The 72,089-nt window shown below is 40.2% G+C and overlaps 1 protein-coding gene across 3 annotated transcripts; it reads left to right on the plus strand.

The window, feature by feature from the left end:
- Nucleotides 1-10,060: 10,060 nt before the first annotated feature.
- On the plus strand, nt 10,061-50,698 carry LOC126188191 (uncharacterized). Of its 3 annotated transcripts, none has more exons than XM_049929725.1 (5): nt 10,061-10,272; nt 10,352-10,492; nt 22,815-22,944; nt 41,243-41,383; nt 49,801-50,698. In XM_049929725.1, the coding sequence occupies exons 2-5, from the start codon at nt 10,374-10,376 to the stop codon at nt 50,395-50,397; spliced, it is 987 nt and encodes a 328-aa protein (XP_049785682.1). In that variant the 5' UTR covers nt 10,061-10,272; nt 10,352-10,373; the 3' UTR covers nt 50,398-50,698. The 3 variants fall into 3 exon arrangements, with proteins under 3 accessions (XP_049785682.1, XP_049785681.1, XP_049785683.1); XM_049929724.1 differs by having other exon boundaries at nt 10,061-10,267; XM_049929726.1 differs by having other exon boundaries at nt 10,061-10,251.
- Nucleotides 50,699-72,089: the final 21,391 nt, after the last annotated feature.

Raw genomic sequence — 72,089 nt, forward strand, 5'->3', positions numbered from 1 at the left:
CCTGGTGAAAATCTGCACCCTATTGACTTTATTCACCAATGTAAGGATATGTTTGTTGTAGGAATGTCAGATAACATAAAAATTAAGTTAGTAAAACGGTTTCTAGAAGGGGAGGCACTATCCTGGGCAAATGAGAATAATGATTCTTGGAATACTTTTGAAGAGTTTGAAGCTAAGTTTATTTGCAAATTTTGGTCACAATCCATACAAGCCAAATTAAAGTCAGAATATCTAAATGGACCAGTGTAAGGAGGGAAAGTAGGGGGAATGCAAAAATTTTGCAGAGATCAATTGAAAAAACTTGCTCACTTGAATAACTCTTTTGATATTATGACACAAATTGATGTTTTAAAAAGAAGGTTACCAGAGAGACTGCAGTGGGAATTGGTCAATGGACCAGACGATTCAATGGAAGAGTTCCTGAAATTTCTAGATAGATTAGATAGGGCCTTGGAGAGAGAAAATAACCAAAGTTTTGGCTCTGGCAACAATCAGTATGGGGGGTGAAACAGGAATGTAAATAGAGATTATTATGGGAGGAGAGACTTTGAAAATTCTGGAAATAATGCTCCAAATAGGGGAGATAGGAGATATGCAATGATTTCAGAAACAATACACAGGAGGGAGGATGGAGGAGAGGTAACAGGAATGATAGGAATAGGTATTGGGGAAGAGAACAAGATAGAAGGGGGTTTGCTGAAACTAGTGAACAAAACGACAACTACAAACGGACAGTCCGAGGGAACCAGCCGGGAAACGGTGGACAGTCCCACTAGATGTCCGTAGTTTTGGGGCTAGACAATATTATGACAGGACAACACATAACCGAAACTGGAAAAGGAGAGGATACAATGTAAAGAGTAAGTACCATGAAAATACTGATGTTATTAGAATGAATAAATTAGAATTTAATAAAAGGTTTTGGGATACTATAAGTAAAAGTGATACAGTTAATAAAAACAGTGTTCAAGCACAGGTAGTTAGTGAAAGTGCAGAAGTTGAAGGTATTGCAGAGTTCCATAGTTGGGCTGAAAAAGATACCTTTGTTAATAACAAGTCAGACACACCACAAATAGAATCTATTTTGGGGGGTTTATTTGATAACAAGGGGGATGACGAAGTGTTTAAAAGTCATACAGTTAATAAAAACGTTATAACAAAAAAGGAAAGAAACAAGTTTTGTCGTGTAGTCGATGAACTACTAAGGTGATTATTGTTTTTAGAAGTAAGGTTTAAAGACTTAGTACGATTTATATACAAGGCCTATTCGAAAAATTCTGGAACTTGGTCCACAAAAATTTTATATGCTTACCAATTACTTATTGAGCACAGTCTCCTTCGAAATAATCTCCTCCACGATTGACACACCGCTCCAAACGCCGTTTTCACTTCTGGAAGCAGTCCTGGTAGGCCTCTTGCTGGATCACGCGAACCACCGTCTGGGAATTTTCTTCTATCTCGTCCATTGTAGCAAATCTCTGTCCTTTCAAGGGGGTTTCAACTTCGGAAATAAAAGAAGTCCGCAGGGGCCAGGCCTGGCGAGTACGGGGGATGAGGCAGCACAGTGATTTCGTTTTTTGTGCAAAAACTCTTCACAGATTGCGTGGCGTAAGTCTTTCTTGTCTTGACTCATGATCTGTGGGACGAACATGGCGGCAGCATGATACATTCCAAGATGCTGTGTCAGGATTGCTTGACAAGAACAAACTGAAATTTTACATTCCTCTGCAGTCTCTCGGACAGTCAGTCTTCGACTGGCACGAACAATTTCGTTGACGTTCCTGATATGAGTGTCGTCGGTAGACGTTGAAGGGCGTCTTGAACGAGAGTCATCTTAAACTTCCGTCCGACCATTTTTAAGCCGTGGGAACCATTTGTAACATGGAGTACGCTCCAAGCACTCATCACCGTAGGCTCCTTGCATCATTGGCGTGCTTCTGTAAAGATTTTCTTGAGTTACACGCAAAATTTAATGCAGACGTTTTGCTGTTTTACTCTGCCACCTCGAAATTCGCAGAGTGTGTGACACAACGTCATACTCAATACAGCACTAAACAAATATATGTATAATGTTTCCTTGCTTAATCTTTCTTTAATGCCAAAGCAAAATGTATGTGCTTTTTGTCATAGTTCTGGTATTTGTGATTCTGACAAATCTATACAAGTGTTGTGACACTCTTATTAAGCTCTTCAGTATATGACAATACCAAGTTTCCTTGTTTAATCTTTATTTAAGTTAAAATGTGAAAGAATTTTTAGTCATTTCTGGAATGATGTTATTTTCGTTTCTGGCACCACCACAAATTAAAATGTGTGAATCATGGTACCAGAGAGGTTACTAGAAGAATTAATGAAAGAATGTTTGAGAATTCAAGTCGAAATTGTAAGTCTTATGGGATGAATAAGGATTGTCTATTAATGCGTTTTTGTTCTCTTTAATAATATGATTAAAATTTCGTTGGCGCAGCAGAAATATGGAGATGGCCAATTCTATTACTTATAAACGAAAAGCTCTACTTTACTTTTGTTCTGCAAGATCACTTTTATTGTGTTAACTAGTTTTCAGTTGACAAGGCCATATTTACTGACTATTGTCGCCAAAGAAGTTACAATGTTTGTAAATGACACAGGAAAATAAGTTACATATCTAGATTGAAGCAGAAAACACAGTAAATAATATATTCGACTGTGAAGTTGTAATGCAATGTAAAATGTGAAAAAGTTGAATAATAAACAAACATAAAGAGAGTAAACGTGAGAAACTTTAACACAAAACTGGAACTGAAAGCCTACATAACAGTTTATATTAACAACCAATACCAATAAAATAAAAGAAAATTAGTACTTGACAAGTTACTTCAGGAGGTATAAAACATGGAGACTGACACACAAACCAATGAAAAGAAAAATTATCAATATAACCACTTAATACATTGACATATTGAGGATTGAATAACACTTAGGTGGTTTTTTGTTCTATTGATTTTTATTTGTATAAACTAGTTTTCACCTTATTGGGCTATCTTCACATAACTAATAAGCCGAAAACTAGTTAATACAAATAAAAATCAGTAGAACAAAAAACCGCCTAAGTGTTATTTAACCCTCAGTATGGAATTTTTCTATCAAGAAGTGATAGAAGAATCCATAAATAATATATTAACAATGTAAGCAATATCAATAAGATAAACAGAAATGAGTAAAAGCAGGAAAACGGAGGGAACATACAGTAAATGCCATCTTTGAGAATGGGTGGTACCGCATTTTAAAAAGAAAAAAGTTGAACAATATACAAATATAAAAGGATCAAACAGGAAAAACATTAACATTACACTGAAAACTGTGCCTGAGTAACAGTTTGCAACAAATAAATGAACCAAGTAAAATAAAAACGGTACTTTCTATCCATGCCACATCGTCGAATTTTGTACCTAATGTTCTTTAGATGACGTTCTCAGGGTACCTTGAAACATTTTTCGATATCATTATCTGTCACCAACATCCATACTTGTTACACTTATGTACGTAAAATATCCATGTAATAGCCAGTCTGATGCGTAAATGTAGTTTTAACTGACGCAGTGAACACATGGCAAGGTTTCTGTGGTCATCACAAGGGCTCTTTGGTCACCAAAATATACTTGTAGTAACCATACATTTACCAACAAAACTTTATGGCATGCTGTCTCGGTATAATAGGCTTATCACGCTTACAGGGGCTATCTTGATGTGGAAATTATTCAATGGTGCCACCTAGTGGCGTAAGCACATTACAAAAATTATTTTGTCATACGAAATTCTTTCTACTAACCAATCAAACAGCGAATTTCTTCTGTATACTGTAGGAGTACCCTAAAAATGTTCACCATATTTATATAAAGTAGTGTAAAGTGAATAAGCATTGGATGGGAGATGACTTTATGTTAAGCATGTATTACAATGTCCCCTTAAATTAATGTCTTCGGGGTGACGACCACGGCGGACAGAGCCATCACACCGACGTCATCTCAGACGCCGTCGCAATCTGTTCCACCGCGCGACCGTGGCGCGGGGCGCGGACGGCGGAGGGAGCGCGCCGCGGGCGGAGGGTATTTAAATCGGCCGCCGCCGCGACCGAACCCAGTTCCCTCTGAGCAGCCATAGCGTACGGATCTCTGTGCCGGCACGTTCACAGGAGCTCAGTCCGTCAGTTCACCTGATGATGGCGACATGTATGATCGCCGAAATATTGTGCCCGTTGGACACTATAGACCGGCAGCACACCCGTGGATATTTTGAAGTAGTCTTTGTTCAGACTGTGTCCATTTTTTACACAACAATGTGAACTCATATAAGCTAAAGCGATAAACTTTATAAAAAGTGGAGAAACAATTTTCATGACAAACAGTTGAATGTACAAATGCTGTATTTTCAGTCATTCTGTTTCATTTTATCCATATGTCAATTTAAAAGCAAACTTCATACATTTTCATAAAGATTTCTCTTTTATGGCAAGGATTATAAGCAGAACACACATACCTGTTCATTTTACTGAATGCTGGAGATGAGAACTAGTAATGAGCATTGATTTTGTCCTTTGTCAGTTAGGTAGCCATAGTTTTACAGACACTTACTGAAAATGTTTACTTGATGATAAAAATACACATCACAAGGCTGTACTGATGGGGAAATGTTTCGGTGGAACTACTTTCAAGGTGCAAGTAGGCAGACACTTATCTTTTCTGCAAACTTCATTATACAACATGTGATTGATTATCCACCCCAAGAATCAATTTTAAGAGAAATCTTTCCTTTTTTACATATGGATTTAAAGCAATGGTTCAAAATCTTTACAAGGCTTTGCAGTTAATTTTCCCAATGAGATGACTGTGATATTTTGGAATTTTTTGTGATTCTTATTGATTAATTATTGAACCCTGGGTGTAAATGGACCTGCTGCTTTGTGTAGACATATGAAGGCTAGAGGCAACAATTATCTTGACAGTGTGACAGAGTGCTGTGCAGTATAGTGCTGGGTAACTTTATTCATATTTGGTCATCACCAGCTACACCAATGATCCTTTAGTTGTCAGAGTGGAGTCAAAAATTGATTGATATTGTCACTCTGAAAACAAACAAAACATAAACGAAAAAATTAAAAATGCTATGCACAAAGATCTATATTTTATTAATTTTCAACAATAAAAAAGATGTATTTAAAATCTGTTTGGTGCTTATTAATGACAAGGTTGGATCAAAGTTCAGTATGAGATCATGAGCCTAGATTCAAAAATCTTTTGCAACAATTAGGGTTTCATCCATTGCTGTAATTTCTCTTTCTGTTACGAACTTCATGATATTTTGGTGACCATGTCTATTTGAACTTCTAAACCCACATGTCAGAAGCTTTAAAACCAAATTTTTTCATTGACTTGGAACAGATATAGCCCACTGCTGCAAGTTCATTGTTGGTTGAGCTTCATCAAAGTTATTGAAAATCCATGAATCGATAAATATGTATTTGTCAACACTGGTTTTACCATGCTTAGAACGATTTCATGCACAACACAACAGAATACTATCTACTGCTTCAGTAACAAATGCTGAAAAGCTACCACAACCAGAGCAAAAGATGTCGTATCACATCCAATCATTGCGAAATTCGAAGGTATGTTTGGTCCTCAGGTAGCTGTAGCCCACGCTACATGTAATTTTACTAGTGTAAGAGTTGGGCGAGTGGTATGGAATCTCAATGTCAGCAAATTTCTTCACTGTCGTCAATTACGAGGGGAGTTCGATAAGTAGTGCAACACATTTTTTGTCCTGCCAATTCCAGTTGAAAAAAAAAAACAACCGCGGAATTTGTCTGAAAAGTGTCTAAGGAGATCTGGCAGTGAACAAAGACCCAGTGAGTTGTTGTGTGAGTCGTATGTTATCACTGAAACAGGATTGCACAAGTTATCCAATTTCCTACTTGCCAACCAGCCACACAAAGTTGTGACTCCTGCGGTATTGGAAAGTGCAGACGCTCTCACTTGAGGTGATCGATGGATCACAGTCAAACACCTCAGCGTCCAACTGGATGTCTCAATTGATAGTTATGACATACTTGTCCTCCAGCTGGGGTACTCAAAGGTGTGTGTGCGCCTGTTGGTTTCCGTGCTGCCTAACAGAAAACTGTAAAGAGCAACGAAGGGCTATCTGTACGGAATTGCTTACGTATTATGAGGTTGGTTGCGACAATTTTCTGTCAAACATCGTCAAAAGCAACGAAACCTGGGTTTATCACTCCGAACCAGTGACAAAGTGGCAATCCATAGAGTGGCACCACACCACCTCTCCACCTAAGAAAAAGTTCAAAGCCGCATCGTCAGCTGGTAAAGTCATGGGAAAGGTCTTCTGGGAATCTGAAGGGGTTATTCTGTTTGATGTCCTCCCTTGTTGCGCAGCAATCGACTCTGAAGTGTTTTGTGTTACTCTCAGGAAATTGTAGAAATTACATCAGTGTGTTCATTGCCACAAAAATGCAAACGAACATTTCCCTCTCTGCAACAATGCATGGCTTCACACAAATCTATGCACTTGACAGAAGCTCAGAAAACTTTGATGGACTGTTCTTCTTCATCCGCCCTACAGCCCAGATCTCACACCTTCTGGCTTCCATCAATCTAGCCCAATTAAGAATGCACTCCATGGGAAGCAGTACTTGGATGATGGGGCCTTTATCGATGAAGCAAGACATTGGCTTTGACATTGATCAGTAGAGTGGCACCATATGGGCATACAGATAGGCACTCCCAGTAAGGTGGCATAAGGCTGTCACACTGAATGGAGATTATGTTGAAAATAGGGTTTTGTAAATAAAAGAGTGGGGAAACATATGGTGTATTGGAATCCTGAATAAAATGTACCTGCTTTCAGAGAAAACGCCACAGTGGTAATGCATATATTGTAAAGTTTGTAAAGATACTCAAATAACAACTATGTTTAATTTTATCCACATACTCTCTCTCTTCTATCACGTTTCCCCTCAACTCAAATGCAATTTTCGTACAAAATTATAATTATATATGTGTTAAGAGTCACATATTTGAATAATTTAATATAGAACTGACATAGGTATTGGAAATGAACCTAAAAAAACAGATGTTGACTGAATAATACTTGAGCCAGGAATCCAGTTATTACCAGTCTCGAGCACTATCGATAGACCCACGTGGCCCATTGACAACTGTCTTGCCTTTAGTGAATTGAGATTGCCTAGAAAACTTCGGAGTTAATTTGCTTTAAAATGTTTGAGAGTTGTATTGAAATGCTTTGGCAGGTTGGTATTTGAAACATCAGGAATAAAACAGACACAAAAATCTGATTGCCATAATGTCCCTTTATTAGTTGTATTTAGGCACATGTCATATGTTACTTTAATAAAAGGACTCTTCTCTAAATACTTTGCTTTTTATTTATAAACCCTATTATTTATGTCATTAAAATGACGTATATTTACTATTTTCAGATAATTTACAAAAGAAGTGTGTCTGTTAGTTAGTTTTACACTTATTTGATTGTCAAGTCATGTATTATATTAGTGCAGAACCTTTTAAACACTTTATTACCTAAAAACAATGATCTACTCTGAACAATGGAAAATAAATTAGTGTCTACATTATATTGAAACTGCTCTTTCTTTATGCCTATGTGTTTCTGATTTTAATCAAGCTTATTCATTGGCATATTTAAACATAAGTTAAAATAAGAACAGAAGAAACACCTATATTATTAAGAAACGTACCTCTGCCTTTGGTTGAAACAATTATACAACTCTGAAACATTCACTTTCAGCCATTGGAAGTGTTAGAACCAATTTATCACTTTCATTGTGCTATTTTGCTTCCTTTTCTCAACAAGAATGCTTTAATCTGCTGAAGTTCTGCTCTGAATGATGGAAATACAACCAAACAAATTATACAATGGTGAAACTTAAGCAAATTCTGTTCTGCTGCTCTACTGAAAATCCAAGAAATGATATAGTGTTAGCTGCTTTTCACATCACATCATACATTACAACCTATACCTGGCTACTGATAACCTACCTTAGGATACAGATGTAGAAGAGATAAAACTTAGGCCTATTTCATATGTTTTAAACTTTTATAGTGAGTGTTTTTCATCATTGAAATATGGTAACTGTTTATCTGCTACTGCAGTGGGGCCTATGTGACCCCAGTTAGCGATACATTTTCAAAAAAAAAAAAAAATGGTTCAAATGGCTCTGAGCACTATGGGACTTAACATCTGAGGTCATCAGTCCCCTAGAACTTAGAACTACTTAAACCTAACTAACCTAAGGACATCACACACATCCATGCCCGAGGCAGGATTCAAACCCGCGACCGTAGCAGTCGCACGGCTCCGGACTGAGCGCCTAGAACCGCTAGACCACCGCGGCCGGCGATACATTTTCAAGTAGTTATTTCATATTCCATGGATTGTAATTGTGACAACTCACTATTGTATCAACTGAGTCTCAGTAAAAAGTATGACAACAAGCTACCATTGATATGTTTGTGTTAAGCAAATACCATGTCTGTTTTATACTGTTCATACAGTGATTTAGACTTACCCCTATCAAGTCTCTCTCCCCCTCTCTCTTAAAACACACACACACACACACACACACACACACACACACACACACACACACACACACACACACACTTATCATAATTTTTATTACCTATTCAGAAATTTGTCTATTGAGTTGAATGAGATATCAAGCAGATATTACTTTAGTTTGAATTTGAAGTTAATTTTATAATCTGTTACATTTTTTTACACCACTGGGTAGTTAGTCAAATATTTTATAACTTAAGACCTCTTTTTTTTCTGCGCCAAATTAACCCTCTGTTAGTTGTGCTGACTGCAGTGGTAGCCCATGCAAACACTAATGACTGCATTCCCACTCTAGACAGGCACAGACATTCTCAAACCTAGTAGCTTCCTGTAGGGAGTTCGGTTTAAGCCAGTGTAGGTATGATGTTCAGTGAGTTAACATGTGCCCTTTGAAAATAAAATTGTTACAACAGTGGTCCATGCACCTAACCTTGTACCTTTTTGGGGCACTCCTGATGAAGTGCTAAGGCTGAGTGATGACTAACGTACAGTACACTGTCATTTCTCCATCTAGTATCATACATATGAAAGTTACCACCGTTTTCAAAATGACAATGAGATCGACTGTTGACCAAGAAGATCATAAGGGAATGAGTGTGTTGTGAAGCTGTTGTCAGTATATCTAAATGCATGTCACCTGTTATCCTTATTTGGTCCTACAAGCTTCTGCCCAATAAAAGCTTTTTCTCCACATCGCCGAGTTAGATTATTGAACAAAAGTAAAAGAAGTTAGCCAACGTTTCGACATTTTCATCCCAAAAATGTGATGTTATCGGTGACAAAAAGTTACAGACCCGTTTTATTTACGTCTAGTGACAGTACATTTGCCGGTAACCAGTTATTAATTTTCAAGTCTTCAACTTACTCTTATCAGCTGTTCATTGTTACCGTTTTGTCTTACATGTTTAAGCGTCCTCAGAAAGAAACTGAATCTGTAATATAAATATCATCTTACTGAATTCACTACGCTAAACTTAAGGTATTACAGTCTCAGTATCAGAGGTACAGTTTGTTTTTAAGTGAAGGCTCTTTTATGCTCCAGTCGAAATAAAATCCTTAAACAAGTATAAATTGTTCCAAACAATTGCAGAACGTAGTGGTTCGCCAAGCATGAAATAGATATTGACAAAATATTTGAATATTTACGAAAATCAATCACGTCAATTTCTCTACCTAAGTTTCTTGCGTCAACGCAGCTGCAAACAGGGCTATCAGCAACATCACTCTAGGTGGTGTTGCTATCAGAGATCTGTGCGTTTTAAATTCAGAATACAATATCTCGTCTTCATTATGGAGCTGAGGACATTCAATAAATATTCAACATTTCTGTGTCCAGACTTGCCTCGAATCGACCTAACACATTCTGAGAAATCAGTGACAGATATATCATTCGCCGTTGCATAACTTTCACTTTGAGAATGTTTGCTTTGTGTACTATTGAGAAGTGATGCAGAAATGTCAAAAGGCCAGTCAATTATATCCTCTTAAAAAAACAAATATGTGTTTTTAAGATGTGTTGTCGTCACTGTCGTTGTGATGACAAGCGTTGTGAAATATCAGCTGGTGCCTGTCGGATGCTGTTAACACCGTTTCAGCTTCTGAGTTAGTTCTGAAAGACGTACGGTAAAACCTTTCAGTGAATGAGGGAGATGATTAAATGACGTAATGTTTCCAGTTGATATATTGATTTATTTACTTGCAGGCTGACAGAGAAACGTGTAAAAATGTCGGAGGAACATTCGAAACTACTACTGTCCGATGTAACGTGTTCTTGGACTATTGTTAATGAGAGACAGCTAAATGATGCAATTAGCTTCACCACCGAAGCGTCACCAGAACAGCTGTGAGTTTCACGGCCACGTACCTCGTACAGAATTATCTCCGCTGCCTTTCATTTCTAGATGAACATTTTTAACTGTCATTCTCTGTAATAGAATACTCTTCGATTTGTCAATATACCAGCTTTTATGTTGCATGCTGTACAAACGAGTACTGCTATTATTGTGAGCCTACTTGGGCAAAAATTAATACTTACTAATTTATATTAGCTCTAGGTAGGCTAGTAGGTTAACATATTCGTCCAAAGACCACATTGTAATAGTTGAGGGTGTGTTAACGTAATACAAGGAAAACGTAAGTTGTATACAAAGACAGGCGAATGTGGCACCATGTATAAAGCCCAATTGGAACCTAGTTGAAGGAAGTGCCCTGGCATTTATCAAAACATATTTGTTTCTTTATATGTTACTGGCAGGGCAGGATATATATACTGTTCAGTATTTGAAGTGAACTTTATGACAGGAAACTATATGGTTCCAGAGACTTTTTCAAGTCTCAAGCATCTATGATGTATGTATGCAGACTGAAGAGATTAATGAAAATTTGTACCCAGGCCAGGATTCGAGCCCAGATCTCCTGCTGACTAGGCAGCTGTGCTAACCACTAAGCAACCAGCGGATTTGCCCAACTGCACGGACATTGTAGCATGTCACCCATCTTAGAACCACGTTTCAATCCTGGGCTTGGTACAAACTTTCATTCATCTCTTCAGCCTGCGTATATACATCATAGATACCTGGGACTTGAATAGGTCATCTGATTAAAGCAGCTATGTCTGGACAGAAATACAGAAGCGTCTGATTCCACCCGTCTGCTTTGACCCATGACGTCACAAATATGGCGGAAACGACCATACATTACGACTCCAATAAGGCGCCTATGACGTCATTATGTAAACATGACCACAAACACATAAATACATTGAAAAACCAACATGTACACGTTCCACAAAAAACCTAATGAAACTAACGGGACAAACGTGGGAAATTGGGGGTTTTGGGGTGGGGACAAAGTAAATATAAACAAATTTAGACACACACTACCATACCAAACCACACAAAACGACGAAAAAACCAACACAAAACTCCCTGAATTCCACTAAACACAATATCCTCTGGAATCGGACACTTCCCTTGACCTATATAGCTCAACATCAACTCCCGATATCGAAACACCCACAGCAACCACACATTCGAATTGAACACTTCCCTTGATCTATATAGGTCAACTGAAACTACCAATACCAAATCATAAAACCCAAAACTACAACCACGTCCACAATCATAGCTACCTCAAAAAACACAACAAACCAACAAAATTGGAATCGAACACCTCCCTTGACCTGTTATCCTTGTGACATCTCCACATATAGCCATTCCCCGTCCGAGATGCTGGAACTTTAGTAAGCCTCATTTCTTCATGACACACTAAACACTTCACGACTTCATCCAAAAATCCTAATAGTTGAATAAATTTTATTGGTGATGATGTGCTGTCCCCCATCATCGCTGACAACCGAAAACTGTTGACCTTGTCAGTCATAACCATACCTACCAAAGACATGAACAAAAGCAATTTACCAAAATTCACACATGACACACAGAAAAAAAACTACAATAATGTTGAGATAACAAAACCAAAAAATATTGCGCTGAAAGCACATTCATCACCAATACCACACACATGCAGTGCTACCACACAAATGAACCCCATATGCCATGTAATTCACTACCCATAAACACACCACCAGAGAGCACCACCATTCACATCAAAACAACACCAACAAACACACCACTCTCACAAACTAAACTCCGCGCCATCGTGACATCACACAACACAACAGATTTTTGTCACAGGTCAAAGCTGACGGGTGGAATCGGACACTTCCGTTGACCCGTCTGGACTTCAGGAAGGATCCCCCATTTTGTTCAACGTCAGGATGCTATTCCAGTACTGTTGGAGAGCCTGTGCAGAGTTGTTCCAGTTTAGGAGGAATACCACGTGAGCTGAGGCCTGATGGGAATTTGGATTGAGGATGGAGGCTTGTTAGGATTGTCCGTGCAGTTGTGCAAAGTCAGTCTGCCAGGGTGTTACAAGGGTTAGAGCATCTACCTAGTGAGCAGGAGATCTGGTTTCTAATCCTGTCCTTGGTACAAATATTTATTTGTCTCTTCAGTCTGTGTATATATGTCACAGAATATTATTATATTTTATATGGACACACACATAAGAGATGGAAAGCAATAAATAATTGGGGAGGAGGTTAATTTGTCCATTAATTATCATATTTTGCACATGCTACATGAAGCAAAACCTTCAGATAAATGCTATGAGTGTATTTTAATGAATAAAGAGAAGCAGCTGCAAGGAAGACGGGAATATGGGTTCAAGTCCTGGTGTGGCGCACAGTTTTAACTTATCACAACTACAGTATTCACTGCAATGTATGCTTCACTGAAGTTTTGAAAAGTGTTATCTTCGTTTGTTGTTATAGCTTGAATGTTTAAGCTTGCGGGAATGTGCAGTGGAATCTGTTCAGTACCTGTATAAATTTACTGCAAGGGGACACCCATATAGAAATAGTTGATTTATGTACTACTCCAGGCACAATACATAATCGTTTTGCTCAGTTGATGGAAAAGTAGCACAGAAACCGAAGACAGATACAGCATCAGTTACCTCTGAATGTTGTGTAGGCCTATCTAATTTATGTTCAAAGTTTTATAGCATCTATTGTCACCACTAACTGAGATAGTTCATTTCCCATGAATACACATTTCTCAGTGTCACTTGTTGGCGTAGTACGCCTGTGGCCATAAAATCCACGGCATTCTGGTAACAGAGGTCATTATTCTGGAACTTGACAGAAATAGCATTGTGCAAAAAGGGACTTGCATTCAACTAGCTCTTGATTTGATCACTTTTAAATGTCGTGATCATCATTGACTTGGTGTTATGCTGCCATTTATTTGTATGTGCCTCATTATTGTCATGTTACAAATTCACAACAGTGCAAAAAACATTTTCAGCACCACGTGGTAAATTTATAACATTTAACAATATCATGAAAAGGATAGTTGCTACTCACCATATAGCGGAGATGCTGAGTCACAGATAGACACAACAAAAAGACTGTCAAACAAAGCTTTTTGCCAAACAGGCCGTCATCAGAACAGAAAACATACATACACTCAAGCAGACGTTAACTCCCACACTCATGACCACAGTCTCTGGCTGCCAAGCTTTTTTTGTGATCCCAAAAGTAAGGTCTAAAATTAAATATAAAGAAACATTTATTTACAATAAATTGTATATGGTTTTGAAGCTTGAACATTTTCTGTTTTTCCGTGTAATTGCCATTTCAATTGATGCATTTTTGTAAACACTGTAGCAGTTGTTTTATGTTCATGTCATATAAGTCAGCCATCAAGCTATTGAAGAAGCATTGGGCCTCATCTTTCACCTCGTCATCATCATTGGAGAAACGTCAGGAACAACAGCCAAGTGTTCCTTCAATTTGGGAAAAGTGGTAGTCACTGGGCCGAAGTCTGAACTATAGGGTGTATGGGTGGTGGTGGTGATGTCCCATCTAAACAGTTGTAGAAGATCTATGGTTTGACAGGCGATGTCCGGGTGAGCATTGCCATGGAGAAGCTTATGCCATTGCTCAACATTCCTCTTCTTCTGTTCTAAATTGCCCATCTGAGTGTTTTTTATATTCAACAATACCTATTGGCATTTATTGTTGTCCTGAGAACCATGAAGTCAATCAACAATATCCCATTTTGGTCCCAAAATACAATTGCCATGACTTTAGAGCCATACTGTGTCCTTTCGAATTTTCCTATCTTGGGTGAATCAGAATGCTGCCATTCACGTGATTGTTGTCAGGCCTTAGGTGTGAAGTGAAAAGCTCAGGTTTCATTGCCCATGACTGTTGAATCCAAAAGGCTGCACATTTCATCTGCATAACATGGAAGAAGTTGGTGTCAAGTTTCAGCATGTTGCCACTTGTGGTCTTGTATCAAAATTCTTGGAACCATCTTGTGCACACCTTCCAAAATTTCAACACTTCAGTAAAAGTGTGACGAATGGTGCTTTGAGAAACCTTAGGAACAACATTCCAGAGTTCATCGAAAGTGATCTGCTGTGCTTGTTGCACAATTTTTTGAAGCTTTGCGATTGTCTCTTCAGGAATTGATGGTCTCGCTCTTCTTATCTCATTGCGAATTTCAGTATGATCTCCTGAAAACACTGTACACCACTTGAGGACTTTTTGACATCCATACATGACTCTCTATACACTTCCATCAACTGTTGATCACTGTCAATTGGTTTAACACCTTTCACATTCCAAAACGTAATAACTGCGTGAACTTCACACCTGGTGGTAGTGACTAATGGGCGCTCCATTACAACTGGCTGCCAAGCGAAGACTGAAAGCTCCAGTGGATGTGCAGTGGTTTCTGTAAACAGTGGAAGGGGGGGGGGGGACGGCAAAATAGTGTGGCCGATAGCCATGCAAACAGTTTCCCTGTGGCCGATGGCCTAGCACTTTGGAGACCTTTCTTTTGAGATTGCCCTCATATATATAGTGTGTGTGCGTGCGTGTGTGTTTGTGCACATGCGTGCATATTTTGAGCTATTGATTTTCATTGTGTTATCATGACAATTTGTATATCATTGTGAAATGATCATTGGCTGAATAAATAAATAAATAAATAGAGGATTTCTTCCTGGAACAGTTTGTTTATGGGTAGCCTCCCTCTAAGTGACATCCTCCCCATATTATGCCTCCCTAATCTTCCTGTATCCATTCACTCTGGCAAAGCATCTGAAAATTGAACCATGTTGTTGGTTTTTAGTTTCCAGAAAGTTGATAGTCACGTCAGCTATTGCTGATTGCCTGTGCCATAGATTTTCTGCTTCCCAAGTTTCCATAATGTCTGTCAAAGAATGTTGACAGAGTATGAACCACAGATCTTTCTCCAGGCCAAGATATAAAGGCACACAGAAAAACTGACCAGTATGACCACCTGAAAACGCTCTACACCACTTGAGATCACCAGAATATTTCATTCATAACACGGTTTGATCGAATTTCATTTCTGTAAGTATCATTCATTAATTCACATAGGCTACGATGGGCGGGTCACGTAACTCTAAAGGATGAGGGCAGGGCAGCGTGCAGAGTACTGGTAGGGCACTTAGAGGGAAAACGTCTTGTGGGGAGACCGAGGCATAGATGGGAGGACAATGTGAAAGCTGATTTGAGGAGCCCAGGTATTGAAGGTGAATGGAAAGAAATAGCCGAAGACAGGGACAGATGGCGAAAATACGTTGCTGCGGTAATGGGCTCTCGAGTCGGGTATGACCAGTGAGAGAGAGAGAGTGTGTGTGTGTGTGTGTGTGTGTGTGTGTGTGTGTGTGTGTCAGTGTCATTCAAGCTGGGAAACAGGTTGATGAAACTGCTGAAAGCCGATTTATTTATTTGTAATTGTTTGAACAAAGTGTCAGCTGTAGTTTCTTGGCAAAACACTGTACATTGTATTAACTAAACAAAAACTTATTTTGTGAAAAGGTGTTTTCATTTAGTTAGTACAGTTAATTTTTGCCAAATTTTGAGGTCTTTGAGTTAGTTTGTGCAAATTATACACACATTCCATTGCACTCACTATAGATAATTTGTGGGTGAAGAGATTCTGCATTCACAGCTGTTAGCAAGAGTAACAAGTTTTCACGTTTTCAACAAATGTCTTTATTTCTTTCTAAGATCACAAAATGTTGGTACCGCATAGTACTGGGTTCAGTCAGCAGTGGCCATCTTCAGATCTGTTTTAAAAACATGTTTTAATATAATGGAGCCATAAAGGAATTGTCAAAAGATAAACACAAAATCAGCTCAATGTTTTGTTTAGCTTTTGGCGATGCCACTATGGCTCCATTGTATTAGGATATGTTTTCAAAACAGATCTGAAGATGGTCATTGCTGCCCAGAGCCGGTAGTCTGATGATCTAACAGTTTTTGATCATTGATGGAAATATAGAAATTCGCTGTACACTTTCCAGATCACTGTTTGGTTCACAACCATGTTACAGCTTGTGTAACAAGTTTTTTCTATAGATAAGATTTTGACGCAATAAGAAGACATCTAAACAGAAGAAATGTGATGAGTTGATGGGGAATTTGTATAGTCCTGTATGATAAGACACTTCTCTCCTTGCTACAATTTATCATAGGTCTTTAGAGCATTGACACATTCATTGTAAAAAATAAAAGAAAAGAAAAAAAGAAAGGGGGGGGGGGCACTGGTTATTTATATGTTCAAGTAAGGTTGTTAGATGTTTATATCCATAGCCTTATTTTGCAGATGTCAGGTTGTTGTAGAATTGTGTATTGTGATTTTTTGGGTGAGTGTTGCAATCAACGTGGATTCCATGAACAGGGATTCTGAAAAATATGGCTCAGTCTTTATATCAGTGAGATTCAGAAGGCACCTGACAGCGGTGTATCTGGAATGCGTTTCATACAGTTAAAACACTGCCACCTAGTGTACAAGATTACAGGATGTTGGAGCACATTTGTGATAACACTGAGGACATCCTTACAGATAGAACTTAGCGTGTTGATCTTTATGGGAAAAAGCCATCAGATACAAATGTAGCTATGGATGTAAACTTGGTATACAGATATTAGTAGGGAGAAATCATCAGATGTCAATGTAGAAATTGCTGTACTCTAACACTGAGCTAAAGAACGATATGTGTTACTTATCTGATGGATAATGTTGGAAGCTATCTGAGACTGTTCACATGTGATGCTTTTGTGTGAGAGAAGGTCACAATGCCAGAAAATTGTAGCTCGATATGGGAAGACCTACAAAGGATTGACATTTAGTACAGTGGTGGTCAGTAGGGTATCAGGTTAATCAGGCATAACATATTACACACAAAACTGCAGAAAGACATAAATTTTTAATTAGTTAACAATTATTTTAATCATTAATGAACATCACCTCAGCTGTATTCTTACACATTTGTTGTGCGGTGACCAGTTTCGTGCATAGAACATCTTCAGGTTGCCAAGTTGTGCTATAGTAATAACATAAATGGTCTGGATGTCATATGTAATGTAAAAGACCAAATTAAGGAACAATGGTCACAAACATTCTCATGACTAGCTGGTGGAGGTATGGTGACCAGGCATTTGTAAGCAGCTTGCCATGCCTGCTCGCCATACTTCGACCAGGCAGTCAGCAGAAGATTTACGGTAATTGTTTCTGGATCTGGTCTTTCACAGTACACATGACAACCGGACTGTTCACGTCATAACTTTAGCACAGCTTGACAACTTGAAAATGTTCTAAGAAGGAAACCAGTTATAGCATGATAAATGTATTATAATACAGCTAAGGTGGTGGTCATTAATTATTAAATTAGTACCATTTGGGATGTTCAATATGATAATTATTTACTAACAATTATGAATGCTGTATACATAGCAATCTGTCTGTCTGGAGTGATTTAAACTGGTAAGATAGATCAATGCCAAATTAAAATTCACTGAAAGAATTCTAAGATTTGCTCATTCACTTACTGTGTTCTCTCCTGCACACACCAAATGAGACATACAGCTATAGTTGTAGATATGTGTGCAACTTGGAGAGTACACTGTAATGAATAATTGGCTCTAATCGACAGTATTGCAAAATCATCCACTGTCAGCTATCATTGCAAACAGTCAATGACTAAAGGCATATTTATTTGCTGACTTAATTATGCAGTATTAGCACCCTTTTATAAAAAGTTGAGGCAGACAAAACTCGTCTAGTTAGGTATAATTTTTATCTTTACACCTTATTGATCTAAGTGCAGTGGATTTACTTTAATAGTTCAATTTTTTCATCCCTTTATTTTGAGCTTCTGTTATGAAGAATTCACTTAATTTGGTGGTCAATGACTATACATGAACATTCTCTCTCTCTCTCTCTCTCTCTCTCTCTCTCTCTCTATCACGAAAACTGGTGTCAGTGGGTTGAGTATTTGCCTTAGTTAGTTTATTTCTTTCATGCCTAATCACACTCCAAATTGCCTTTTCTTCATTGTTGGAATTTTGAATTTGTTGTGCATAGTACATGGTTTTCATTCTTTTGATGATACTGAAGAATTTGCCAAATGGCTTTTTGTGAAATCTTCCTGGCATAAGATTCCTCAATCCCAAATGTTAAATACACTATCTCTCCATTTGTGTTTATCTTTGGTCCATTGCAGAGCCAAACTGGAATCATTGTGTAGTACACATATTTTTGGAAATAATTCATTCACATCTGATGTGGGTTCTGTAATTTACTGCCCATTTCTCACCCTGCAAATTCTCCTTCATTAGTGCAAGCATTTACAGTTCTGGGAAATTTTAGTTTTCCATTCTCAGTTGAACATGATTTATGGAGATACTTTATTGTTGGTATTGCACCTTCATGGTCGTGTAGACCATTTATTATGCAGCTCACATCTGTTTTATGAAAGACAGTTCTATTTATAGATATAGATGTTGACTCTGAAATTATTGGTATATCTGAACACTTCTTAAATAAGGAGATAATTCAGAGGCTTCCTTTACCAGGATACAGGTTGGCTGGCAGCTTTTCGAGGAGCTCTTTGCGGTGTGGGGGAGTAGCCATGTATGTGAACAATGGCATCCCATTTGAGTCAGTTGATGTTTCAAAGTACTGCATTGAAAAGGTGTTTGAATGTTGTGCAGGTGTGGTTAAATTTAATGGAGCTAAACTTCTAACTGTTGTTATTTATAGATCCCCAGACTCCAATTTCACAACATTTTTGCTAAAGCTAGAATAAGTTCTTGGTTCACTTTATAGGAAATACAAAAAGTTAGTTACATGTGGTGACTTCAATATTAATTGTATAAGTGATTGTGCAAGGAAGAGGATGCTGGTAGACCTCCTTAATTCATATAATCTTATGCAAACCGTATTCTTTCCAACGAGAGTGCAAGGGAACAGTAGAACAACCATAGACAACACCTTTGTTCATTCCTCATTACTAGAAGGGCATTCTGTTAGCAAAAAGGTGAATGGCCTTTCAGATCATGTGCACAAATTTTAACTCTAAAAGATTTTTGTGCTGCAACACGTGCTAAATATAGTCATCAGCTGTTTAGGAAAGCTGATCCAGTTGCTGTAGAGACCTTTGTAAACCTTATCAAGGAATAAGAGTGGCAAGATGTTTATAGCGCTGATACAGTAGACGATAAATATAACGCTTTTCTCAAGACTTTTCTTGTGCTCTTTGAAAGTTGCTTTCCATTAGAACGTTCAAAACAGGGTACTAGCACAAACAGGCAGCCTGTGTGGCTGACTAGAGGGATAAGAATATCTTGTAGAACAAAGTGGCAATTATATCAAAACGTTAGAAACAGTCAAAATCTAAATGCAGCAGCCCATTACAAACAGCATTGTAAGGTGCTTAAAAATGTTATTAGGAAGGCAAAAAGTATGTGGTATGCAGATAGAATAGCTAAGTCTCAGGATAAAATTAAAACTATATGGTCAGTCGTAAAGGAAGTGGCTGGTCTGCAGAGACAGGTCGAGGATATAGAATCAGTGCATAGTGGGAATGTCCGTGTTACTGATAAGTTACATATATCTACAGTATTTAATAATCACTTTTTGGATATAGCAGGTGAACTACATAGAAACCTAGTCCCAACAGGGAATCATATAGAGCTCTTAGAAAAAAGTGTTCCGAGACTGTTACCTGAAATGCTCCTCCATGATACTGACAAGAGGGAGATTGAGTTAATAATTAAATCACTAAAGACCAAGAACTCTCATGGATATGATGGGGTATCTAGCAGAATACTGAAGTATTGTTCTATGTATGTTAGCCCAGTATTTAGCCATATCTGTAACTTTTCCTTTAGGAGTGGTTGGTTTCCTGGCCGATTAAAGTACTCAGTAGTGAAGCCACTTTATAAAAAGGGAGACATTGATAATGTTGACAATTTTAGACCTATTTCTATGCCATCTGTGTTTGCTAAAGTTATCGAGAAGGTTGTATATACAAGGTTACTGGAGCATTTAAATTCACATAATTTGCTGTCAAATGTTCAGTTTGGTTTTAGAAATGGTTCAACAACTGAAAATGCTATATTATCTTTTCTCTGTGAGGTTTTGGATGGATTAAATAAAAGGTTGCGAACGCTAGGTGTTTTCTTTGATTTAACGAATGCTTTTGACTGTGTTGACCACAAAATATTACTGCAGAAGTTGAACCATTATGGAGTAAGGGGAGTAGCTTACAATTGGTTCGTCTCTTACTTTAAGAACAGAAAGCAGAAGGTAATTCTCTGCAATATTGAGAGTGGTAGTGATGTTCAGTCCCAATGGGGCACTGTCAAGTGGGGCGTTCCCCAAGGGTCGGTGCTGGGGCCACTGCTGTTTCTTATTTATATAAATGATATGCCTTCTAGTATTACAGGTGATTCAAAAATATTTCTGTTTGCTGATGATGCCAGCTTGATAGTGAAGGATCTTGTGTGTGATATTGAAACAGTATCAAATAATGTAGTTCATGAAATAAGTTCGTGGCTTGTGGCAAATAATTTGATGCTAAATCACAGTAAGACTCAGTTTTTGCAGTTTCTGACTCACAATTCAACAAGAACCGATATTTTGATCAGACAGAATGGGCATATTATAAGCGAGACGGAACAGTTCAAGTTCCTAGGCGTTCGAATAGATAGTAAGCTCTTGTGGGAAGCCCATGTCCAGGATCTTGTTCAGAAACTAAATGCTGCTTTATTTACCATTAGAACAGTATCTGAAATAAGTGACACTTCAACACGAAAAGTAGTCTACTTCACATATTTTCATACGCTTATGTCGTATGGTATAATTTTTTGGGGTAATTCTTCTGATTCAAAAAGGGTATTTTTGGCTCAAAAACGGGCTGTTCGAGCTATATGTGGTGTAAGTTCGAGAACCTCTTGTCGACCCATATTCAATAGTCTGGGAATTCTGACATTGCCCTCACAGTATATATTTTCTTTAATTAAGTTTGTTGTTAGCAATGTTAGCCTATTCCCAAGAGTTAGCAGCTTTCACTCAGTTAATACTAGGCAGAAATCCAATCTGCATGTGGAATGCACTTCCTTGACTCTTGTGCAGAAAGGAGTGCAGTATTCTGCTGCATCCATTTTCAATAAGCTACCACAAGAACTTAAAAATTTTAGCAGTAGCCCAAACTCTTTTAAGTCTAAACTGAAGAGTTTCCTCATGGCTCACTCCTTCTACTCTGTTGAGGAGCTCCTGGAAGAGTTAAAAAATTAAGCAAATTCCAGTGTTGCATTGTTGATTTTCTTTATTTAGACTTACGACTTGTTACTTGAATATGTTTTTTTATATTTCATTTTATCTGTTTCTATTATCGTTTTATAATTTCATGTATTGACTCATTCCATGACCATGGAGACTTCTCCTTAATTTGGTCCCATAAATAAATAAATAAATAAATTAATTAAAAAAAATTAGAAATAAATTATCAATCACAGTTGCATGTTGTCTTATTCATGTTGGGAATGTTACTGTGGCAATTAAACCATGCTGGGTATCAATAACTCAAGGTGCCCTCTATCAGAGCTCTTCTAGATGAAACTGGTGTTGAAATATCCCTACAAAATCATTTCCCACTAATTCTTATTAGCACCACCTCTAAAATTGCATAGCAAAGTTTAAAATGAGGGTCCTATATATTACTAGAACCACCACCTTGTATGTTTCCAATCCAATTTTTAAAATATTAGCAGTCAAAGAGTTGTTGAATACGGTTCTGACTTTTTGTTTTGGTTGGTTTATATTATGATTATATAAATGGGCTCTCTTATCATAAACTCAATAAAGAAGTGTGATTTAGCATATAATGCATTATTTTTTGTGTGTTTAATCACCTTGATGTGCCCTTTATGTTGAAATTCTGGACATTTATGTAAACTGATTGTTACAGTTCCCTCAGAAACTATGAAACATTAAATAATAAACAAAAACTGAGATGTAATAATCCAACATATTTACATTTGTAGATCATTCTGACTCCTGTCACATTACTCAGAATTAAATGTTGGCATTGCACCTGATGGAGGTAGTGGTTATTTTCTTTAAATAAAATTAATTGCTTGAAGATGATTTTTGAAATGCATCAAATTTTCAGTAAACTTTAGGCTAAAATAAGTACATTCATAACAGAATTTTAAGAATGTGAGAAAGAGATTAAACTAGCCATTGTGTCAATGTTGTGAATTGTGTTTGCAGGAAGGATCTGGAAAGTGTTGTAAGCTTAGAGACTTGCGTACATCTCTCAGCTAAAGATGACTTACAGCCTTGCATTCTGGAGCTGAGACCAGAGAAACTAAAAATAAAATCATTTGTTATTGTTTCAGAGGTAAGTAAATTTGTCTTAAAGCAAAGTTCTAACGTAAAACAGTTATTTCCATGTGCAATATATACAAAAAAACTTGCTGAATACAGCTGATGATTATGGTTGACAACAGATGAGTATCCATATTATATTTGCTCTTTTTCTACATTTCTGACAATACCACAATATTACATTTTGTGTTTGTTTAACAACTCTTTCAACCTCTCATTGATTCTGTGGTTCTAAAGATCTGAAATTTTTTTTTTCTAAATATGAAATAGTAGAAGCAGTTGAGTTTATAATGTACACATTATTGTTTAGCTGACCCAAGTGCACTAAGGTGGTGACACAAAGCAACTGGGTATGCCCCACTGTCTGAAGCCATTGCCCGAATTCCCTCAGTCCGTTTCTCCCAATGTTCTCACACTTGCACCAAAGTGGTCACATTCTGAGGAAAAAGTAGGTGATGTATAGGAGGAGACAGGAACTGACAAATGAATGCAGATTATACTACAAGACAGTAATGAAGGAGGAAACAAAATAACAATTCTTTATAAGAAAACATTTCGTATGGTACTGGAAATGACAGAGGTCATGTGTTAGTAGAATGATGAGATCATCATCATCATTTTTTGTTCTATTAAAAATATACTCATTTTTAGAAAAAAACAGAACACCTTAAACGACTAGAGATAGGACATTCATATTCACAGGATGTGTACATTAATATGGTCTGCAGAAATGATTAGCATTTGAACCATGTCAGCCCATGGGTTCTAAGTCAACATTGATATGCAGTGTAACAACACCTACCGGTGACATGTGTATGTGGGTTTTGTTGTGGCTATAACCTGAAGGTGAAGGATTAGTGTCATTTCAGCAGATGTGCAGGATGCCTCACTGACGTGTGCACAAACTGTACCATTAAATCAGTGACTTTGAAAGAGAGCGCATTATTGGCATGAGAGAATGTGATGCCTCCATCTGGGATATCTCTCCTCATGTGTGATGAAATGTTTCAGCAGTGTAATGGGTGTGTGAGAATGGGTTTGTGGAAGGCTGCACCACCCAGACAACCCCTCCTCCTCTCCCCCCTCACCCGCCCCCCAACCCCCCTCCCTACCTGAGAAGATCGATATCTCATCCAAATGGCATTGCAGGATAGATATGTGTCTTCCTTAGCTCTGGTGCAACAGTGGAACAGTGTAACACATTGTACCCTATCAGGGGTGACAATCTGTCACCATTTATTATGGTATGGCTATTGAGCATCGTCCACTTCTCTGCCTACCTTTGACAAATGTGCAGAAACATACTAGACAGCAGTGGTCTATGGAATAATATCACTGGGGACAGAAGTGGTATCAGGCAGTGTTTTTGGATGAATCCAGGTTCTGTTTGTTTGCAAATGATGGCTGCATTTTGGTTCACTGCAGACAGGAAGAGTGGCATCACAGTGACTGCATTTGCACAAGACATACTGTGCCAACTCAAGGCCGTATTGTGTGGGGTGCAATTGGGTACAACCACGAATCATTGCAGGTGCGTGTCCAGGTGCACTGTGACAAGTGTTCTTGCGACTTTTAGCCATACCCTTTCTGCACAATACCCCAGACGCATTCTTCAGCAAGAAAATGCCTGACCACATGTTGCTGCACAAGCACATGCTTTCTTGGTGTCACAGCCATTGACCATTGAAAATGTATATACATCAATGGGAGTGCATCAGTGGGCCAATTTTTATAAACAGATATGACTTGTGAAATGACATTGCAAAGTAATGGACTTGTCATATTGACATAACTATACTGGATATCAAATATATGATTGTTATTTTCATATTTTTGTGTAGGTGTTGCTCAGCAGCTTGTGAATATGTGAAAAAGTAAGACATGACTTCCAGGAAGTTGCAGTATGTGACATGAATAATTGAAAATTATAAAGTTTTGCATATGCAGTTGTTATATAACTGGCTTATTATGTAATATTGGCAAAGTTCATAGATATCATACACTGTGCCAATTAAACAGGTACATATCCAAATGCTCATAATGTTTTTGATTCCTGGTTCAAAATGGCAATAATGATTTCCATAGTTAGCCAACATTATTCAGTTACTTGCACCTAGATGATGATAAAGTTGTAGAAACAAGTCATTGAATAAAGTCAGATCTTATAGCAGATTCTTTCTGATCATGTCTATTATTATTATTATTATTATTATTATTATTATTATTATTATTTATTATTTTAAGTCAAGTCAACACTGCAATGTCAGTAACTGGTGTATTCCGTAGAACTTTGCCAATATATGGTGTTATGACACACATGAAACATGCAACGCTTTGCTAGAAATGGAAATACCTTTTACTGACTCCACTCAAAGTATATCCGTTGTTTTGGCACTAAATAAAAACGATTACTTTCCAAATCTCGTTAAGTTTATTTGGCACCATTGACAGAGTTGGTGAAACAGGCTTGCATGGAAGACACAATGGCTTTCGGTTATGCACATCATCATGCCTTATAAAACCATATTGCAGATATACTATTCAGACTGAACAAAGCACTTGGCTAAACTAATATTCTTTTTGTGAAGTTTTTGTTTCCAATACCAATAATACCGCACTAGGGCATGTCCTTGGCTGGCTGGAATCCTTGACGCCACATTTGTTTGCCTCTAGTTTCTCTCAACAAATCGTCAGACATTGTTCAGTAAATATGGAATAGCATAATAGAAGGAGAAATTAATGTGCCTTATCAAACAACACCAATCAAATGGAAAGAAGCAGTCCTAGGACACACAAAATACATTTGGAAAAAATGTGAGACAAACACATTTGAAAGTTGAAATAGTGCTCAGTTGCCATAATTTGTAAAAGTGACCACTTGCAAAAAGTGAAATATTCATTTTTGGCTCTTGTGTGTGTAAAAAAAAAAATCAAATGGTCACATTCTAACCATACTGCAAATATTGAGCACTGTATTACGTACCGTGTGCTTTTGCAAACGCTGAAGGAAACCGCAATTTTTGCTAACATTACAGGTATCTGGGTTAGCGCTGTCACAAGTCTTAAATGTTTGTTCGTGTTATGAATAATACAGTGCTTCTTCATAAACCAGGAAAAATGTTTATAATAGCACATGAAAGACCAGTGGATAAACTGCCTCTGCATTTTTGAAATGATGCAAGATCAAGTACATACAATGATTAAAAGTATAAAGAAAGGAAATGTATCTAAATATCAGAAATCAACATGACTTGATATTAAGTGATTCACCTGTCTGCCGTATTCCAGATTCTCTTTCCTACATCTACACCCATACTCTGGGACCGCCATGAAGTGCGTGGCAGTGTGTCCATCCTGTTGTACCAGTTATTAGGGCTTTTTCCTGCTCCATTCACATATGGAGTGTGCAAAGAATGAGTGTTTAAATACTTTTGTGCAGTGATTACTCTAACCTTGTCCTCACAGTCTTTATGGGGGCAATATTTAGCATACTGTAGTATATTCCTAGAATCATCATTTAGATCTTGCTCTTGAAACTTTGTTAGTAGGCCTTCTTGGGACAGTTTGCATCTATAATCAAGTGTCTGCCAGTTCAGTTTTTTCAGCATCTCTGTAAGATTCTCCCATGGACCAAACAAACCTGTGACCATTCATGCTACACCTCTCTGTACATGTTCAGCATCTCCTGTTAGTTCTGTTTGGCACAGGTCAGACACATTTGAGCAGTATTCTAGGATTGGTTGCAACAGTGATTTGTAAGCAACTAGGTGGCCAGAGTGGCCGAACAGTTCTAGGCGCTACAGTCTGGAACCGTGCGGCCGCTACGGTCACAGGCTCGAATCCTGCCTCGGGCATGGATGTGTGTGATGTCCTTAGGTTAGTTAGGTTTAAGTAGTTCTAAGTTCTAGGGGACTGATGACCTCAGCAGCTAAGTCCCATCGTGCTCAGAGCCATCTGTAAGCAACTTCCTTTGTAGACTGTTTGCATTTCTTTAGTATTCTACCAATAAACTGAAGTCTACAACCTGCTTTACCTATAACTGAGTGTACATGATTGTACCGCATCATATCTCAACAAAGTGTTATGCCCACGTATTTGTATGAGTTGACTGATTCCAGTTTTGTCTTGTTGATAATGTAGTAAAGAGATATGATATTTATGCATTTTGTGAAGAGAATGTCCTCTTCCGTGCCAACCAGCATATATATATTCTACATCAAATGGATGTCAAGGATATAGGGTGGTAATTTTGTGGATCACTTCTGTTACCCTTCTTTTAGACTGGTGTGGCCTGTGCTTTCTTCCACTACTTGTGATGTTCGCCTGCTTCATTTCCTCAACAAAATATGTTGTGTAATTGGCTGACGTAGGTGTGGGAAGCTGCTGCGCCCAGGCCGCTGCAACAGTCAGGGATCAACTTACGGCGACTCAGCTATAGAGCTGTTTTTGCAAGAGTCACTTTTTCAGAACTGGAAGTGGGTGGAAAAAAAATCATCAAATTTTCCCAGCCATTCCTTCTGGTCTAATGAGACCATCAATCCTCCAACTTGCCATCCTGGCAACTTTTTTGCACAGAATTCACAAATAAAATAAATGATTATCAGAAAGCAACATCTCGTCAAACATGCTGCAAAATTGTCTCATCACAAATTTTTCCCAAGTTATAACGAGAAATAGGTACTGAATGAAATACACTGGGAACAAGATATGTAGTCTTTCAGGTCAAGAGGAACGGCTTGACAAACTTGATGATTTGTTTTTACATTTCCAGTTACATAGGGAGTGGCCCTTGTGAAAATGGCTCAAGATTGTACACAACGTTACAGATGAAGCTGAATGTTGGCAGAAGTTTGTGCAGGTCCCGTCAGTACATTCTGTACAGATTTGAATAAAATTAACCCTTGCAGTACCAAGAGAGGGTACTTTATGCACACCTTGTCAGAATATTGTAGTCTAGCCCTGTACCTTATATTTTAAAATTTGGAAAAAAATTATTATTGTTAGTGATTTCTCCTACTAGATTCCATGATTGTTTTAAATTTTTCTGTAAAATTTAACACAAATTTGCCTTAGTAGTGGAAGTGACTTTTCACAACGAATGTCATATTCACGTTTCCTGGTTCAGGATCCTTCTTACACATAAACATATCTTCATAAAGTATGTTGTGAATAAAGGTCAATGACAGTTAATGAAATTTGTATTTTTAAAAATTTTTTTGATGTTGTAAAGTACTGGCCCATGGTAGTACGCATTACCAAAACTGCATTGATATTGCTAAGATTGTTGTAAAAGATATTTTCAGGCTCTGGACCCTGCTTACACCTCAGTACATATTTAAAAAGTATGTTGCCTGTAAAAGTTAAGAACAGTTAATGATTTTTTTTCCCTTGGGAGTCATGAAGTACCCCCTGCACTCCTGCAGGTAGTACATGTTATGGAAAATGCATTGGTATTGCTCGGGTATAAGAGTGTTGAGCTGGGACCCCTAGGGCACTTGACGTGGCTTGTCCATGTTTCTGAATGATAAAACCCAACATATTAACAAATCTGTTTGAAATTCTTGTGGCTGGATGGATCAGTTGTTGATGAAATGAAATGAATTACAGTTTTACACTACTAGTACAGTATTGACCACTAAAGTTGTTGCACAGCCTCTACACTTAGTTGAAAATTCATGTAGTTCTTTTGTCAAGTTCAAAACAATGAGCTGTGCTATATGATCCACTTGTCTGTTTGTATCTGTCCAAATAATTTTTAACAACAACAATAATCAATTTTTGACAATTTAATGTAACTACATCGGTAAGACGAGTGGGCATAGGCAGAGGGTGTATACCATCAACACATGATATCATGTTGCAGAGAATGCTGTACAACATGACTGAAGCAACGAAACAAACATTTGTCCATTGTTGTGAAGAAAAGATCCTATCAGTTCAGGTAATTAGTTAAAAAAATAGTGAACAGATGCATCCTACATGAAAATTTGAAATATTTAGTTGTCCACATAGAAAGATACAGGGCACCAGAACCATTTGTTAAAAATGGGGACTGTTCTGTATGACCAATATTATACATAATCAACACACTGTAATTAAATAGTATAAATTAACTGTGAAGTGACAGAACCAGAAGATAAGTTTTTTATATTAATGACAGTTGAAGACAACTGAACATGCAGAAAAAAGTTAAGAGTAAAAATTTCCTAGAGTGCTTTTGGTGAACTAAATTGAGTTCTTAAAACATAGCACCAATTTGTAAAAAGGAAAGTTTTGTGTTGTGGCCTGATATAAGCCAGGCAAGCTACTGCCACAAAGTACATAGCATGTGGACCACAGAGTGGTAGGATGTTAGAGAAAGTTTCAGTCATTGGGTATTTCCAGTTTTGACTTACAGAGGTGCATCTTGGAACTGTTGGGACAGACACATAAACAAATAAGTGGGTCAAGGAGCACAACTTCTGATTGTGAACTTAACACATCATGATAAAAATATGTGAATTTTCACCTAAGTGTAGAGATGATAGCAGACCTGCTACAAATGTACATGCCAAAAATCTGTTAGTACAGTATACAAACTCAAATTTATTTATAGTACCCAGTAATGACATTCTGAAACATGAAAAGAGTGTAAAAAGTGTGATAGTTGTGTAGAATTGTCAGTGCTGTGAAGTTAGTTTTCTGAGAAATATTTTGATACCTAGCATAACAAAATAACTTCCCTTTTTTTTTTTACAGTCTATGGTATAATTTTGTTTTATTTGGCTGGAAATATCTTCAGAGTACAAAAGTTACTGAGGAGCATAATCCATGGGGGTGTGTCAAGAATGTGCACATATTTATTTTGTATCTTGCTGAATCTTACATAACAGAGAGAAGATGTAAGACTCAATGCAAAAACCAGTATCCTAGTTGTCATACTGCAAGAAACCACAGAACCACAGATAATGCTTATGACCATAGCTGTTTTGCACCATTAAACCACAATAAAAAAAAACACATTAGTCATCCATTTTCTCTCTCTCTCTCTCTCTCTCTCTCTCTCTCTCTCTCTCTCTCTCTCTCTCTCTCTCTCTCTCATATATTCTCTCGCCTCCTCCCCCTTTCTGCCCCCCCCCCCCCCTCTCTCACACTTCCATATTAAGGCTGGGATGTTAGCAGATCCAGCTATTGTGAAATTCCAATGAAGTATGGGAAAGAGCTTCGTATTGATGTTTTCAGTTGTGTTCATATCAGTGGTGCCTACGTAGTGCATGGTAAACATCATTTCTCAGCTTTTCACATGCCACTGTGTCGAGGTAGACCATAATGCATCGGTTTTGGGGAAACTGCTGCCACCGGTCAGCTGCTATGGGCAACAACTTGTGGATGATGGGAGACTCCGTTGACTGTCTTCGGCTGTTACAGTGGATACAAGGATCGCAGTACAGTACAGTGCTTGCCATTTCAGATCTGGGTAGCAGTAACTTGTCAACAGCCAGAACATCTAGACTGCATGGTAAAGGACACAGAAATTAGCAGGACAAATTTTCCAAAAATGTCTTGAGCAGCTAGTTTGACAACCCACATGCAATGGAAATATGTTAGACCTTGCACTTACAAAAAGGTCTGACCTTATCAACAGTGTTAGTGTAGGGACAGGTATTAGTGTTTACGATATCATTTTAGTTTCGGTGATTACTTAAGTTAATAAATCCATCAAGAATGCTAGGAGAATTTTTATGCCGGAAAGAACAGATAAGTATTTTTTAGTGTTCTGCTGACACTATGAATGGATATAATTTATTTCCAACATGATGGACATAAAGGAACTATGAGCAGAGTTTAAACAGATTGTAAGTTATGATCTGGAAAAGTGTGTTCTGAGAAAGTGGATTAAGGATAGAAAAGCTCCATCGTGGTTTAATAACACTTGTTCGCCCACTGCTTGAAAACTGCTCACCGGTGTGGGATCCATGCCAGACAGGGTTGATAGAAGAGAGAGAGAAGATCCAACTGAGAGCAGTGCGCTTCGTTACAGGCTCATTTAGTAATTGCGAAAGCATTACGGAGATGATAGATAAACTCTAGTGGAAGACTCTGCAGGAGAGACGCTCAGTAGCTCAGTACGGGCTTTTGTTGAAGTTTCGAGAACATACCTTCACCGAGGAGTCAAGCAGTATATTGCTCCCTCCTACGTATATCTTGCGAAGAGACCATGAGGATAAAATCAGAGAGATTAGAGCCCACACAGAGGCATACCAACAATTTTTCTTTCCACAAACAATACGAGACTGGAATAGAAGGGAGAACCGGTAGAGGTACTCAAGGTAGCCTCCGCCGAACACCATCAGGTGGCTTGCGGAGTATGGATGTAGATGTAGATGAATTCAAAAAATGATGAAGAAGCAGAGATTGTTGCACACTCAGTTCAAAAAAGAATGTAGATATATTGACTGGCAGAAGTTAATAGAAATTTGTGCATCTGTAAAAGGATTGATGCATAAGCATACAGCAGCTTCCATCATCATAACTTAGAAAAAAATATTACCAAGAATATGAGAAAATTCTGATCTTGCATAAAATCACCAAGCAAGCGGAAGGCTTCTATCCAGTCACTCGTCAACAAGTCTGATGTAGCAATAGAAGACAGCAAAAGAAAAGGTGAAGTTTTAAATTTCACATTTAAAAAATCATTCCATTGAAGAGAGTAGAATATCCTCAGGAGTACCCCAAAGAAATGTGATAGAACCACACTTGTTCTCTATATACATAAATGATGATGTGATGGTAAGGATGAATTGCAAGCTGCAACTGTTAGCTAATGATGCAGTAGGGTATGGCAAAATGTTATTGGTGGGTGGCTGTGGAATGATACAGGATGACTTATAGAATTTTTTATTTGGTGTGACGACTGGTAGCTTGCTTTAAGTGCAGAAAAATGTAAATTACAAGCAGACAACTAGGAATGACAATGCTGTAATGTTCTAAAGCAGTATTAGCAGTGTGCTGCTTGACACATTCATGTCGATCAAATATCTAGTCATAATGTTGCAAAGTGATACAAAATAGATGGAGCACATAAGTTCGGTAACGGTGGTCAGTTCTTGAGTATCGTAATGTGTTTGGCATCCACAGCAGATCAGGTTAAGGGAAGACAGAGTAGCATTTGTGGCTGACTAGAGGACAATTCTGCTACTACTAAGGTACTTTTTGTGCAAGGAGTGCAATTCAAGATAAATTAGGGCTCATACAGAGGCACATAGTCTCGTTCCCACACACCTTTTGTGAGTGGAACAGGAGAGGGAATGGTTAGTAGTGGTAAAAGGTATCCTATACCATGCATTTTTTTGGTGGAGTATTTATGTGGATGAAGGTGTAGGAAAGCTGATGGCAGTGTAAGAGTAATTGAGTATCACACTAAGCAATGCATCCTGCTTTGCAACCTGGACTTGTTCTAGCAGATAGAGGAGGTATTCTATTGCAAGGCATGTTTGCATTGGATCAGATGCAGCCCCTGATATATCTGCCACCATCTCTTTAGTGAGCTGTACAGAAACCTGTGAGATTATGTGCTCAAATTTATTTGCTTACAGGCCTGCAGGTGACCTGTATTTTTGGCGAGACAATGCAACACCCAGTTATTTCCAAAATATGTCAGAATTGTTTGTGATCACCCCACAGTCAGAAAGGTTTTCTTAAAGCTGCTTGTTTCACCTGATTTCACTTCTGTAGTGTTTCTGAGGAGAGCCATTGAGTGAGATGTATGTCTCTTGGATCCAGCTCCAACCACATCCAAATACTTTTTGTGTCTTGTAGAATATGTGCTTTGGCATGTTGCAGTTGTCATGAAAGCAGAAGTGTTTTTACATGTTATTGGAGAGATCTAATTCAATTGCTGATGAGTGTAACAGGGTACACACTGCTTATACATTCATGCATCCCATACTTTTCACTCACTGGGCAAAATAGAAAATCCTGTATTATGCTTTGGTGGGTATAACTTTGTGATTGACATTTGAGTGAGTTGAGTTGTAGGAGCCATCTCTCAGCCAATTCTGAAGGTATGTGCAGAGTATCATTAAGGATGGATAGCTGCACACCAGCAAGAGTGACCCCACTGCAGTCTGTCAGTTGCAGATCTCATTAACATTGCATCACTTACTGAACTTCTCAAGAATTTGCTGTTATGGTTTGTCTGGCTCACTCCTGCAAATTCTTTGGTATCTAACAGTACCTGCAGCAGTAGAGCAGTAAATCCTTACACACACAACTTTCATAGCAGTTTTTAAGTTTTTGTTATATATTTCATTCTCTCATTATCAGTAACAAAACTAACACAACACTACACAGTACATGCATTCACCCCATAGGATGCAAGCATCTGTTAGTGGTGTCAGCTATGAAGGAATGCATCAGGCTGTGACTCAGAATAGGAAATACCGTATTTACTCGAATCTAAGCCGCACCTGAAAAATGAGACTCGAAATAAAGGAAAAAAAAAAAATTCCCGAATCTAAGCCGCACCTGAAATTTGAGACTCGAAATTCAAGGGGACAGAAAAGTTTTAGGCCGCACCTCCAAATCGAAACAAAGTTGGCCCATTGTAATATGAGACACAATTTAGGTCGAATGAATGACGATACAGCTACAGTAGTTTGGTTCGAGTCGTAAGCTTAGCAGTTAAGCTTTACCACGTAGCCATTGCTATGCGTCAGGCGCTCCGTCCGTATTTATACGGGTGCCCTTCCTTTTTCACGTGCTTCGTCTGGTTTGAATCGATTGCTTATTTTGCTTTGAGCTGATAAGTGCCGTTTTCTTTGTTATAGGTGTTTGCGTCACTCTTAAGCTGAAAATGCATTACTGCACTGTGTCATGCATTGTTTGTCGCATTCTGATAGTGCGTGTTTACGAACTGTCGCGGCTCGCGGCATGGCTTGCTTTTGTGCGCGCTACCGCCGCGTACAATTTAAAAAAAAAAAAAAAAAAGAGAGAGAGAGGAATCGTCTCAGTAGCGAAACAATGGCAAGAGACTGCTATTTGTTGTTACTTACACTGCTGCTTTCTTTGATAATGATCAACAAGAATCAAAGAATAGACCGCGTATGATAGAACATGTTCTGAACGAGAGTTAGGCGAAAATTTTTCTCCGTTTGAAAATCTTTGCGGCCGCTTCTTTATTACATCAAATTCTGCATAGAAATTAGAGTCATCTTTGATTTAAAAATCTAGTCACTTGCCGTGCTTCATTTCTGACTGTATCACTATTAGGCATAAGAATAATACGAATATAAACATGACACGATACGTATATTCTTCCGCGTTTGCTGTTGTCTCACTCTAGTTTCGTAGTTTATTAGGCAGACAGGATTTAAATGAGAGAACAGCAAACACGAAAGAATACATGGCAAAATGTTTATATTCGTATTATTCTTATGGTGAAGAGAATACTGTATGTGTTTCAAATTTCATCAGGTTCCTATTAGCAACCATCTCTTCCCCCCAGGGGGTCCACAACTCTTTTGTGGATACGTGCGTAGCGAGCACGGGACCCCGAGCTAATGTGGCCTTCCTTCCTTTCCGGGCTGCATACCTTCCCTTTCCGCATCCTTCCCCATCCCTATCTTCGCCCCTCCTCCCCTCACCTCTGTCTCTTTCCTTCCCTTTCTCCCTATCTGGGAGTATGGTTTGTGCCTACGTCCGGAGACGGACGCTCGTAAATGTACTGCATTCTTCGCCTTCCTTGCTTTTGTCTTCTTCCTTCCTTTGTCCTTCTCTTTTCCTTACCTCTTCTGTTTCCCTTTTCTCCGCTGCGGCGTTTGAGACCTCTCTTCCTTCCTTTCCCTTTCGCTTTCTTCCTCCCTGTGCGTGTCTGAAGGCCGACCCACGCCCTTCGTGCGTAGCCGGTGACGGGGTAACGCGTAATTCCCCGCCCCGGGTAGACAGGTAGGACACGTACGTACCCCCTGGTAACGGCCAGGCCCAGGGAGGGGTGATTACCCGAGCTGATACCTTCCGAAAATGCCGATTGGTCCCTCCGTCCGTTTGTCGGGAGGTGTGACCTGAGGTGTGAACAATCACCTAAGGCGGGAGTGCCCTCAGAGAGGGCCCCCACAAGGGAGGAGCGCGCCATCGGAGACGCCGGTAATCATGGGGGATTCTTCCGCAATGGTTTCCTCACCTTCCACTAAGTCTGCTCACAAACGTAAGTATACTGAGTCTCAGCCACAGACGATTCTTCCATCGTTGCCACAGTTCCTTGTTGTTTCTCGGTCTGATGAAGGTCACGACTTCTCCACGGTCAACCCTTTCATTATTCAGAAAGGTGTCGACGCAATTGCGGGTCCTGTAAAGTCTTGTTCCAGATTACGGAATGGCACCCTGTTGTTAGAAACACACAGTGCCCTCCAGGCACAAAAATTGCTGCGTACTTCTCTGCTCCACACCTTCCCTGTCCGGGTGGAACCGCACCGTACCTTAAATTCCTCGCGTGGAGTCGTTTATACACGCTCCCTCGATGGATTGTCTGACGACGAAATTCAGCACTATCTGTCTGACCAGGGCGTAACGGCAGTTCATAGAGTAATGAAACGGGTTGACACGAACATCATTCCAACCCGCGCTGTCTTCTTGACATTTGACACAGTTCAACTCCCATCGCAAATCAAAGCAGGCTATGAGATAATTTCCGTTCGCCCTTACGTCCCAAACCCTACGCATTGCTATCGATGTCAGCGGTTCAATCACACCAGCCAGTCCTGTTCCAATCCAGCCAAATGTGTTACGTGTGGCAAGGATGCCCATGAAGGTGCTTGTCCACCTCCATCCCCTCGCTGCATCAACTGTATGGGTGACCACGCTGCTCCCTCTCGAGATTGCCCCGTTTTTAAGGACGAGAAGCTCATCCAGGAAATAAGGGTGAAGGAAAAGGTGTCGACCTTTGCTGCTCGAAAATTATTCGCCAGTCGCAAGCCCACTGTGCCTCAGACAGGAAAATACAGCACTGTCCTTGCTTCTCCTCGGCCAACAAAGGAGGCGGCCACGCAGACTTGCGACCTCACCTTTAGTACCACGGTCGTCAGATCGGCCAGCGCAAAGATTGCTCGTTCAACCTCACCACTTTCGCCTGCCCACTCTGTGGCTCACCCTTCGTCGAGTTCTGCTACATCTCGAGCCCAAAAATCGGACGCCAAGTCTTCGAAAAAAGAGCATACTCGTGAAGAGTTTTTACGTACCGCAACTTCACAACCATCGGTTCCTTCTTCATCTAAACCACATTCTTCCAAGAAGGCTACAAAGAAACCCAGTTCCTCTCCTTCTCCGCCAAGGCGTGCCCCCTCTACAGCACCACCTGGCGGAAATCGCCCTCGGCCATCTTCTGTGTCGCCGAGGCGCACTGCTGGTGGCCGGTCAACCGGCCGATCGCTGGTGGCAGGGACTGCTCCTGACCAACCTATGGATCAGGATCTTCTGCCTTCGGCTGAATGCCATTCCATGCTGTCGGTTGCTAGCTCCGAGCAGTCTCTGAGTTGACAGCAACTTTGGTCACATTCCTCCATTTTCCTTTCACCCCATGTCCATTATCCACTGGAACATCCGCGGCATTCGAGCCAATCGGGATGAATTGTCGGTCCTCTTACGCTCCTACTCGCCGGTCATCTTCTGTCTTCAGGAAACAAAGCTGCGTCCCCATGACCGCTTTGTTCTCCCTCACTTTCAGTCTGTCCGATATGACCTCCCCTCTGTTGAAGGCACTCCAGCCCATGGAGGACTCATGATTCTTCTCCATGATACTCTCCATTATCACTCAATCCCCTTAAACAGTTCCTTCCAAGCTGTCGCCGTCCGTCTTTCCCTTTCTGGATACACGTTCTCTCTTTGTACTGTATACATTCCATCATCCACACCAATGGCACGAGCTGATCTCCTTCATCTTCTTGGTCAGCTTCCACCCCCCTATTTGCTGGTTGGGGACTTCAATGCCCACCACCCGCTTTGGGGATCTCCTCATCCTTGTCCACGTGGCTCCATATTGCTAGACGTCTTCCACCAAGCGGATCTAGTTTGCCTCAACACTGGGGTCCCCACATTTTTGTCTGCCTCCACGACAACCTTATCTCATTTGGACCTTGCGGTCGGTACTGTTCCGCTAGCTCGGCGCTTCGAATGGTTCGCCCTTGATGATACACACTCGAGTGACCACTTTCCATGTGTCCTCAGACTACAGCCTCAACTGCCATATGTGTGCCCGCGACGCTGGAAGTTTGCCCAAGCCGATTGGACACTTTTTTCGTCTCTCGCGACATTCGATGACCGTCGCTTTCCCAGCGTCGACGATGAGGTCACACATATTACCGACATTATCCTTACAGCTGCGGAACGTTCAATACCACGCACCTCCGAATTGCCCCGGCGCCCCCCAGTTCCTTGGTGGAACGAGGCATGCCGTGATGCAATACGTGAGCGGCGACGTGCTCTTCGCATTTTCCGTCACCATCCTACTTTGGCCAACTGTATCCGCTATAAGCAGCTCCGTGCGCGATGCCGTCGCGTCATCCGCGATAGCAAGAAGGCAAGCTGGAAATTCTTTATTAGCTCATTTAACACCTTCACTCCCTCCTCGGAAGTTTGGAGTCGGCTTCGACGGTTCTCAGGCGCGCCTAGTTTCTCCCCGGTCTCTGGGCTCACTGTCGCGCATGATACCTTAGTGGACCCCGTCGCAATTTCTAACTCGTTGGGTCAGCACTTTGCTGAGATTTCGAGCTCTTCAAATTACCCGCCAGCGTTTCTCCCGAAGAAACGTGCAGCGGAAGTGCGACCTCTTGCTTTCTCCTCTCAAAATCACGAAAGCTACAATACTGTTTTCTCCATGCGGGAACTCCAACATGCCCTCTCATCTTCTCGCTCCTCCGCCCCGGGACCGGATGGTATCCATGTCCAAATGTTGCTGCATTTATCAACCCCTAGTCTGCGTTACCTCCTTCGCCTCTATAATCGAATTTGGACCGACAGTACCTTTCCCAAACGGTGGCGGGAAGCTATTGTCGTTCCCGTTCCGAAACCTGGAAAGGACAAACATCTCCCCTCTAGCTATCGCCCCATTTCTCTCACGAGTAGTGTCTGTAAGGTTTTGGAGCGTATGGTGAATTACCGTTTAGCTTGGTGGCTAGAATCCCGCAGTCTTTTAACACCAGCCCAATGCGGATTTCGGAAGCATCGTTCTGCCGTTGACCATCTTGTTGCTCTCTCCACTTATATCATGAACAATTTTCTCCGGAAACGCCAAACGGTAGCAATATTTTTTGATCTGGAGAGAGCATACGATACCTGTTGGAGGACAGGCATCCTCCGCACACTGTTCTCTTGGGGCTTTCGAGGCCGGCTGCCCCTTTTTCTTCGCGAATTTATGGCAGAGCGCACTTTTAGGGTGCGGGTGAACACTACTCTCTCCCGTACTTTCTCCCAAGAAAACGGGGTACCCCAGGGATCTGTGCTGAGTGTTGTACTATTTGCCATCGCCATAAATCCAATTATGGATTGTCTCCCTCCTGATGTCTCGGGCTCCCTCTTTGTGGACGATTTTGCGATCTACTACAGCTCTCAACGGACCAGCCTTCTTGAACGACGTCTTCAAGGATGTCTCGATCGCCTCCACTCGTGGAGCATCGAAACTGGCTTCCGTTTCTCACCCAGTAAGACCGTTTGTGTCAATTTTTGGCGACGTAAGGAGTTTCCTCCGCCCTCCTTACATCTAGGTCCTGTCAACCTTCCGTTTTCAGACGTCGCTAAATTCTTGGGTCTTATGTTTGACAGAAAACTAAGCTGGTCCTCCCACGTTTCCTATCTTTCGGCTCGCTGTCTGCGATCGCTTAACACCCTCCGTGTCCTGAATGGTACCTCCTGGGGAGCGGACCGAGTGGTCCTTCTCCGCCTCTATCGCGCCTTAGTGCGCTCGAAATTGGATTATGGAAGCATAGTCTACTCCTCTGCTCGGCCGTCTATTCTTCGGCGTCTCGACTCTATCCACCACCGTGGATTACGTTTAGTGTATGGAGCTTTTTACACTAGCCCTGTGGAAAGCCTTTATGCTGAGACTGCTGAACCTCCGCTGTCCAATCGGCGGGCAGTACTCCTGAGTCGTTATGCTAGCCATCTGTCTTCCATGCCTACTAATCCAGCCCATGACCTTTTTTTCGACGCCTCCTTTGATGTAGGGTATGCAGGCCGCTCCTCTTCCCTACTACCCCCGGGAGTCCGCTTCTGTCAACTGCTCCATTCTCTTTCCTTCCGCTTTCCCAAAACCTTCTGGACAACTTGGGGTACAGCACCGCCTTGGATCCGTCCCCGGATCTGCCTGCTCCGTGACCTTTGTCAATTTCCCAAGGATGGTACTCCTACACTTGTTTATCGTCGGGCATTTGCTGCTCTATGTGCAGCAATGACGGAGGCCACATTTATTTACACCGACGGCTCGAAAACATCGTTAGGTGTAGGGAGTGCTTATATTGTTGGCGACACCCCAAATCAATTTCGGCTTCCCGACCAGTGTTCGGTTTATACTGCGGAGCTTTACGCTGTTCTCCAGGCTGTCCACTACATCCGCCGCCATCAGCGGATACAGTACGTAATCTGCTCAGATTCTCTCAGCTCTCTCCTCAGTCTCCAAGCTCTTTACCCTGTGCACCCTCTGGTCCACCGGATTCAGGACTGTCTGCGCTTGCTCCACCTGAGGGGCATCTCGGTGGCGTTCCTCTGGCTCCCGGGACACGCTGGTATCTGTGGGAATGAGGCGGCTGATATAGCGGCCAAGGCCGCAGTCTCTCTTCCTCGGCCAGCTATTCGGTCGCTTCCCTTCACCGATCTACGGAGCGGTTTATGTCGCCAAGTTGCTCAATTATGGCATGCGCATTGGTCGGCACTTCCCTGTAATAAATTGCGGGAAGTGAAAGCCCTTCCTTGCGCTTGGACCTCTTCCTCCCGAACGCGTCGTCGGGAGGAGGTAATTTTAGCTAGACTCCGGATAGGGCACTGTCGTTTTAGCCATCGACATCTTTTAAGCGGCGATCCTCCCCCACTCTGTCCCTACTGCTCTCAGCTGTGGACGGTAAGACACCTTTTAATTGAATGCCCCTATTTTAATCCGTTACGCTCCCGTCTACAGCTATCGCCTGATCTATCGTCGATTTTAGCAGATGACACGCGCTCCGCCGACCGCGTTCTCCAGTTTATTAGTGACAGTGAAATGGCGTCAGTCATTTGAACCTTTTTTTGGGGGCAATCACCCCCTTTCTGTAGTGGATTTTTAAGCATTCTTCTATTTTTAGTTTCTCAAATTTTCTGACTTTGTTCCCATTGCTGCTGGTTTTAAAATTCGGTTTTTTACTGTCTTAAGTCACGGGCTGGGCGCTAATGACCTTAGCAGTTTTGCGCCCTAAAAACCACAAAAAAAAAAAAAAAAAAAAAAAAAAAAAAAAAAAAAAAAAAAAAAAAAAAAGCAACCATCTCTTCTCACAGATAGGAAAAAATTCAGAACGTAGAGTTGGCCATATTGACAAACATCCCAAACAGTCTTGCCAGTCAGATTTTCGTAGTACACTGAAAATGTGCTACATTCGAAGATCAACAATACGGAATTTGTATTTACTTCGTTGGATAATATATGAAAATGCAGTGGTCGAAACTCGCGGCGGAGAAAAAACCTCGTCTTCCACTTTTTTTCAAAAATTTATTTCCTGACGCAGTGGTTTTGGCGCCAGTATTTATCTTTGTGCCTACAAACTGCATGCCTGCGTAGCGCAACATATATTCAACGGCAGAAATTAGTTGTGCCGGCACGTACCAACATTTTTCATAACTTCCGCTTGCTTTGCACTCGATTCTAAGCCGCAGGCGGTTTTTTTGGATGAAAACTGGAAAAAAAGTGCGGCTTAGGTTCGAGTAAATACGGTAAAATAAAATTGTAATATTTATTGAAAGGTATTTTTTGATTTGGTTTGATTTGATTTTTTATTGGTCCAGTTTTATCATACAACCCAAATTGTACAATTGATACTGGAAAGATGTTCTAATGGTTCTCAGTGTAAAGGCACTTACCAAGTATGTGACTTGTATTCTTAAATCTTCCCAACTCCACTGACAGTTGACAACTCTTGCAGTTGGTTGCAGAGAAAGAAATTACTGAATACCGGATTGAAAATAAGATATGGAGAAAAAGTACAGCTTATAAACGTTGATTATGCCTCATGCATTTAAACATTAAATTCATAATGGCCAATTCTGTGAAATATGAAGAGCTACACAATTTAGTGAATGAATTTGTTTGTTGTTTGCAGGCACGAATTGTGGAAATTTATGGAAATTGTGGGGAGTATATTTTAACAAGTCATGGTGACTTTTTTGATGAATGTCAAGATTTAGTTGTCTTTGTGATAGAAGTGAAGCTTCCTCAACCCTCTCAGGAGTGTACAATTAAGGTAAGTTATTTTCCTTTTTTTGTATATTTAGTACTTTATCATTTTTTAACTTCAGGTATCACAACATTATGGTCCATTTAGTAGTGTAAAAGCCGATTCTTTAAATGGAAAAATGTTGATTTAAAGAACTTCAGTGAAATACAGTGTTTCAGAATACCACTGCACAAAATCTTCAAGATGTAGAGAAAACACACATGTCAGTGAATAGAGCATCTCCCCAAATTTTTAACTTATTTACAGGTGCTGAGTGTGGGCACCATTTGTGACCTGGCAAACGTCTGTATGGTAGTCAAACTCTTTCCACACACATTGCGGCATGACATCTTGGGAACCATGTCCAGTCCAATGCTGAGGCAATTTAGCATTATGGTTATCACAGATTTGTGGAAGACAGTGATGTATTAAAAAAAAAAAAAATAAAAAAAAAAAATACACGACGGTGAACCCAAACCATGAAAAGTAAATCAGAGAGAAAGTGTGGGGAGCATTGTCATTGTGTGAAATGAAGTCTTCACTGTCTTGCTGTAACTGTGGCATAAGGCATTGCTGCTGCATGCCAAGGTACACTAAACCAGTCACATTTTTATACACAAAGAAATAGACCCATAAACTTTTGAAGAAAAAATTATTAAAAAATACGTTAACTGTAGAATACTCATGAATGTGTTTCACACTATCATGTGAATGTTCAATGCCCCCAACAAGCACGGCATGATGATTCACCTTTCCAGACACATGAAACATGAATTTGTCACTGAAAAACAACTTCTGTGGAAAACTGTCTTCCTCCAGTAGCAGCAATTGTGATAGAACAAAGCTCATTGTCCTGAGCTGTTCTGGTTTTACATATGGATGTTTGCTGGATTGTGCCAGAAGGTTGACTGCGGTATCTGTCATCCTGTGCTCACACATGTTGTCAACTTCTTTGGACTCCTGATGAATGACACCACAATCTCTGGTGATTGACTGGGCGGCCTGTATTCTTTGCACTACATAAGTAGCTATACTCATGAAACATGTACCACTGATAAATTGTTCTGTCTGTTGGAGTTTTTATCTGATACTGGGTATGAAATTGTTGCTGAACGATCAAATGACACATTTAGTGAATTCATGGACACAAGATGCATACATTTCTACATTTCTCAGTTATATACTGTGTTCTGATAAGCCTACTCCCTAGTGGTGTGCTTAATAACAATCAAAACTTGGAAAGATGCTCTACCCATTGATATGTGTAATTTTTCTGTGTATCTTGTAGTTTTCATGCAGTCGTCTTCTGAAACAGAGGTACTTATGGATAATATTGTATTTTCCACCATGCTTTTGTATTTTAAAAACTTGTAGTGAAGCAATAAAAATTTTTAGAAGTTATAAGTGATGTATATGTTCATATACTAGTGGAGGGTGTACATAGACATGTACCTAGATTAGGTCATTGATGAAACCCTTACAGCTAAGAAGTTGTGTTAACAATCAGCATCAGCATCACCATCATCACAGTAATGACACTGACAAGTAGTGAATAATAATATAGGAAAGAATATCCTTCATTTTATGAATCTTAATGTTAGGCAGATGAATTGGAAACATCTTGACAATTGCCTATCAATAAAAATAATCAATTTATAAAAAATAATTTAACTGGACAGATAGAAAACTTACTCACCATGTGGCGACAGGAGTACACACTTACATAGGAATTAAAGTTTGCAAGCTTTTGGAGCCAATGGCTCCATCTTCTGGCAGAAAGGTTGAAGGGGAAGGAAGAGGAGAGAAGGAAAATGACTGGTTAGGCTTAGGAAAAGGGGTAGAGCTTAGAAAAGTCATCTAGAAGCCCAGGTTAGAGGATACTTACTGGGATGAAAAGGAAAGACTGTTTCCTTTTTGTCTCATCCCTTCTTGCCCTCTCATCCTGTCCAGTAAGTCTCCACTGACCTGGAATTCTGGGTGACTTTTCTGAACTCTGCCCCTGTTCCTAAACCTCACCAGCCCTTTTTCCTTCACCCACTTTCTGTTCCCTTCAACCTTTCTGCCCAAAAGGAGGAGCCACTATCTCTGAAAGCTTGCAAAGTTCAATACCTTTGTATGTATGTTCTCCTGAGTAGATTTATCTGTCCAGCTACATTATATTGACAGTTGCCTAAAATGGTATGAAAAGAGAGTAAAAAAAAATTTTAAACACAAATTGGGATGGTTGAGTCAATTGATAAACCCTTATCTGTACAAAAACAGTTTTCCCAGCTTTCATTTAATTTGATTGGTTTACAGTTGCTGTAACACAATCATATGGACCTGGAATAGTCACATGCCTTATTTCGCTTGATCCTTACAGTTGTTCTTCTCAAGAGCTGTTTTGCTTAGTGTTTGTCACTTTTTAGTATGGGACATAAGACTAATGTGTACTGTGGCTATAGTGAATGGCTAATTTGTGTGTCATAATGTTGTGTATAAATGTGATATCACCAATTCTGCTACAGATCTGAATTTGTTGAGGAATGACAAAGAAATGGATAGAATATTATGTGATGTAGTTCTGAACCGTCACTGATAGTGGGGGACTAAACAATCATTGAGCACACAAATCATTAACATCTCAATGTTACATTACATTAATACTTGTTCCATAGATCATGAGTAGGATTTTGTGTAATGATGTGGAATATGTCAGTCTAACATAAGTTTTCTTTTCACAATATAACCTTTTTTTCTTAAATACTATTTCGTATTTAAAAATTTATCTGTTGAGTAGAAGGAGTTGGCATTCAGAAATTCTTTTAATTTGTTTTTGAATGCTGGTTGACTGTCAGACTTTTAATGCTATTTGGCAAATGACCAAAGATTTTTGTGGCAGCATAATTCACCTCTTACTGTGCCAAACTCAGATTTAATCAGGAATTCTGAAGCTCGTCCTTTCTTCTAGTGTTGTAACTATGCTTTTTGCTATTATTTTTGGATTTTGATAGGTTATTAATAACAAATTTTATAAGTGAGTATATGTATTGCGCAGGTACGTGAATATTCTGAGATCCTTAAATAAATGTGTGCAAGGTGACCTTGGGTGGGCTCCAGCTATTATTTTGATTTCGAGCTTTTTCTCTTAATGCTGAATTATCACAAAATATGATGCCAGATATGTCTATCACAAAAATGTGCAATAACCCTAATAGCATAAGTAGCTGAACCTAAACATTTCAGCAGATCATCAGTGTGTTTCTTCCAATTAAATGTCTCATCAATGCACAGACCCAGAAATTTTGAATTTTCTGCCTTATCAATGGTGTTACACTATTTATTGTATGGAACTGTATATACCGTGTTTTCTCAAAATTTAGTGAGAGTCTATTTGCAGAGACCACTTAAAAATTTTCTGAAACACATTTCCTCAGCTAATTCTTTCTTGTTGGGTGTGATTACTATACTTGTATTATCAGCTAAAAAACTAGCTTTGCGTCTTCATGAATATAGAGCTGAAGTCATTAATATATATTAAGAACAATACGGGACCCAAGACTGAACCATGTGGGACACTATTCTTGATATCTCCACAGTTAGGACTCTGCTGATTTTTGTAGACTCTCTATGCTGTTAACTTCAGCCTTCTGAATTCTTCCACTTAAATATGAATTAAACCATTTGTGCACTGTCCCACTCATACCAGAATACTTTAGCTTATTTAAAAGAATTTCACAGTCAAAAGCCTTTGAGAGATCACAAAAAATCCTAAAGGGTGATGTTCAGTTATTCAGAGCCTTTAATGTTTGATCAGTGAAATATATATAGCATTTTCTGTGGAAAAACCTTTCTGAATACCAAATTGACACTTTGTTAGTACTTAATTTTTACAAATATGTGAGGCTGCTCTTGAATAAATTACTTGTTGAAGAATTTTGGATACAGCTGTCAGAAGTGAGATTGGGTGGTGTGGTTAGCATCAGATGTATCCCCTTTTTTATGCAATGGTTGAACACTAGCATATTTCAGTCTATCTGGAAAATGACCTGTTTCAGTGAGCTATCACATATTTGCCTGAGAATCCAACTTACCTGCTAAGAACAGGCTTTTAACACACTGTTGGAAATGCTATCAAGTCCATGTTAGCTTTTATTTTTGAGTGAATTTGTTATTTTTCTTATTTCAGTAGGAGTGGTGGGTTGAATTTCAATTTCATCAAATTGCGCAGGTATTGCTTCTTCCATACACAGCCTTCCATTTTCTAATGAACAGCTGGATCTTATTTTCTCTACAACACTTACAAAATGATTACTAAAAATAGTTTCTATTCCTGACTTTTTGTTAGCAAACTTTTCATTGAGCTTGATAGAAATAGAGTCTTCCTGTGCTCTCGGTTGCTCTCTTTCCCTTTTAACAATATTCCAGATTGTTTTAATTTTATTATCAGAGGTGATAATCTCAGATATAGTGCACGTACTTCTGGACTTCTCAGTAACTTTTCTTAGTACAGTGCATTAATTTTTATAATGTTTGACTGTTTTTGGATCATTACTCCTGCTAGCTATAAGGTACATTTCCCATTTCTGTTTACAAGATATTTTTATCCCTTTAGTAAGACACTGCATTTTGTATGGTTTCTTACAATTATGTTTCATTGTTTTTTTATGGAAACTGTTTTGAAATATACTCACAAAGGTATCATGAAACAGGTTAAAATTTAAGTTAACATCAAGGTTGCTATACAGGTCATCCCAGCCAAACTGTTGCAAGCTTTCCCTAAAATTTACAACTGTTAAATCGTTAATTGAACACACTATTTTAGAGGAACTTTTCTGCATTACTGTAAGGAGCTATGTCATATACTGTAACTAGCTGTGCATCATGATGAGAAAGACCATTCTTGGCAGGAAAATGTTTTATTTGATTAAATTTATTTTGGGCTATAAAAATACTATCTGTGTGCTACTCTCCTGTACTATCTGAGTAGGAAAATCAATAACTGATGTCAAATTAAAAGGACCCAGTAATACTTCATGCTTTCTGTCAGGCTCTTTCAGATAATCTACATTGCAGTCCCCACAAACAATACTGTAATTTTCTTTCCTCTGTTTGGTGGATATCGCAACAAAGAATCCAACTTTTTTTGGAAATAGCTGATAATTTCCCAGTTGGCATTTACGTATGGCTACAATTAGAAAAGTACCACTATTTAGTGTAAGCTCACAGGCACATGCTTCTGTATGTTGCTCTATAGCAAATTTTTAGTTTCTATATTTTTCACATTGTGATACATTTTCATATATATGGCAACTCCTCCTCTTTCTATAGTGTCTCTACTCTCATGTGCTGAATAGCTTATACCACTTACATTTACCTTTCCTGTATCTGTGATTAGATGATTTTCAGACAGGCACAGTATATCTATTCTACCCTCAGTTTCTAAATCTTTTAAACAAAGAAGAAGCACATCTAGTTTGTTCATAGTTAGTGTTAAAAAAAACATGTTTCTAGGTTATGAAATGAAGAAATCACTATATATAGCAGTTTCAGTTATGCTGATGTGATGATTGACAAGTGGAATGTAATGGCTCAGAAAGTACACTCACGTGGTTGTAAGAATTAGGAGGAATTTTAGCAGTAGATTTAAGGGGCAGGAGGAGGAATCACATTCAGATAACGAAAAAGAAAGTGCAGTTGTACTGGAAGTTGGAAGAGGGGAGTTGGAATAAAAGAAGAAACCTGTGAGCATTGGAGTGACAGCTGCAAGAATAAGACAAATTAGTTGCTAGAATACTATATACACATGTGTTAGTACCTGATTGATAACACTCAGTACATGTAATCGAAACAGAATTAGAGTGTTGTAAAACAGGCATCCCAAACTCAGTAGTTTTCCTTCCAGTTTTTGGAAATTGCCATGTTGTTCAATATTATTAAATGATTTATTTAAGCATGTGAAGTATACTCTTTGAAATAATTTGCTCTGAGTGCCAAAAGTTCTCACAGGAACAGCTCAAAATGTCCGTACACTTATTCACTTCTCTGAAGTCGTAGTTCTGATATGAAACTCAGCTTAGAGAAAATTCTTGAATTACAAGACAAAAAATATTTTTCCAAAACTGACATTGTGATAGTGAATCCGAAACTTAGTTTGAGCAGTAGAAGCAAATAATAAGAATTTTAGTAGAAAAAGGAACTTTGAAAATACACTCCTGGAAATGGAAAAAAGAACACATTGACACCGGTGTGTCAGACCCACCATACTTGCTCCGGACACTGCGAGAGGGCTGTACAAGCAATGATCACACGCACGGCACAGCGGACACACGAGGAACCACGGTGTTGGCCGTCGAATGGCACTAGCTGCGCAGCATTTGTGCACCGCCGCCGTCAGTGTCAGCCAGTTTGCCGTGGCATACGGAGCTCCATCGCAGTCTTTAACACTGGTAGCATGCCGCGACAGCGTGGACGTGAACCGTATGTGCAGTTGACGGACTTTGAGCGAGGGCGTATAGTGGGCATGCGGGAGGCCGGGTGGACGTACCGCCGAATTGCTCAACACGTGGGGCGTGAGGTCTCCACAGTACATCGATGTTGTCGCCAGTGGTCGGCGGAAGGTGCACGTGCCCGTCGACCTGGGACCGGACCGCAGCGACGCACGGATGCACGCCAAGACCGTAGGATCCTACGCAGTGCCGTAGGGGACCGCACCGCCACTTCCCAGCAAATTAGGGACACTGTTGCTCCTGGGGTATCGGCGAGGACCATTCGCAACCGTCTCCATGAAGCTGGACTACGGTCCCGCACATCGTTATGCCGTCTTCCGCTCACGCCCCAACATCGTGCAGCCCGCCTCCAGTGGTGTCGCGACAGGCGTGAATGGAGGGACGAATGGAGACGTGTCGTCTTCAGCGATGAGAGTCGCTTCTGCCTTGGTGCCAATGATGGTCGTATGCGTGTTTGGCGCCGTGCAGGTGAGCGCCACAATCAGGACTGCATACGACCGAGGCACACAGGGCCAACACCCGGCATCATGGTGTGGGGAACGATCTCCTACACTGGCCGTACACCACTGGTGATCGTCGAGGGGACACTAAATAGTGCATGGTACATCCAAACCATCATCGAACCCATCGTTCTACCATTCCTAGACCGGCAAGGGAACTTGCTGTTCCAACAGGACAATGCACGTCCGCATGTATCCCGTGCCACCCAACGTGCTCTAGAAGGTGTAAGTCAACTACCCTGGCCAGCAAGATCTCCGGATCTGTCCCCCATTGAGCATGTTTAGGACTGGATGAAGCGTCGTCTCACGCGGTCTGCACGTCCAGCACGAACGCTGGTCCAACTGAGGCGCCAGGTGGAAATGGCATGGCAAGCCGTTCCACAGGACTACATCCAGCATCTCTACGATCGTCTCCATGGGAGAATAGCAGCCTGCATTGCTGCGAAACGTGGATATACACTGTACTAGTGCCGACATTGTGCATGCTCTGTTGCCTGTGTCTATGTGCCTGTGGTTCTGTTAGTGTGATCATGTGATGTATCTGACCCCAGGAATGTGTCAATAAAGTTTCCCCTTCCTGGGACAATGAATTCACGGTGTTCTTATTTCAATTTCCAGGAGTGTACATGGAGGTACAATAAAAATAAAAACCATCATTTTGAAAAAAGTTAAAGGACAAAACAATATTTGTGAAAAAATGAAATATTTTAAATTAATAGAGATTTTGCCATGACTGTTATGAAAGTAAAGGATATTATACTTACAGTAATTAGATTGTAAGTGAAAGTAGCGATAAACAGATATTGAGTTCTGTACAATTAGTACTATTTTCATGTAAAATATAATAAGTGTTCTTTATGGAGCAAAATGTCAGCAGTTTAAGAACTGATACCGGTATGCAACATTATCTAATAGCAAGATGCCAAACATAGAATTTCAGCATTGGTGAGATATGTACTTGTCCTTTGCTGAAATACAAGCTGGTAGACAAATCATAGAAGAAATAGTTAATTACATAAATATGATATTCCCTTCATCTCACTCTCCTCCTCCTCCTCCTCCTCCTCCTCTTCTTCTTCTTCTTCTTCTTCTTCTTCTTCTTCTTTTTTAAGATACATTGAATACTGTAAATTTTATTGCAGTCCCATTAATATACTTTAGTTTGTTGTTATTTTTCACCAAGTTTGACAGTAATTTTAACATTGTAGCTTCTGTGTGAGGTAATTCACATCACATTTAGAGATTTGTACAAAAAACACATTACAATATAATTATATTTTTCAGTATAGTTATATTTTTTGTTTCATTATGTTATTGATAAAAGTATTTTTAAAGTTGTGGGAATAACTTAAGCTACCTTTATTATTATTTCAGGTATAACTAAATTTTTTAATTGCTATGTTGTTATTTGTTGTGAACACAATCATTTCACAGTTCATTTTTGCTTGATTCACAGTTTGCCCGCACGAAGGACAAGGAGCAGATGTGGTTGTTTGGAATACACATTTTTGCAGAGAAGTGTACAAATCTTACCCCACAAAATACAATTAATTTTCAAAACGTGAATAACATTTTGAAAGAATCTGGACATCAGTTGTCTGAAAAGGCTGAAAAGTATAAAAAGTTATTGCAACTTTATGGTTCCTGCTGGGATCAGAATAAATCCCAAAAGAGGCCACCAAATGCACAGAATTTGCTCAAAATGTTTGAAGTTGAGTGTCTATCACAGTACAGTCAGATAGAAGCACAAGCAAAAAATGTGACAAGGTGCCTTACAGATATTCTGCCATCATTCAATATCCGACAAAAAGAAAATCCCCCTGCTGCTAGTAGTGAGTGTGCTGAACTGAACTGTAGTGATGTTGCTGTGCAACACCAGTCTTGTGACACTATTACAGAAGACTTGAAATTGTACATCAGTGAACAATGTGATGTCATAGAGAAAAGAATATTATCAAAAGTTGAGGAAAAATTAGAAGAACTAGACAGAAGGCAGAATCAGAAACTCGATAAAATTTTGTGTTTACTGAGTAAACTTGACAGTAATAGCTAGATGCATTATTAACAGTATGTGGAAGATTTGTGTATTTCATTAGAATATCCTCGAATAAAAATGTTACATAAGATCCCTTTAAAGTTACTATTTCTACAGTTTTTTTTTTGTTTTGTGCTTAAAGGAATTACAATACAATTAGTGAACTGAAGGCAGTGCATTTTTTGTTTTTTTGTTACATTATAAAAATGTGAATTACAGTATTAAAATTCCAAAGGAGTTTTTAACTTTGTTCCTTGAGGTTCTTCTTGTTTTAATGAAATGCAGATGGTGGTATTGCAGTTTGAATTTTGAATTATGGCCTATGGCCTATGTTTTACTGCTAACAGTTATGTATTGCAGCTTACTATTCTTAACTGCTACCAGGTAGTAGTGATTAAATAAAGTGTTTTGATAATTTTTCTTGTTATTTTATTTGAACCAGTATCATTACAGTTTGTTGTCTGTGTCAATGTCACTTAATGGATCAAAACCATAAGTATGTATGGTATGTCTTGACAATATAATTGTGTATTCAAGAACTACAGAAGATCATGTTCAGTATCTGGGTAAGTATTTAGTAGATTGAGGGTAGCTCGTCTTACACTTAGTGTGGAGAAATGCCATTTTGCTCAGACACGAGGAAGTTATCTCAGACATATTATCAGCCAAGATGGAGTGAAGGTGGATCCTTAACTTAAATCCACAAACTACTAAACAATTACAGTCAATTATCGGATTCTGCAAATACTGTTGTAAGTTCATGAAGGGATTCACTGAAATTGCACAGCTATTAACTAAGCTGGTACGAAAATGTATTAGTTTTCAGTGAGAAATACAGTATCAACAAGCATTTGAGAAACTCACAGAGATATTAATATAAGATCTGCTATTAATATTCCCTGATTTTGAACAGGAATTCATACATTTGTGTGGTGCCTCCAGCAGTGCCTTAGGTTGTATTTTAAATCAGGAAGTTGATGAGATAGAAAATCTGATCGTGTTTGCCACCAGGCAGCTGAATAAGGCTGAAACCATTCGACAACTTCAAAAGAAGCATTACAAGTTATTTACGGAATCTCTTATTTTTGCTGCTATTTGTGTAGTCAGAAATTCAAAGTGATTACAGATCACATATATTTAAAATAGTTATTATGGTTCAAAGCTCCATCAAATCAATTAATGAGATGGGCATTAAAATTAAGTGTTTGATTATGAAATAATTCATAAACCAGCAGTCAAACACACAAATGCTGGTACCCTAAGCAGGAAGAGAGCAGTTTTACAGGTAGTAGATGGAAGCAATGCAGACTGGATAAAGGACAATCAGCTGACACTGAGTGTCAGTTGTTTCGAACACAACTTCAGTTTGAAAAAGCTAGAAGGCTTGCAGTTCTTCCAGTGTTGAGAATGGAAGTATTACACCAAGCAGATGACCGTGTATTAAGTGACAACCATGCATTATGTGATTACAGAGGGAAATGAGCAACTGATAAATGTGTAGCTGAAAGATTTTAGTGCAAAGCACATCACAGTGACATAGAACAACACGTAAGGAACTATATCCCGCGTGTACAAAGAGCAGGTTGGAGTCGCCAGAAAATTCAGTAACAGAGACTACCTGAAGTTGACAAACCATTTTCTGTGCTAGGACTGGATGCCTTAGGACCTTGTGATAGAAGAGAAGTGGGTAATACTTATGTTCTAAAATGTTAAATCATTTTTCATGATATTTAGTTATGGTAGCCATCCAAGATCAGAAGGCGAATACAGTAGCACGGGGAATGGTAAATAACCGGTCATTAAAATTTGGTATGCAAGAAACCATTATTACAGACCAAGGAGCTAATTTAATATCTGAACTAATGATGATTATTGAAAAATAAAAAGAAACAAACTGGCTTGTTCCATACTCAAATGAATGGAGGGACAGAATGAGTTCACCATATTTTATCCAAAATGTTAACCTATCATGTAAATGCACAGCATTCAGATTGGGATATATGAGGTCTGTTCAAAACATTGTGGAACTTTGTCCAAAAATTTTTTCTACATTTATCTTTTACTTCTTGTGCATGGTTTCCTTCAAAATACCCTCTCCTTCAAAATTGATTCACTGCTCCCAACGCCATTTCCACTTCCAGAAGTAGTCTTGGCATGCTTCTTGCTGGATTGCGCGAAATGCCGTCTGTGAATTTTCTTTTATCTCATCTATCATTGCAAATCTTCGTCCTTTCAATGGAGTTTTCAAAAAAGTCCATAGGGGCCAGGTCCGGAGGGTACGGAGGATGAACCAGCACAGTGGTTCATTTTTTGTGCAATAGTCACGTACCAATGGGGATGTATGTGCGGGTGCATTATCCTTGATGTGAGAGCCATGAATTGTCATGCCACATTTCGGGCATTTTCCCTGCAGGTGCCGCAACACATTGTGATAGTACCACTGATGAACAGTTTGTCCCTGTGACACGAATTCAAGACTGACTAATCCTTCAAAGTCAGATGTAACTACCACCATGGCTTTGACATTTGACCTGATCTGATGAGCTTTTTTAGGTCATGGACAACCTTTCCCATTCCATTGTGAAGATTGAGCTTTGGACTCAACATTATAACTAAAGACCCACATCTCACCGCCACCGGTTATGATTCTCTTAAGGAACATCTTGTTCTCATTTGTGTCATCCAAAATCTCTTCACAGATTGTGAGGCAAAGGTCTTTGTGGTCTTGATTCAAAAAACTGTGGGACTAACTTGGTGGCAACATGTTGCAACATTTTACATTCTTCTGCATCCTCTTGGACAGTCAGACTTTGATTAGCATGTACAATATTGTTGACGTTCCTGACATGAGCGTTGTCAGTAGATATCAAAGGGCACCCCGAATGAGGGTCATCTTTGGCATCTGTCCGGCTGTCTGAACCATTTGTGACACCCTGTATGGCTTTAAGCACTCATCACCATAGGCTTCCTGCATCATTTGGTGTGTCTTTGTAAAGGTTTTTCTTGAGTTTCACTCAAAATTTAATGCAGACTTGTTGCTCCTCTAACTCTGCCCTCTCAAAATTCGTAAACTTTGTGTGACAATGTTCTGTTCAATACAGCACTGAACAATAACTAACAGATACACAACAAAAAACTTCCGGTAGTTATACATTAAACACAGGTGCGTGCGGAGATGCCAGTCGAATTTCGCTCGAACACATCATTGATGCAAAGTTACTAAAGTCCCAGAATTTTTTGAACAGATCTCGTATATTTAAGTTTTATCGTTAGTGTATGTAATTCAAAAGTTCATACTGGAACTAGCCTCTCATCGTATGAGGTAATATGTGAGCAGAAAATGTCATCAGCTTTTGATGAAGTTCAAACTAAGCTGAGGCTACAGTGCAAACCAGTGAAAAATTTGCGTTGAAACTGAGCATGGAAATGGCTCATGGGGGAGTGGATAGCAGTCGGCCGCGTGCCATCAAGAACTCAGTTTGTTAGCGCACCTGACGATGGTGACATGTCTAATCGCCAAACTATTGTGCCCATTGGACACCATGAATAGGCATTACATCCGTGGACAGCTCAATCAACGAATATGCTAGGAGAAACTGAAAAATCACTAAAACTCTTCATTTACTTCACCATTGTGCACCCTTTTCCGTGCTAAAGACAATCTTAATGTGGTGTAATGAATGTCATTTTTTGTTCTGGTATTAAAATTGTCACTTTTGAATTGTAGTGGGTTATTTGCACCAAACTTCTTGAGGGAATAAATATACTGTGAAGCATTAGTCAGAATGCTCAGCTCCTTAAACAGATGTCTAGAAGATGATCATGGGTGAGAACTACGCATTACTCTCATAGCAGGTTTTCGAACAACGAAGACTTTCTCTCTTAAAGAGGAGTTTGCTCAGAACATTTTTCCATATGACATTACAGAATAAAAGTTTACAAAATATGTTAACTTAATGATTCGTCTCTTCCCAAGATTAGCAATGATTCAAAATGCAAATATGGCTGAACTAAGTTGTTTTAAGAATTCCACAAATTGCTTTTTGCAGTTTAAATTCTCATCAGTATGGACACCTAAGAATTTTGAAGTTTCCAACTTATTTATTATTTGTTCACCATTTATTACACTTATCATTGCTGTAGGGCCGCTACAGGTGTAGAACTAATTGTGCTTGTTGGATGTTAGATGGAACATCATTTACATATATGAGGAACAACAGTGGACCTAAAATTGAACTTTGGGAAACTCCATATGCGATTTCTTTCCCCAGTCAGAATAATTTCCCAGGACTATGTTGGCTGAGTTACTAAGTACAGCTTTCTGCATCCTTTTAGTTAGATATTATCTGTTGGTTTGCTATACCATCAATCCCATAAATCTTATATTTATCTAGGAGAATACTGTGATTCACACAGTCAGTTGGCTTAGATAGGTCACAGAAAGTACCAACTGGTGCTACTTTATTATTTAATGCTGGAAAAAATTTGGTGAGGGAACATATAGATCAACTCTTCTGAAATCCAAACTGTGATTTACTGATGATATTATCGTTGCTCAGGTGAGATTTTGGAAAACGGTGTCACTAGTGAAACAGGTTGGTAGTTACTGGCATCTGTCACCTTTCTTAAATAGGGGGCTGACAACAGCAATTTTGGATTAGAGATACATTACATATTTTGCACAAGACTGGACTTATTACACAGGAATAAATATTTAACATTCTACTGGAAACACCATCAAAACCATATGAACTTTTGTTTTTGAGAGAATATATACTTTTCTTAATTTCTTAAACAGAAGTTGGTGATACATTCATATGACTGAATTTTATGGGAGTTGCTTTTTTACTAGACTGTAATTTTTCTCTTGACGTACTTTCTACGATATTTCAGAAATGAGTATTAAGTATATTTACAACCTGTGACTCATCATTTACAGCCTTTCCATACTGTTCAGTAATGATATTATCCTATTCTCTGGCTTATTGTGCTGTCCCTCATTTCACAACATTCCAGATCACTTGGAACCCGCTCTTGGACATACTGTACACGTTCCTTGATTTTTACTAACTTTTCTTACTAATTTTGTGTAGTTTCTGCAGTGTGCAAATACTGCAGGACCTCTACTTGGCCGGCCGGGGTGGACGAGTGGTTCTAGGTGCTACAGTCTGGAACTGCGCGACCGCTACGGTCGCAGGTTCGAATCCTGCCCCGGGGATGGATGCGTGTGCTTAGGTTAGTTAGGTTAAAGTAGTTCTAAGTTCTAGTGGACTGATGACCTCAGAAGTTAAGTCCCATAGTACTCAGAGACATTTGAACCATTTTTGAACCTCTACTTGTTTTTTCCAACAGATACATTTCCCTTTTCCTTCCACATGATGCTTTAATTGCTCTAGTGATCCATGGTTTTTGTATATGTCTGTTAAATGTTCTTTCTGACTAGCAAATTCAAAAACCTATCACCAAATAATGATGAGACCTGATGATAGTATAGATTAAATTTTATGTTATAAATTTCTTCCCAGGTTATCACTTGTAAACTATTCTTAACAACGTTTGTCCTGGAGTCATTAGTTATTCTAAGTGATCACCACTGAGGGGTGACCATACTATAAGGCACTGTTATTTATCGTAACTAAGTGTTACTGGGTAAATAGTTATTTTCTTGCTTTGAGCGTCACAAAAAAACTATCAATTAGGGTCTGACTGTCTTTTTCCATCCATGTTGGAAAATTAATTACTACTAATTATTTAACAGCAAGTTTCCGTCGCGACGAAAAACTCCTTTCCTTTGCTTTAATGCTCGCCTCTCCTATTCACGTATCATTTCTGTGGCACTGTCTCCTCTGATTCGTGATTATACAAAACGAGCTGCCCTTTTTCTAACTTTTTCGATGTCGTCCGTCAGACTCACCTGACGCGGATCCCACACCGCACAGCAATACTCCAGAATAGGGCTGACAAGTGTGGTGTAAGCAGTCTTAAAACAGTAGACCTGTTTATTCAGAGTCAATTGCCACTTATCTAAATCATTTTGCAATTCGTTTTGGTCATATGCTGACTTTACAAGACGGTAAATGACAGCATCATCTGCAAACAATCTAAGACGGTACTCAGATTGTCTCCTATATCATTAATATAGATCAGAAACAATAGAGGGCCTATAACACTTCCTTGGGGAACGCCGGATATTACTTCTGTTTTACTCGATGACTTTCCGTCCATTACTACGGACTGTGACCTTTCTGACAGGAATTCACGAATCCAGTCGCACAACTGAGTCTATATTCCACAAGCACGCAATTTGGTTAAGCACGCAATTTGGTTAGGGTTAGAGGACGCTTGTGAGGAACGGTGTCGAAAACCTTCTGGAAATCTAAAAATATGGAATCAATTTGACATCCCCTGTGGACAGCACTCATTACTTCATGAGTATAAAGAGCTATTTGAGTTTCACAAGAACGATATTTTCTGAATCCGTGCTACGTGTCAATAAATCGTTTTTTTCCGAGGTACTTCATAATGTTCGAACAAAGTATTTGTTCCAAAACCCCACTGCAAATTGACGTTAGTGATATGGGCCTGTAATTCAGCAGATTACTCCAATTTTCCATTTTGGGTATTAGTGTGACTTGAGCAATTTTCCTGTGTTTAGGTACGGATCTTTCTGTGAGCGAGTGGTTGTATATAATTGCTAAATATGGAGCTATTGTATCAGTATTCTCTAAAAGGAACCTGACTGGTGTACAGTCTGGACCGGAGGCCTTGCCTTTACTAGGTGATTTAAGCTGCTTTACTACACCGAGTATATCTGCTTCTATGTTTCCCATCTTGGCAGTTGTTCTTGATTGGAATTCAGGAATGTTTACTTCGTCTTCTTTGGTGAAGGAGTTGAAGTACGCGCTATATTTCGAACTTCTGCAAAATTTTGCCAGTCTTGGGGATTTTGCGTTCTTTTAAATTTGGCATGTTTCTTTTGTTGCTTCTGCAATAGCGAACTGACCCGTTTTGTGTACCAGGGGGGATCAGTACCGTCACTTATTAATTTATGTGGTATGTATCTAACAATTGCCGTCGATACTATCTCCTTGAAATTATTCCAAAACTTTTCTACGCGTACATTATCAGATCGGAAGGAGTGAAGACTGTCTCTTAAAAGGGCGTTAAGAGCGTTTGTATCAGCTTTTTTAAAAATAGATATACTTTGCGTTTCTTTTTGATCGTTGTAAGTGTTACGGTATTCAGCCTCTGATTAAACAGGTGTACATTTGTGCAACTCTGTAGATCGTGGACTTCTCGTCGTAGCAGCACTTGCTCTTCTCATTTGTTGATGACTACTGATTAAGCACACACACACACGATTTGCTTGGTCATGGCGTAGTAACAGTGATCAAACTTAAATAGTTCTCCGCCACGTGGATCAATCAGTCACCCCAACGTTCACATTTTATCAAACAAACACAAAAAAGGAAAAGATAAAAATAATGATAAAGTCTGATCAATAGGAACATCAAAATTCAGAGACAAAGTGCACCGAAGAGCCAAAGAAACAGCTACACCTGCCTAATATCGTGTACGGCCCCCGCGAGCGCGCAGAAGTGTCGCAACACGACGTGGCATGGACTCGACTAATGTCTGAAGTAGTGCTGGAGGGAACTGACGCCATGAATACTAGAGGGCTATCCATAAATCTGTAAGAGTACGACGGGGAGGATATCTCTTGTGAACAGCACGTTGCAAGGCATCCCAGATATGCTCAATAATGTTCATGTCTGGGGAGTTTGGTGGCCAGCGAGTGTTTAAATTCAGAAGAGTGCTCCTGGAGCAACCCTGTAACAATTCTCGACATGTCGGGTGTCGCATTGTCCGTCAGAATGCGCAGTGGACATGATGGATGCAGGTGATCAGACAGGACGCTTACATGTGTGTCGTATATAGATGTATCAGAGGTCTCATATCACTCCAAATGCACATGTCCAACACCGTTACAGAGGCTCCTTCAGCTTGAACAGCCCTTGCTGACATGCAGGGTCCATGGATTCATGTGGTTGTCTCTATACCCGCTCGATACAATTTGGAACAAGACTCCTCCGAGAAGGCAACATGTTTCCACTCATCAACAGTCCAACGTCCATGTTGACGGGTCGAGGCGAGGTGTAAAGCTTTGTGTTGTGCAATTATCAAGGGTACACAAGTGGTCCTTCAGCTCTGGAAGCCTATATCGATGATGTTTCATTGAATGGTTCACACACTGACACTTGTTGATGGCCCAGCATTGAAACTGGAAGCAATTTTTGGAAGGTTGCACTTTTGTCATGTTGAACGATTCTCTTCAGTTGTCCCTGCTCCCGTTCTTGGAGGGTCTTTGTCCGGCTGCAGTGATGCGGAAGATTCGTTGTTTTACCGGATTCCTGATATTCACGGTACACTCGTGAAACGGTCATACCGGAAAATCCCCACTCCATCACTACCTCGGAGATGGTGTGTCCCATCGCTCGTGCGCCGACTATATCACCACATTCAAACTCACTAAAATGTTGATAACATGCCATCGTAGCAGCAGTAAGCGATTTAACAAGTGCGCCAGGCAGTTATTGTCTTATGTAGGCGTTGCCTACCGCAGCGCCGTATTCTGCCTGTATGTATTTCTGTGTATTTGAATACTCACGACTATACCAGTTTCTTTGGCACTTCAGTGTAAAAGTCAAGTCCATGCGAAATAAACAGATACATAGTGAAAACGTTCAATTTCATGATAGGGAAAAATCAGACATATTATCAACAGCACGTAAAGTTCCAAACACTAATAACCAATAAGACATAATTATAGAAAACCATTTTTCATTTGTATCACTCATGGACTTAAATTCTTGTGAGAAGAATGACATTACAACATGTGCTCAAAGGAAATAAAAACACTTGTGTACTCATATATCTCTATACAAGCTATAGCAATGAGCAAACCGATGCTACATTGTTGTTATGAGACATGCCCATGAACTGAAGTTCCAGAAGTCAACATAGAAAAATAAATCTATATAACGTGTATTGTAATGTATGGAACTGGGGACACAGAAAGGATGGAGAGGTTTCGTCCCCGCTGAAGCCATCAGTGGTACACAACCCCACAACAGGCTACAGCAGTCCACTCACCCCACCGCCGCCCCAGACCGAACCCAGGGTTACTGTGCAGTTTGGTCCCCAGTGGGCCCCCGGGAACGTCTCACACTAGACGAGTATAACCCCAAGTGTTTGCGTCGTAGACTAATTATGGTGTACGCGAACGTGGAGAAAGTGTTTGCGCAGCAATCGCCGACATAGTGTAACTGAGGCGGAATAAGGGGAACCAGCCCGCATTCGCCGAGGCTGATGGAAAACCACCTTAAAAACCATCCACAGATGGGCCGGCACACCGGACCTCGACACTAATCCGCCGGGCGGATTCGTGCCGGGGACCGGCACAACTTCTCGCTCGGAAAGCGGGCGTTAGACCGCACGGCTAACAGGGCGGGCTGTATATAACGTGTACTAAATAAACAAGGCAGGGTTTGTTTAATCCAACCAATGAATGTGAACTCTTGTCTCTTTACACAAGAAGTCATATCATGTAAACCCAGTGTTCACTGTTATCATGGTAAACAATCATCAAAACAGGCACTAATTTATATTTACAAGTTCATTTCTTATTAATAGGTTATTTGTTGCTGTGACCGAAAATAAATAAAACATAAACCTTTTTCACTGACAATGTGGGTCTGGATCTATCACAGTCACGCCCACACCTACTTACAATATGAGTCCACCCTCCCAAATTGGTGTTCAAGTTGTTTAAAGCGCGTCTGATTAAATTTCAGGCTTGTCACTCTAAAATAACATTATCCATGAATTATTGGCGTGGAGTAGTTGATTGCGTGCGGTGCACGTAACTGTTATAATGTAGGATGCAGCATATCTCGTACATCTACACGTACCCTCTCTTCTATTTGTTCGACGATTCTTGCTGTAAGTTGGGCTAAACAATGAAATACGCAGCTTTCTCCAGCGTGTGCCACTGAGAGTTAGTCCTGTTCGTAATCCCATTGAAATAGCTAGGATGATTTGTGGTCTAAAGTATCAGCGCGAATTCATTCTTATTCTTCCCACATTTATTTGTATCTATTCCTTCCAGCAGGTATGTGCTGGCTCATTGTAACTCGCCGTTGTTTGCGGCTATGGTGATATATTACTCAGCACGCATTTCCACATAGCTTGCATTTGCTATCGTTTGGTCCTGATTTGTCAGTTGTGGAAAATCCTTGCTATCTGCTATAACAATGGCGATATTTTGAAAGATAAAAAATAGAAACAATTTTTGGGTAGGCACAATCAAAATGATTAAAATCTTAAAATTATAAAAATCAATTGTTAGAAATATGTCTAATGCAAAACCAAAAGTATCCTGCCGTCCACCATTAAGAAATTTAAAAATATTAAGTGCTCCATGTTTGTACATTTATGAACTGATTATTTTTGTATACAGTAACCCCAAGTTATTCATAGACAATAACTTTAAACATCAATACAGTACCAGGAACATGGAGAATTTCATGCTGCCCTCTTATAGGCTAAAGCTGTTTGCACAAACCCCAGAATACATGGGCATGAAAATTTACAGCATTCTAAAAAAGGAACGAACCTCAGTGTGGAGATGGGGCAACTAAACCTCGAACTACGACAATTGTTAGTACAGAAATATTGATATTTGTTAGAAGAATTTCTTAATGATAATATGACAATCTGAACAAGAAAACAAGTGGCTGAAATGTTTTGATAATTAAGCTTAGAAGTTTTATGTCTAATAAATGACTGTAATAATTATTCTCTCTTTTTACAGTAATACTGTTGTTAGGCTACACATAGTCTCTGTAAATTATATCTCTCTCTTTCCAAGCATTTATCCCGACTGGCGGGGTCCGCTGTTATGGTTAACCGAATTTGGCGTGTTAATTTTAAGGGGTGAGCGGATGCCCTCCCTGTCGCCACCCCGTACGTCCACTTCTTATGTTATGGTCATAAACTGTCCTCCTTAAGTCAAATTTACTCAGATTCTCTTTAACGAAGACGAGGCAGTTGTAAATATACAGGCCAGGCACTGTCCTTATACTTAGTTTCTTAAAATAATCTCGACATGATTCATGAGGTCTAAGTCCTGCTATGCACCTTATGGCTTTCTTTTGCCATATAAATACTAATTTTGAGCCTACGGAATTGCCCCTTAATAGTATTCCATAACTCAGGTGGGGAATGGAAGAATGCAAAATATGTATATAACAGAAGTTCTTTACTGGCGCTGTTCCTCAGCTTGTACAGCAGATAGATGACACATGCGAATGTGCCTCCTTCTATTAATATTTTATCACTAAATCGGAAAATGTTTGACAAGAAGAACTTTAACTATTTGTTTGAAAGAAGCAGGATCGAGTCCCGTGAAACCAGCTCTACAACTGTAGTGGAAACAACGATACGCTATACGAACTAAAAAACAATCTGTTGTAAATAATCGAGTTAGTAGACGAAAATAAACTTCAGCTAGATAGCGCAAGTGGAGAGTGCGATGCACAGTTACAAATACAATATGTGCTTACTACTACTACTACTACGTGATCAGGCCCAGTGGACCGCACGCATCTACAAGTTTCCTCCTCCACTGTATTCTGTCCTTTGCTGCTTTCCGCCATCCGTTCACACCTATTGACACTTGGTTTAAATCTTCATGCAGTCCATCCCTCCAACGCTTCTTGGGTCTCCCTGGCGGTCTCTTTTCTGTAGGTGTGAAATCCAGGAGCTTCCGAGGCCATTTGTGATCCTCTATCCGGGCCACATGGTCGGCCCACTGCATTCGTTTGGCTTTGACAGTTACTGCTATGTTGGGCTGTTGGTATAGTTTCTCAAGCTTTTGGTTGTATCTGATCCTTCATTCCCCTGTATCTGCATCCAGAACCGGACCGAAGATCTTCCGCCGGCCGGTGTGGCCGTGCGGTTCTAGGCGCTTCAGTCTGGAACCACGTGGCCGCTACGGTCGCAGGTTCTAATCCTGCCTCGGGCATGGATGTGTGTGATGTCCTTAGGTTAGTTAGGTTTAAGTAGTTCTAAGTTTTAGGGGACTGATGACCACAGATGTTAACTCCCATAGTGCTCAGAGCCATTTGAACCATTTTTTTTTGAAGATCTTCCGAAGCACATTTCTCTCAAAAACAAGGAGTTTATGGAAGTTCTGTTTCCGGATACTCCATGTCTCACAGCCATATAGAACAACAGGCTGGATCAGCGTTTTGTACAGTCGAATCTTGAACTGTCTGGAGAGATATCTGGACCGAAGCAGTTGTGCTAGGCTGTGGTAAGGTCGGTTTCCTGCTTGTATTCTGGCATTGATCTCTGCTTCACATGACGAGTTCTCAGTGAAAAGTGCACCTAGGTATTTTAATTCTTACACTCTCTCGTAGGACTGGTCCCCAACTTGCAGTGACTGTAGATGACAAGCAGTCTGACAATGACCACGCGTCATAACGAGGTACTCTGTCTTGGCTTCGTTTATGTTTAGCCCAAATTTACTGGCAGCCTCCTTTAGTGCTTTGGTCATTTGCTCCAACTCCTCTTCAGACCTGGAGAGTAAACAGATGTCGTCTGCATAGGCTAAGTATGTCAGTCTCTTTCCTTCGATTTCAATCCCTTCGTTCTCTTGAAAGGCCTCGCAATAAACATTACGAACTTTAAGAAAAACATTTCTTGTAAAGAAAAAAAGAGTGATGACTCGGCTAAATTTCATACTTACCTCCGAAACAGAAAAGGTAGTATTTTATTTCTCATGCGCAGAAGAAATTACAAATAAAATTTCTGTCTAAACCAATGAAAATATGACAACAAACAATGGTTTAAAAGTTGCACTTCATAATGAGAAAACAGATGAGAGGTCACAACAGTCATTAGCGTTACGCTATTGGTCAAACCGGACAGTATCGAAAAATTTCTCTTTTGCACAACGTACAGCATTATGCCCGAAGTGCAAGAGGCCGTAGACGTGTGTACTACACGCAGATCACATCGCGGTTTTCCCCGGCACTGTCTGCTTACTTGTCCAAAACTCAAACAGCTACAACAGATTCTCACCGGAAATATATACAGGTTTACCTCGCACCTTTTTATTGTGACAGTGTGTCCATAAAAAACCAAAATATAAACCTGTAGCTTTACTGCGGTTCTCGCATTATCACCCCCAATATCTTTTATCCTTGGTTCTACTACTACTAATAATAATTTTCACCCTAATGCCTTTTGTCTGTGTTTCTACTATTACTAACGATTTCTCACATTCTGTATGCCTGAGCGCGCTGTCGGTGCACCGTATGGTTAATTTTGTCTACCTCGCTAGCGCTTGTAGCACGATGCAGTTTGCTGCTGCCTCAGAATGATTTCAGTTTTAGTTATGTTCTTTACGGTTTGCTACATATTAATCATCTATCCGTGAATTTCTGGTTATATTTTGACGTAGTGATTGCTCAAGCGTCACAGTGTGTACATTTCCGACGTTTGCGTCTAGTCCTGCTATGCAGACAACGTACGGAGGTTTGTTTGTCATTTTATACAGCCGTTGGTGTTTTTCATCATAACTGGTAACACAATTCCACTTCAGTACGATGTTGTCTTCCGTAATGACATTGCTACATTAAGCTCTTCCGCTTAGCGTTACACTTCGTGCGGCGTTATTTATTTCCACCTCCCTTGACAATTTCTGACCTGCACCCACATATGCTTCTGTGTCACCTGATCTTTTCCTCTGAGTACCACGTTCTTTGATTTGATCATAAAGGTCCATTGTAAGGTATTCTATTAGGTTGGTGCATAAGTTCGTAACGTTTAATAAACACAACAGATACATACACAACTGGCCATTAAAATTACTACACCACGAAGATGACGTGCTACAGACGCGAAATTTAACCGACAGGAAGAAGATGCTGTGATATGAAATGCTTAGATTTACAGAGCATTCACACAAGGTTAGCGCCGGTGGCGACACCTACAACGTACTGAGATGAGGAAAGTTTCCAACCGATTTCTCATACACAAACAGCAGTTGACCGGCGTTGTCTGGTGAAACGTTGTTGTGATGCCTCGTGTAAGGAGGAGAAATGCGTTCCATCACGTTTCCGACTTTGATAAAGGTCGGATTGTAGCCTATGGCGATTGCAGTTTATCGTATCGCGACATTGCTGCTCGCGTTGGTCGAGATCCAATGACTGTTAGCAGAATATGGAATCGGTGGGTTCAGGAGGGGAATACGGAACGCCGTGCTAGATCCCAACGGCCTCGTATCACTAGTAGTCGAGATGACAGCCAGCTTATCCGCATGGCTGTAACGGATCGTGCAGCCACGTCTCGATCCCTGAGTCAACAGATGGGGACGTTTGCAAGACAACAACCATCTGCACGAACAGTTGGACGACGTTTACAGCAACATGGACTATCAGCTCGGAGACCATGGCTGCGGTTACCCTCGACGCTGCATCACAGATCCATGTTCTGTTTACAACTTCATGATGGTCGCATCCGTATTTGGCTACATCGCGGTGAACGCACATTGGAAGCGTGTATTCGTCTTCGCCATACTGGCGTATCACCCAGCGTGATGGTAGGGGGTGCCATTTGTTACACGTCTCGGTCACCTCTTGTTCGCATTGACGGCACTTTGAACAGTGGACGTTATATTTCAGATGTGTTACGACCCGTGGCTCTACCCTTCATTCGATCCCAGCGGAACCCTACATTTCAGCAGGATAATGCACGACCGCATGTTGCAGGTCCTGTACGAGCCTTTCTGAATACAGAAAATGTTCGACTGCTGCCCTGGCCAGTACATTTTCCAGATCTCTCACCAACTGAAAACGTCTGGTCAATGGCGGCGGAGCAACTGGCTCGTCACAATACGCCAGTCACTACTCTGGATGAACTGTGGTATCATGTTGAAGCTGCATGGGCAGCTGTACCTGTACACGCCATCCAAGCTCTGTTTGACTCAATGCCCAGGTGTATAAAGGCCGTTATTACGGCCAGAGGTGGTTGTTCCGGGTACTGATTTATCAGGATCTATGCACCCAAATTGCGTGAAAATGTAAGCACATGTCAGTTATACTACATTTGTCCAATGAATACCCGTTTATCATCTGCATTTCTTCTTGGTGTAGCAATTTTAATGGCCTGTAGTGTATAACAGAGACTTTTGTCATAATATATTCTCCTTCACTATTTACGACAGTCTACCAACGCTAGGGTAACCTTTCAATTACGCAACTGTAGAAATCAGGTGGTTTTGAGGCGAAGAACTCGTCGAGCCATTTTGGGAGCTCGTTTTCATCCTGAAAGGAAGTTCCTTGTACGTTGTTCGACAGAGAGAGAGAAAGGTGAAAATTTGAGAATATATGATCAGGTGAATAAGATGGGTGCGGAATGACTTCTCAACCTAACTTCTGTATAGTACTTTTTGTCAGTCTAGCAGAGCACGCGTGAGTGTCATCGTGGAGTAACATCACTTCACGCGGTCCTCCTGGTCGTTGTACTTGGATTTCGTCTGCAAGACGTCTCAGTTGTTGACAATAAATATCACAGTGATGGCTACACTTCGGGGATGCAATTCGTAGTACACCACACCGTCTCTGTTCCACCAGATGCGTAACATTATCTTTTGTGGATGCGGTCTTTGTTTGGGCTCAACTATTCCTTTCTTTGCCTTATTCCGGTATAACGACACCATTTCTGGTCACCAGTAACAATACAGGATAGGAACGGTCGATGTTGCTCACGAGCCAATTGATGACGAGCAAGCAGAGGTGCACTTAGCGGCCACCAGCTAATTTTTGTGATTTTGGTTTAGAGCATGCGGTACCCATACACCCGATATTTGAACTTTACTCATTGCATGTACGAGGGCGGTTCAGAAAGTAACCTCCGATCGGTCACAGTGCGGGTTGTGGGGGGAGTAGCGACGCCATCTGTGCGTTCACGCACTCAACAGGTCAGTCGGCATCAAGCCGTGGTCGAGTGAACGTCGTACCTGCGCTAGTTCAGTTTTTGTGGCAGTTTGAAATGTGTGCTGCAATAGAAAACCCCGCCAAATGTGAAGTGCGTGCTGTCATAAGGTTTTTTACAGCCAAAGGATATTCTGCAGCAGCTATTCATCGTGAGCTTTGTGCCGTGTACGGACCAAGAGTTATGAGTGAAGGAGTTGTCCGTGAATGGGTACGTTTATTTAAAAGTGGACGAGAAAACGTTCATGATGAAGAGAGGAGTGGTAGACCATCATTGGTGACTGACGAACTCGTTCAGACAGTTGATGCAAAAGTTCGTGAAAATCGACGTTTCTCAATGTCGGAGTTGTCTACTGGTTTTCCACAGATTTCTAAGACTCTCTTGTACGAGATAGTGACAGCAAGATTGGGTTAGCGTAAGTTCTGTGCACGATGGGTGCCCAAAATTCTTACCGACCACCACAAAACTCAAAGAATGGCCTCTGCATTAGACTTTCTGTCACGTTATGAGGACGAAGGAGAACCATTGTTAAACAGAATCGTGACCGGTGACGAAATCTGGATTAAGTACGTGAACCCTGAGACAAAAGAACAATCAAAGATGTGGGCACATTCAAATTCGCCTACCAAACCAAGAAAAGCCTCGCAAGATTTTTCTGCCAGAAAACTGATGGCAACGGTGTTTTGGGATGCCAAAGGGGTGTTGTTGGTTGAATTCATGGAACGTGGCACGACCATTAATCAAGACGTGTACTGTGAAACAATAAAAAAGTTACGACGGGCTATACAGAACAAACGCCGTGGTATGCTGACTTCCGGTATCGTTTTTTTGCACGATAACGCCCGTCCTCACTCTGCTCGCAGAACAACGGCCCTTCTTGAGTCCTTCAAGTGGGACGTTATCAACCATCCACCTTACAGCCCAGACCTGGCGCCAAGTGATTATCACCTCTTCATGCATTTGAAGAAATGGCTCGGGTCACAGCGGTTTGATGACGACGAAGAGCTCAAAGATGCGGTCACAGGCTGGCTCCAGGCACAAGCGGGTGATTTTTATGCAGAAGGAATTTCAAAGCTTGTGAAGAGATACGATAAGTGCCTCAATCGCTATGGAGACTATGTAGAAAAATAGTGCAAAGATGTAGTTGTAAGATGTATATATTAAAATATTTTTATTTAACTCGGTGTATTTTTTTTAAATCAACCGGAGGTTACTTTCTGAACGGCCCTCGTAAATGTTGCACGATGATGGAATGATCACATTTCATCACATTTGCCAGTTCACGAGTACTCTGACGTGGACCATTGTGGTTTTATGCGTTTGAACTATCTTCATCAAACCCCGAAGATTTTCCTGAAAGTGAAGCGTCACTAGTGTCAAAACGATCCTCCTTGAAACGAGAAAATAATTTTCTTGCTGTGCCCTGTCAAGTGGCATTATCCCCATACACGGCGCAAATGTGTCTGGTTGCCTCCGCTGCTGCCACCTGTCTATTGAACTCAAACAGAAGAACATGTCGGAAATATTCCGATTTCTCCACTTGGCACTCCATTTTCGATTATTTCCAGGAACGCTTACAAGCGACGTACATCCGACGCGTGACTGCCGCGGAGAAAGTTTACGATTCTGTTTACTGCGATCGGAACTACTACGACAAAAGACATCTTCGTCTTGGACAGTTGCGCATGACGTGTATGCTGCCGGTAGAAGTCCTTTTTTCCATTGCCGGACTACACTCTAGCAGTATCTCTTAAGAAAATTGGCCAAATCTAACAGGGAAGTTTTATGCCACGCAAATGCAAACTGTGGAAGTAGATGTATTGAAAAATATGCAGTTCATCTCGGTCTCCCGGTCGTGCCCCTCTTTTGATGGATGATTTCAGGGATTTCCATAATCGCTCGATATTCGGTGAGTGCACAGACGTATCACTAGAAGTCACGAATTCGACAGAACTGTTTACAAACTCGTGGTGACACCCCCCTTCCTTCAAAGTGTTGTACGATTCCCACCCGTCTTTAATGACTTTGGTGCCGGGCAAGATGAAGTTCTCAGTAACAGGCACTACAGCTTCTTTAGTCCTGGTATACATCTTTAGAACGAAACATTTTCTTGAGTCTCTTTCTATGCCTCCGAATACCCAAATCTGTTCAGTTTCGTTCTTGAGAATTCGTTCTTCCCCGTATTTTCGAGTCGTTACATGCGACTCATCTCCACAATCTTGCGAACACCTCCCACTGGACCATTGTCATTAGTCTCAATTACGTTAACATACTCCACAACAGAAACCGTAATTCTCACAAACAGTATAAATCGACGGTACAGTTCCAGATACACTGTGTTTTCCAATACGTAATCGACAATCCAGCTCGAAACAAAGATGCTCTGCTGTATTGTCAGTTTAGAATGATGGTTCAAATGGCTCTGAGCACTATGGACTTAACATCTATGGTCATCAGTCCCCTAGAACTTAGAACTACTTAAACCTAACTAACCTAAGGACAGCACACAACACCCAGCCATCACGAGGCAGAGAAAATCCCTGACCCCGCCAGGAATCGAACCCGGGAACCCGGGCGTGAGAAGCGAGAACGCTACCGCACGACCACGAGATGCGGGCAGTTTAGAATGATCAAACCATGTGTTTTTCTTTATACTTGGTTTTTTTTTTCAACATTTGCTACGATACGACTGTAATGAGGACTCACAATCACTACTGTATGAACCAAGTTTGAAGCAGTTCTCTCCATATCAATTTGTAGTATGGTGATTCGGCAGCAGATGGTAGTCCCAACAAAAGTCAAAACAGTTTTCAACGGTACTCAACCTAGGAATCAAATCACGCCATGTAAGACTAACACTACTGAAAACTGTAACTTCTTCGGTCATTTTTACAGGATTACTGCAAATAAATATTCTTTACCACTTATTATGTGTCAACGTTGTCACTTGAAGCGAGATGAGATGCTTTGCTGCAGATTATTTGTCATCGCTGTAAATAATTCGGTATCTCGCTCCCGACAGATGCTTTGCTGCAGATTATTTGTCATCGCTGTAAATAATTCGGTATCTCGCTCCCGACAGTCGCATGTTTTCTTAAGCCTAGTTAACACGACACTAGGTTGCATGCAACTGCGCTGCCGGCCACTGCGCATGCGCGCCGAGCGTTTGCGCAACTAGTTGGTGAAACTAAACACTACCGGCGTGTTCAAACTTTGGCGACACTAGTTGCATGAGTTTTGAGGTTATGTGTGTTCGTAGAGTGTAGATAAATTGAAATATGAAGTGGGGAGCGGAGAATAATGTTCGATTTTTAGATATCTATGCATCTATGCTTTGCCTAGGTGTTTGTGGGATTTCAGTGATGCTGATTACAAAAATAAGCAAAGTATTGCTGCCGCTGAGACCTTCATGTGCGATCATAACATAGATGGTTTGACAATATCTGAGCTGCAGGGCAAAATTTATTAAGTTAGGAGCACATATACAACTGAATTAAGAAAAATACAAACAAGTGTAATTCTAGCTGTGGAAATGTTCTCGTCTACAAGATTAAAGTCCCATCGTTCGAGTTGGGCAACTCTTTGTTAAGGAATATTGGTGACAGGAGGGAAGGCTATACAAATTCAAAAAGCCACATTTTTCATTAAACATTCATCTATATAAAGCGTCGCTGCTGTGGTCCCCATTCACATATGTTAGAATTTTGAAATATTGCCACTTTACAGATGTATCTTCAAGAGAGTAGTTTGCAAACCATTCTCTTCTTAATGCGGCCTGCTTCGAATAATTATTGCTGTTAATGTTAATAATTATTACTTTTAATAATTATTGGTGTTAATGAAAAAACGTCATCACCAACTAAAACCACATCTTATAGCATGCCAAGTTTCCTGGATTGTAATGCATGCAATGTGATACGTAATTTCAGTTCTGGCGACAGTGCTTCATGCATTACAGTATCTTTATTCCTTATCGCATAATTAACTATATTTAAAAGAAATGGTAACAGTTCTGGTGACATTCTAAGACAAATAAAAGAAATTCTTGGATCTACCGTTACAAATTATTTCGGCAAGGATGCTGAGCAACCGAGCTGACGTTTTTTCTTCATCCAGTCACGAATCGAAACACGTTTCTTAATGTTTTATTATGCAGCGATTCCACGCAACAAGGTTTATCTCCATCACAACTCGTGCGACTTGCAGCTGCCAAAACTTTCATTTCAGACACGACTCAGGGACCCGCAAAACGACGAAACTGAAGTGCATACTGGTTTCGCCGTGTCTACAGTCAAATATGAAGCCATTTGCGTGCAACTCATTCCACGCAACGAATGGCGCAACCCAATGTCGTCGTGTAAACTAGTCTTTATAAATTACCCCATTTTCTAGCGTCCACAGCTCCACTCACTATGTCCAAATGACAAAATGAAATAAAAACTCAAATATAAACAATGAACTGAAAATAAATAATGACAATCGATAAATAAACCCACAGCAATCAGAAAACCAACGTGCAAAACAAAAACGCTACGAACTTATGCATCAACATAATACTTCATCGCCTTAGCGTATATACTTACAGCTAACACGACAGAGTCTGCGACCGTTGATAGCTGTGGCCGTCCAATTGAAGCGTCCGGATGTCGTAGTGGTAGGCCCCTCCCCCGTCATGCTCCCCACCGTACAATATCAGTGGGTGCTGCAGCGCCGAGACGATAACTCTAAGTTCTTTTGTTGTGAGCTCTGTCAGTGCATGAAGTGAACCATAGATGCAGCTCATGTCTCAAATAAACGCAAATAGTTCGAACTATGACAGCAGCCAACTTCGTATGTGATGTCTATAGAAGAACCGTTGCTAGGAAACTACCAGGACGAATTGTTCTCTGTGTTGTTAGAGCTGAGACAAAAGAATAAGAAGAATAATGAGAAAATGACACAAACTGTAGAAAGCATCAAAGGAGAGCTGGTGGAGCATATGATGTAAATCCGTAAAGAGTTCGTGGAAGGGCTTGACTATTCGTGTATAGTGACAACCCGAAATTTTTGCAAGACCGTGATTGCAAAGCGGATCTCGTGCTTACCATTAGCAGTTTCCTTGACCAGTTAGGAAATCTCGACATCTCTGTAGGACCGACTCCAAATTCGAATTTCACTGTTGTTTTCCACCTACTGTTTCCGAATACTACAATCTTTTTTCTCCCACGGAAACGGATTTGATGGAGCGTGTGACCTATATCATAGACCTGGAAATGTTTATATCCATACGAAGTGCAAGTGTTCTTGACAACACAAGTATCCTTATGGTTTTATCTGCTTATACACATATCAAAAAAAGTTTTGCATCACCCCAGTTCCCAGAACTCCTGAAGATAGACGTTGACTGTGGATATTGTGGATATTGGATCATCGACACAGTCCATCTGACTGTTCAGAGATGTCACTAAACCCGCCCAAAGATGTAAACAACCATGCATGGGCAGCGCCTATTAGACGGAGGGGGTCCGACAGCCGATCATTTCCAGTCTTTCCACCAGGAAGGAGGTACACGGCTCGTGTTGTCTGTAGTTCAACCATGCCCAATACTACGGTTTGATCGCGTCCGCATTGTTACTTTGTGGCAGCAAAGGCTCTCCACAAGGGAAGTG

Source organism: Schistocerca cancellata, chromosome 5 (assembly GCF_023864275.1).
Source record: "Schistocerca cancellata isolate TAMUIC-IGC-003103 chromosome 5, iqSchCanc2.1, whole genome shotgun sequence".
In the NCBI taxonomy this organism is placed as follows: domain Eukaryota; kingdom Metazoa; phylum Arthropoda; class Insecta; order Orthoptera; family Acrididae; genus Schistocerca; species Schistocerca cancellata.

What these genes read in the sequence shown, in the direction of transcription:
- LOC126188191 (XM_049929725.1), top strand. Translation starts at nt 10,374, where the DNA reads ATGTCGGAGGAACATTCGAAACTACTACTGTCCGATGTAACGTGTTCT. An exon ending in GAAGCGTCACCAGAACAGCT is followed by an intron (nt 10,493 to 22,814) that starts GTGAGTTTCACG and finishes TTGTGTTTGCAG; the next exon opens with GAAGGATCTGGAAAGTGTTG. An exon ending in CTCAGGAGTGTACAATTAAG is followed by an intron (nt 41,384 to 49,800) that starts GTAAGTTATTTT and finishes CTTGATTCACAG; the next exon opens with TTTGCCCGCACGAAGGACAA.